We start from the raw sequence: 72,089 nt of genomic DNA on the forward strand, positions 1-72,089 counted from the left end.
AAAATGCCTACCTTGTTATTTATTTGAAACTTAAATATAAAATATAAAAAGAAAAAAAATGTCATATACAACAGCACATAAAAGAGGATTCAAAATATAAAGTAATAAATTTCCATTTCAAGAAAGCTTATATGATAAATATTATACTTTTTGTCCAGAGTTATATATCTTTTCTTTTTTTCCTTGTAGGATTTCTTCTGTTCTCTGCTGTGCACTTTTTACTTTATTCTCTTTTTTCACTTTCCTCCCTATCCTTGTCCAAGAAGGCTACAATTAAATGTATATATGTACATAAGGATGTATGTATACACACGTGTGTATGGATGCATATGCATATGTAAACATATATTTACATAATATATTTAAATATATAATTGCATACATATAAAGGTATATGTGTGTATGTACACGCATGCACAACATTCATACACATTCATATGTGTAAAGGGCTGAATTTCTGAGCAGATGCACTTGAATAGCCAAGCACTTGAGGCTAATTACCAATTGCATAATACTCTATTGACATATACTTGGAGAATGGCCTTGCCCAACTATTCTGTCCTGGTTCCATCTGTGGATGTATACAGTGAATAAAAAGAGGGATCTGAGGGTGGAGTAAGACAAGTAGGAGTGACTTTTTGGCAGTGGAGAGAGAGAAAGGAGGCATGGGGATTCCTGTGGCCATTCCTCTCATTTCGATCAAGAATAAAAATCAAGAACTTTTGCTGATCCTGACTCCAGCTGATTCTAAGGTATCCAAAGTGCTAACTCTGTCTTCGTACATATACATATGTGTAAGACTATACTTGCTATGGGCCAGAACTCTGAACTTGAAAACAAAGGATTCTTACAAGGTACTAAGTCAGTATAATTGATAGAGATAATTTTATCTAAGTTAGTATGGTTCAGTATGATTGATTTAATCCTACAACAAATAATGATTTCCTAGTAATATAATGATTTGTTTATATTCAGTGTTGATCATGTATGCTAGGAACCTTAGCCAGGATTCAATTTGGGGAGATTCAGAAGGCAGAAAAGGCAAGCAGGAGCTCAAGCTCTCAGAACCAAGGAGAGAGAGAGATAGATCTCTAAGAAAGCTAACCAGGCCCCAGGAAAGGAGATAAGACTTTGAAAGAGATAATAAAGGATTTGGACTTTAACACCTGGTTGCACTTGTGGTGATTACTGAACTGAAACAAAGGCAGCAGCCCAGAGACCCCAAGAAAACGCAACAAGAGAATATTACATTTTAGAGAGAACATTACATATACTATGCTTTGTTCTCTGTTTCTTTGAAGGTGGATAGCATTTTCCATCACAATTCTATCTTTCCATATTTTTTAAATCATCAACTCATAATTTCCACAGCACAGCAATATTTCATCATTTGTCAAATACTTATTTTAACTAGTCTAAAACAATTGTGATTACTATAGCTAACATGTAGTGTAGTTGTTCTATTTTTCTCTTTTTGATTAAAACTATTTTAGATTTAACTTTGTCTGAGATCAAGATTAAAATTCCTGCTCTTTTTTAACCTAATAAATTCTGCCCTTGATCTTTATTATTAAATGTGTATCTATTATTCCTCATCCTTCCTGACTCCTTTTCTTTTCTTCTTTTCACTTCTTTGCCATTCTATTACTTAAACTAATCTGTTCAAGGATCCTTTTCTTATCCTCCTCCTTCACTCTTTCCTCTTATCCTCTTATTTCTATCTGAATTAAGAAGACTTTTATAGCCCCCCATATACATTTTTTTTGCTTTTTATGTTATTCCCATTAATCTACATGCCTAAGTGTCTGAAAGAGCTTTGCCTAGCAACTAAAGTGACTTTCCCTGCCTTCCTATCTGAGAATAAAAAACTTATTCATTCATACTGTAAGATAACTGAGAGAAGACTTGAGGCCCAGCTCTGTCTTTATCTGAGATCAGACTTAAGATTTTTGTACTTCCCTTTGTTCTTTTCTTTCCTCAGTGAAGGGAGTAGAATCTCTAAGTTAGGAGCATAAGTTCTTTGGTATTGCCTGTCCCACAGTTAAGTACTAAGGAGCAAGACTCTAGAAATGTAAACCTAGGAAGATTTACTTTGGCCTTGAAAATTTGAAAACTAATGCTAAATAGGAAGTAAATAGTTAATATATTGATGTAAGTTCTGCGCCTAATTCCTCTTTTCTATTTATCAAATGATATAGGAATTGTGCCTCTGGCATATTGGAGAAAATGTTTCTGTATATGATTTTTTTTAATTAAACCTTTTTATTTACAAATCATATTCATGGGTAATTTCCCAATATTGTCCCTTGCAAAACCTTCTGTTCCAAATTTTTCTATCCTTCCCCTACCCCTCACCTACATGGCAGGTAATTCAATACATGTTAAGTATGTAAAACATATATTAAATACAATATATGTATACATATTTATACAGTTATCTTGCTTCACAAGAAAAATCAGATCAGGAAGAAAAAAAAAAAAAAAAACCCGAGAAAGAAAGCAACATGCAATCGAACAGCAAAAGAAAGGGTGAAAATGATATGATGTGGTTCACACCCAGTATCCACAGTCCTTTCCCTGGATGTATATGTCTCTCTTCATCACTGAACAATTGGAACTGGTTTGAATCATCTCATTGTTGAAGAATTGATCATCATATAGTCTTTTTGTTGCCGTGAATAATGATCTCCTGGTTATGCTCATTTCACTTATCATCTATTCATGCAAGTCTCCCCAGACCTCTCGGAAATATTTCATTTCTTACAGAACAATAATATTTCACAACATTCATATACCATAATTTATTCAACCATTCTCCAATGGATGCGCATTCATTCAGTTTCCAGTTTCTTGCCACTACAAAAAGGGCTACCACAAATATTTCTGCACATCTGGGTCCCTTTCCCTCCTTTAAGATCTCTTTGGGATATAAGCCCAGCAAAAACACAGCTGGGTAAAAGTATAAACAGTTTGATAACTTTTTGAGCCTAGTTCCAAATTGCTCTCCAGAAAGGTTGGATCTGTTCACAGTTCCACCAACAATTTATCAGTGTCCCAGTTTTTCCACATCCCCTTTAACATTTGTCATTATATTTTCCTGTCATATTAACCAATATGAGAGATGGGTACTGGTGTCTCAGAGTTGGCTTGATTTGCACTTCTATGATCAATCATGATTTGGAGCACCTTTTAATATAACTAGAAAAAATTTCAAATTTTCATTTGAAAATTCTCTGATCATATCCTTTGACCATTTATAAATTGGAGAAAGGTTTGATTTCTTATAAATTTGAATCAATTCTCTCTATATTTTTAAAATAAGGCCTTTATCAGAATCTTTAAATGTAAAAAATGATGCTTGGAGACACCAAGAATCAGTCAAGAAAATCCAGAAAAATGAAACAATGGCTTCTTGGGAAGACAACAGACCTGGAAAATAGATCCAGGAGAGACAATCTGAGAATAATTGGACTCCCTGAAAAATATGAGGAAAAAAAGAGACTGGACACTATCTTCCAGGAAATATCAAAGAAAACTGCCCAGACAGTTTAGAAACAGAAGGTAAAATAGACATTGTAAAATTCATCAATCATCTACTGAAAGGGACCCTAAAATCAAAACACCAAGAAATATAGTGGCCAAGTTCAAGAACCATCAGACAAAACGAAAAATAATGCAAGCTGCTAGAAAAAATCAATTCAGATATGGAGGAGCCAAAATAAGGATTACCCAGGATCTAACAGCATCCATATTAAAGGATCGAAGGACCTGGAATATGATATTCTGAAAGGCTACGGAACTTGGTATGCAGGCAATAATAACTTACAGCAAAAATGAGGATCTTTTTTCTAGGGATGAAGATGGGAATTTAATGAAATAAATGAATTCCATCTATTCTTTTTTTTTTTATACTTAATAATTTTTTATTATATATATATTTTTATAATAGTATCCCTTGTATTCATTTTTCCAAATTATCCTCCTCTCCCTCTATTCCCTCCCCCCGATGACAGGCAATCCCATACATTTTACATGTGTTACAATATAGTCTAGGTACAATACATGTGTGTGAATATCATTTTCTTGTTGCACAATAAACATTAGATTCTGAAGGTACATGCAACCTGGGCAGACAGATATTAGTGCTAACAATTTACATTCACTTCCCAGTGTTTCTTCTCTGGGTGTAGCTACCTCTGTCCATCATTGATCAACTGGAAGTGAGTTGGTTTTTCTTTATGTTGAAGATTTCCACTTCCATCAGAATACATCCTCATACAGTATTGTTGTTGAAGTGTACAGTGATCATCTGGTTCTGCTCATTTTACTCAGCATCAGTTGATTTAAGTCTCTTCAGGCCTCTCTGTATTCCTCCTGCTGGTCATTTCTTACAGAGCAATAATATTCCATAACCTTCATATACCATAATTTACCCAACCATTCTCCAACTGATGGACATCCATTCATCTTCCAGTTTCTAGCTACAACAAAAAGAGCTGCCACAAACATTTTGGCACATATATGTCTCTTTCCGCTCTTTAGTATTTCTTTGGGATATAAGCCCAGTAGTAGCGCTGCTGGGTCAAAGGGTATGCACAGTTTGATAACTTTTTGGGCATAATTCCAGATTGCTCTCCAGAATGGCTGGATTCTTTTGCAACTCCACCAGCAATGTATTAGTGTCCCAGTTTCCCCACATCCCCTCCAACATTCATCATTATTTGTTCCTGTCATCTTAGCCAATCTGACAGGTGTGTAGTGGTATCTCAGAGTTGTCTTAATTTGCATTTCTCTGATCAATAGTGATTTGGAACACTCTCATGTGAGTGGATATAGTTTCAATTTCTTCCTCTGAGAATTGCCTGTTCATATCCTTTGACCATTTATCAATTGGAGAATGGTTCGGTTTCTTATAAATTAGGGTCAGTTCTCTATATATTTTGGAAATGAGACCTTTGTCAGAACCTTTGTTTTTAAAAATATTTTCCCAATTTGTTACTTCCCTTCTAATCTTGTTTGTATTAGTATTATTTGTACAGAAACTTTTTAGTTTGATGTAATCAAAATCTTCTATTTTGTGATCAATAATGATCTCTAGTTCTCTGGTCATAAATTCCTTCTTCCTCCACAAGTCTGAGAGGTAGATTATCCTCTGTTCCTCTAATCTATTTATTATCTCCCTCTTTATGCCTAAATCATGGACCCATTTTGATCTTATCTTGGTATATGGTGTTAAGTGTGGATCCATATCTAATTTCTGCCATACTAAATTCCAGTTTTCCCAACAGTTTTTTCCAAATAATGAATTTTTATCCCTAATGTTGGTATCTTTGGGTTTGTCAAAGATTAGGTTGCTATAGATGTACCCTTTTTTGTCCTTTGTATCTAATCTGTTCCACTGATCTACCGGTCTATTTCTTAGCCAATACCAAATGGTTTTGGTGACTGCTGCTATATAATATAGCTTTAGATCAGGTACACTTAGACCACCTTCCTCTGACTTTTTTTTCATTAGTTCCCTTGCAATTCTCGAACTTTTATTCTTCCATATGAATTTTGTTGTTATTTTTTCTACGTCATTGAAATAGTTTCTTGGGAGTCTGATTGGTATAGCACTAAATAAATAGATTAGTTTGGGGAGTATTGTCATCTTTATTATATTCGCTCGGCCTATCCAAGAGCACTGAATGTCTTTCCAATTATTTAAATCTGATTTTATTTTTGTGGCAAGTGTTTTGTAATTTTTCTCATATAATTCCTGACTTTTCTTTGGTAGATGGATTCCCAAATACTTTATACTCTCAACATTTGTTTGGAATGGAATTTCTCTTTGTATCTCTTGCTGTTGCATTTTGTTAGTGATATATAAAAATGCCGAGGATTTATGTGGATTTATTTTGTATCCTGCCACTTTGCTGAAATTTTGAATTATTTCTAGTAGCTTTTTAGCAGAGTCTTTGGGATTCTCTAAGTATACCATCATGTCAATTGCAAAAAGTGATAGTTTAATTTCCTCATTTCCTACTCTAATTCCTTGAATCTCTTTCTCGGCTCTTATTGCCGAGGCTAGTGTTTCTAGTACTATATTGAATAGTAATGGTGATAATGGGCAACCTTGTTTCACTCCTGATCTTACTGGGAAAGATTGCAGTTTATTTCTATTGCATATTATGCTTACTGAAGGTCTTAAATATATGCTCCTGATTATTCTAAGGAATAGTCCATTTATTCCTATACTCTCAAGAGTTTTTAGTAGGAATGGATGTTGGATTTTGTCAAATGCTTTTTCTGCATCTATTGAGATGATCATATGGTTCTTATTAATTTGATTATTAATATGGTCAATTATATTAATAGTTTTCCTAATATTAAACCAGCCCTGCATTCCTGGAATAAATCCTACTTGATCATAATGTATTATCCTGGAGATGATTTTCTGAAGTCTTTTTGCTAATATCTTATTTAAGATTTTAGCATCAATATTCATTAAGGAGATTGGTCTATAATTTTCTTTCTCAGTTTTCGATCTACCAGGTTTAGGTATCAGTACCATGTCTGTGTCATAAAAGGAGTTTGGTAGGACTCCTTCATCCCCTATTTTTTCAAATAATTTATATAACATTGGGGCTAATTGTTCTTTAAATGTTTGGTAGAATTCACATGTGAATCCATCTGGCCCTGGGGATTTTTTCCTGGGGAGTTGATTAATAGCTTGTTCTATTTCTTTTTCTGAAATGGGACTATTTAAGCAATTTATCTCCTCCTCTGTTAATCTAGGGAGCCTATATTTTTGGAGGAAGTCATCCATTTCACTTAAGTTATCAAATTTATTGGCATAAAGTTGGGCAAAGTAACTCCTTATTATTTCTCTAATTTCCTCTTCATTGGTGGAAAGATCCCCCTTTTCATTTGTAAGACTATCAATTTGATTTTCCTCTTTCTTTTTTTTGATCAAATTTACCAAAGGTTTATCTATTTTATTGGCTTTTTCATAAAACCAACTCTTGGTTTTATTTATTAATTCAATAGTTTTTTTACTTTCAATTTTATTGATTTCTCCTTTTAATTTTTGTATTTTGAGTTTAATTTTTGGTTGGGGGTTTATAATTTGGTCTTTTTCTAGCCTTTTAAGTTGTAAGCCCAATTCGTTAATCTTCTCTTTCTCTATTTTCTTCAAATAAGCCTCTAAAGATATAAAATTTCCCCTTATTACTGCTTTAGCTGCATCCCAAAGATTTTGATATGATGTCTCATCATTGTCATTATCTTGGATGAAATTGTTAATTGTTTCTATAATTTGATCTTTCACCCAGTCATTCTTTAAGATGAGATTATTCAGTTTCCAATTACTTTTTGGTCTATTTACCCCTAACTTTTTACTGAATGTAGCTTTTATTGCATTGTGATCTGAGAAGAAGGCATTTATTATTTCTGCCTTCCTACATTTAATTTTGAGATCTTTATGTCCTAATATATGGTCTATTTTTGTATAGGATCCATGAACTGCTGAGAAGAAAGTATATTCCTTTCTATTGCCATTCAGTTTTCTCCAAAGGTCTATCATACCTAGTTTTTCTAATGTTCTATTTACTTTTTTAATTTCTTTCTTGTTTGTTTTGTGGTTTGATTTGTCTAAATCTGAGAGTGCAAGGTTGAGATCTCCCACTATTATAGTTTTACTGTCTATTTCTTCTTGCAATTCTCTTAACTTTTCCTTTAGAAAGTTAGATGCTATACCACTTGATGCATATATGTTTAGTATTGATATGGCTTCATTATTTATGCTACCTTTCAGCAGGATATAGTTTCCTTCCTTATCTTTTTTAATGAGATCTACTTCTGCTTTTGCTTGATCTGAGATAAGGATAGCTACCCCTGCTTTTTTGGTTTTACCTGAAGCATAATAGGCTCTGTTCCAACCTTTTACCTTTACTCTGTATGTATCTCCCTACTTTAAGTTTGTTTCCTGTAGACAACATATTGTAGGGTTCTGCTTTTTGATCCAATCTGCTATCCGTCTCCGTTTGATGGGATCATTCATCCCATTCACATTTACAGTTAAAATTACTAATTCTGTATTTCCTGCCATCAAATTATCCCCAGATTATGCTTTTTTTCCCTTGACCCCCCCTGATCCCCCTCCCTGATATTTAATTTACAGACCCCCCTTGTGATGCGCAACCCTCCCTCTTTTTTTTTTTTTTTTTTTTTTTTAGGATCCCTCCCCCCTCCCTCCAAGTCCCTTCACTTATTCTCCTTTTCCTTTTCCCTTTTCCTCTCCCCCCTTTTAATGAGGTGAGAGAAAATTCTCTGAAAAACAAATATGTTAATTATTTACTCTTTGAGCCTCTCCTGATGAGAGTAAGATTCACACAATGATTCTCCCCCTCACTAAGTTCCCTCAGATATGGTGTATTTTCTATGCCTCTTCCTGGGATGTAGTTTCCCTCTTTTTATCATTCCTTCCCCTTTTTCTGAACCGACCTCCTTCCCTTTACTACACCCCCCTTTTTTTCTTTTATATCAGTAAAATCAAATTATCCTTGAGTACTTTTTATATACCCACAACAGAGTTACAGTTCTCAAGGGTTCTGTGTACCTTTTTCTGTTTCTCTTCAGTCTTGTGGATGTAGATCAAATTTTTTGTTTAAGTCTGTTTTTTTTCTTAGAAACATATAGAATTCCTCTGTTTCATTGAATGACCATCTTCTTCCATGGAAAAAGATGCTAAACTTAGCTGGGTAGTTCATTCTTGGTTGCAGTCCTTGATCTTTTGCCTTTTGGAATATCAGGTTCCAGGCCCTTCTATCTTTTAATGTGGAGACAGCCAGATCTTGGGTGACCCTTATTGTGGCACCTTGGTATTTAAATTGTTTTTTTCTAGCTGCTTGCAGGATTTTCTCCTTTGTGTGGTAATTCTGCAGCTTAGCCACTATATTCCGTGGTGTTTTTTTTTTTTTTTTATGGTCTATTTCAGAAGGAATTCGATGAATTCTTTCTACATCTACTTTCCCTTCTGTTTCTATTATCTCTGGACAGTTCTCTTTGATAATTTCCTGTAAAATAGAATCTAGGCTCTTTTTTTGGTCATAGTTTTCTGGAAGTCAAATAATCCGCAGATTATCTCTCCTAGATCTATTTTCCAGGTCTATAGATTTTCCCAGTAAGTATTTGACGTTGTTCTCCAGCTTCTCATTTTTTTTGTTTTGTTTGACTGATTCTTGGGTTCTCTGTGAATCATTCATTTCTATTTGTTCCATCCTGACTTTTAAGGAGTTATTTTCTTCTTTCACAGTTTTTAGTTCTTTTTGTAAATGCCCAATTTCGTTTTTAAATGAATTATTTTGCTCTATTGAATTTTTTTCCTTTTCCCTAATTTTTTTTTGAGAATTATTTTCTTTTTCCAATTCAGAAATTCTATTTTCTTGAGACTTTTTTATCTTTTCCAATTCAGAAATCCTACTTTCCTGTGTTTTTTTAACCTTTTCTAATTCATAAATTTTGTTTCCCTGCATCTCCTGTGAATTCTTTATTTTTTCCAACTCCAATTTCAGGACGTTGTTATTCTCTATCATAGCTTCCCTTTCCTTTCCCCATTTTTCTTCAAACTCCCTTAATTTTTTAAGAGTTTCTTCTAGGAGAGAGTTATGTGATGGGGGGCAGGAATCGTTCCCCTTTAGGTTGTTATCTGCTGTCTCTCTGCTGTTAACTTCCTCGGGGTTGGATACCCGCTCTTTCTCTGTATAGAAGGAATCTATAGTTTTTCTGGCTTTTTTGCTCATATTTAAAAAATCTTTTGGGGTCTGTCCCTGGGGTAGGAAATTATTTATTTACTTCTTTACCAGCTTCCTCCCAGACTGGATGGATGCAGCGGCTCCTCCACCTGAGCTAAGATAGAGCTCTGGGAGAGAGTTCCCCACCCCCTCCCTGGAAGTGCCTCAGAGGTGATTAGCACTGCTGTGCCAGAGGGCGCTGAACAGTAAAGACAGCACAAAGCCCAGCCTATGTGTCCAGGTGGGGCGTGGATGTCTGCAGCAGGTGAGGTGAAAAGCCCCTGTGCTCAAACTGGAAGTGTCTGCCAGAAACCACGGTCCCTAGTTCAAAGGTTCCGCTTCTCTGGGACTTCCTGGAGCTGAGTTCCACTCCCTCCAGCTAAACTAGGCAGTGTGTGTTGCCTTGGGCCATATCCACCCACTTGTCAATCACTTAACTATTCTCAGGTGGTAGCTGAGGCCACACTCCCTGGTGCCGAGATCTGCTGAGTCACCTCCAGGATCCGGGGAAAATCTAATCTGAGTTTTTAAAGTATTTTGGCTTTCTCTTCTGAACTGCTAAATAATTAGCAGAGAAGAGCTAACAGCCTGTGCCAGATTCCTTTATCTCAGTGGCTTCTCTGATCCCAGAGCCCCTCCCAGCGTGATGGGCAGAGTATACTAGCACCCAGCCGTCTGTGCTGGCCTCTCTTCTTCCTCCCCTGGGGACTGACCTTTTCTGTTGAAACTCCAGATTCTCTTCAGTTGGTAAGTCGTGCTTCCAGTCCTTGTGGTATCTATCAGTCCTGGGCTTATTTTGAGACTTAATTTATCTAATTGGTTGTGAGGGAGTGAGGACGTTCACAGAGTCGTGTGTTTCTTCTCCGCCATCTTGACTCCGCCCTCCAATTCCATCTATTCTTGATGAAAAAAAAAAAAAAAAACCACGATCTAAACAAAAAGTTTGATCTCCAAATACAGAACTCAAGAGATTTCTAAAAAGGTAAAAAGAATTCTTGAGAACTATATTTCTGCCATAAACATATATAAAGAACAAAAGTATAATTTTTTTTTCTAGAAACTAGAGGTGGAAAGGAAATTATATCATAAAAAGGGGTAAAGTGGTGGTACTACATCTCACAAAGAGGCAAAAGAAACCTATTGTATCTGAGAGAAAGAATGGAGGGGGATGAACATAGTATGTATCATACTCTCAGTAGAATTGGCTTAAAGAGAAAAATATAGACATATTCAATTTATGGTGAAACTCCTTCCCTTTCATTGAAAAGTGGGAGGTGAAAAGTGAAAAGAGAAGGAGTAAGCTAAGGGGAAGAGAACACAGAAATTGTGAGGAAAAAGGGTAAAATAGGCAGAGGAACTCTAAGGTGGAGGAGGGATACTAAAAAAGGGAGGGCTGTGAAAAGTAAGTGGTGCTCACAAGTTTAATACTGGGGAGGGGGGTAAGGAGAAAGGAAAGGAGAAAAGCATAAGCAGGGGTTAACAGGATGGCAAGCAACATAGAAAAGATCTTTTTAATCATAAATGTGAATGTAGTAGACTCCTCTATAAAGAGGAAACAGCAGGTTATTGGGATTATATTCCAAAGAAATACTAAAGAGTGGAAAGGGACCTGTATGTGCCAAAATGTTTGTGGCAGCTCTTTTTGTTGTAGCTAGAAACTGGAAGTTGAATGGATGTCCATCAATTGGAGAATGGTTGGGTAAATGATGGCATATGAAGGTTATGGAATATTATTGCTCTGTAAGAAATGACCAGCAGGAGGAATACAGAGAGGCTTGGAGAGACTTACATCAACTGATGCTGAGTGAAAAGAACAGACCCAGAAGATCGCTGTACACTTCAATGCTGTATGAAGAGGTATTCTGATGGAAGTGGATATCTTCAACATAAAGAAGATCCAACTCACTTCCAGTTGATCAATGATGGACAGAAATAACTACACCCAGAGAAGGAACACTGGGAAGTGAATGTAAATTGTTAGCACTATTGTCTATCTACCCAGGTTACTTATACCTTCGGAAGCTAATACTTAATGTGCAACAAGAAAATGGTATTTACACACATATATTGTATCTAGGTTATATTGTAACACATGTAAAATGTATGGGATTACCTGTCATCGGGGGAGGGAATGGAGGGAGGGAGGGGATAATTTGGAAAAATGAATAAAAAGAAAAAGTTTTCAACAACAACAACAACAACAACAACAACAAAACGTTTTCAACAACAACAACAACAACAACAACAACAACAACAACAACAACAACAGGAAAAAAAAAAAAAGGAAACAGCAGACTGGATTAAAAGCCAGAATCCTACAAATTGTTGTTTACAGGAAACACACCTGAAACAGGGTGATGCTTACAGAATAAAGGCAAGAGATTGGAGTAGAATCTACTATTCTTCAGGTAAAGCCAAAAGAGCAGGGTAACCATTCTCAACTCAAAGCAAAAATTTATCTAATTAAAAGAGATAAGGAAGTGCACTATATCTTACTAAAGGGTAGCATAGATAATGAAGCAGTATCAATATTAAACATATACACACCAAGTGGTGCAGAATCTAAATTCTTAAAAGATAAATTAAGACAGCTGCAAGAAGAAAGAGACAGCAAAACTATAATAGTGGGAGTTCTCAACCTTGTACTCTCAGAATTAGATAAATCAAACCACAAAATAAATAAGAAAGAAGTCAAAGATGTAAGTAAAATACTAGAAAAGTTTGATATGATAGATCTTTGGAGACAACTAAATGGAGACAGAAAGGAGTACACTTTCTTCTCAGCCGTTTATGGAACCTATATAAAAATTGACCACATATTATGACATAAAACCTCAAAATCAAATGCAGTAAGGCAGAAATAGTAAATGCATCCTTCTCAGACCATGATGCAATGAAAATTACATGCAATAAAAAGCCAGAGGAAAATAGATCAAAAAATAATTGGAAACTAAATAATCTTATACTAAAGAATGATTGGGTCAAACAGCAAATCATAGACATAATTAATATCAATAATCAATAGCAATATCAATAATCAACTGTATCAAAAATCAAATTAACAAAAATCATATGTTCATCTCAATAGATGCTGAAAAAACATTTGACAAAATCCAACATCCATTCCTACTAAAAACACTTGAGAGTATAATGAATAAATGGACTATTTAATAATCAGGAGCATATATTTAAAACCATCAGTAAATATCATATGTATTAGTGATAAACTGGAACCTTTCCCAGTAAGATCAGGAGTGAAACAAGGTTCCCCACTATCACCATTACTATTCAATATTGTTTTAGAAACACTAGGTTCGGCAATAAGAGTCAAGAAACAGATTAAAGGAATTAGAGTAGGTAATGAGGAAACCAAACTATCACTCTTTGCAGATGATATGATGGTATACTTAGAGAACCCCAAAGATTCTGCTAAAAAGTAATTAGAAATACTTCATACTTTAGCACAGTGGCAGGATACAAAATAAATCCACATTAATTCTCACCATTTTTATACATTATCAACAAAATCCAACAGCAAGAGATATAAAGAGAAATTTCATTCAAAATAACTGTTGATTGTATAAAATATTTGGGAATTTATCTACCAAAGGAAAGTCAGGAATTATATGAGCAAAATTACAAAACACTTGCCACAAAAACAAAATCAGATTTAAATAATTGGAAAAATATTAAGTGCTCTTGGATAGGCCAAGCAAATATAATAAAGATGACAAAACTAATTTACGATAAATTATGGTATATTTAGTGCTATACCAATCAGACTCCCAAGAAACTATTTTAATGACATAGAAAAAATAACAACAAAATTCATATGGAAGAACAAAAGGTCAAGAATTTCAAGGGAATTAATGAAAAAAAAAATCTAATGAATGGGATCTAGGTGTACCTGATCTTAAACTATATTATAAAGCAGCAGTCACCAAAACCATTTGGTATTGGCTAAAAAATAGATTAGTTGATGAGTGGATAGGTTAGGTTCACAAGACAAAATATTCAATAACTATAGCAATCTAGTGTTTGGCAAACCCACAGATCCCAACTTTTGGGATAAGAATTCATTATTTGACAAAAACTGCTGGGAAAACTAGAAATTAGTATGGCAGAAACTAGGCATGGACCCACACTTAACACCACATGCTAAGATGTCCATGATTTAGAGATAAAGAATGAGATCATAAATGAATTAGAGGAACATAGGATAGTTTACCTGTCAGACTTGTGGAGGAGGAAGGAATTTGTGAACAAAGGAGAACTAGAGATAATTATTGATCACAAAATAGAAAATTTTGATTACATCAAAATTAAAAAGCTTTTGTACAAACAAAACTAATGCAAACAAGATTAGAAGTGAAGTAACAATTGGGAAAACATTTTTACGGTTAAAGGTTCTGATAAAGGCCTCATCTCCAAAATATACAGAGAATTGACTCTAATTTATAAGACATCAAGCCATTCTCCAATTGATAAATGGTCAAAGGATATGAACAGACAACTTTCAGATGATGAAATTGAAACTATTTCCACTCATATGAAAGAGTGTTCCAAATCACTATTGATCAGCGAAATGCAAATTAAGACAACTCTGAGATACCACTACATGCCTGCCTGTCAGACTGTCTAAGATGACAGGAACAAATAATGATGAATGTTGGAGGGCTGTGGGAAAACTGGGACAGTGATGCATTGTTGGTGGAGTTGTGAAAGAATCCAACCATTCTGGAGAGTAATCTGGAATTATGCCCCAAAAGTTATCAAACTGTGTATACCCTTTCATCCAGCATTGCTACTATTGGGTTTATATCCCAAAGAAATATTAAAGAAGGGAAAGGGGCCTGTATGTGCCAAAATGTTGTGGCAGCCCTTTTTGTAATGGCCAGAAACTGGAAAATGAATGGATGCCCATCAATTGGAGAATGGTTGGGTAAATTATGGTATATGAATGTTATGGAATATTATTTTTCTGTAAGAAATGACCAGCAGGATTCCTGCATACAGAGAGGTTTGGAGAGACTTACATGAATTGATGCTGAGTGAAATGATTAGAACCAGGAGATCATTATACACTTCAACAACAATACTCTATGATGATGTATTCTGATGGAAGTGGATATCTTCAAAAAAGAGAAGATTTAACTCAGATCCAATTGATCAATGATGGACAGAATCAGCTACACCCAGAGAAGGAACACTGGGAAATAATTGTAAACTGTTTACATTTTTGCTTTTCTTCCCAGGTTATTTTTACCTTCTGAATCCAATTCTTACTTTGCAACAACAACAAAAAAATTTGGTTCTGCACACATATATTGTATCTAGGATATACCATAACATATTTAATATGTATGGGAATACCTGCCATCTAGCGGAGGGAGTGGAGGGAAGGAGGGGAAAATTCGGAACAGAAGGGAGTGCAAGAGATAGTGTTGTAAAAAAAAATTACCTATGCATATGTACTGTCAAAAAAAGTTATAAAATTAATAAAAAATGATGCTTGCTTATAGTTTTAAATAGATGCTACTGAATTCATTTATTCCTACATTTATTCCTACACTCTCTAGTGTCTTTAATAGGAATGGGTGTTTGATTTTAGCAAATGTTTTTTCTGGATCTATTGAGGTTATAATATATGAGATGTTTTTTATTAACTTGGCTATTGATATAGTCAATTATGCTAATAGTTTTCCTAATATTGAACCAACCTTGCATTCCTGGTATAAATTCTACTTAGTCATGGTGTATTATCCTGTGATGATTTTCTGTAATCTCTTTGCTAATATTTTATTTGAATTGTTGCCTCAATATTCATTAGGGAAATTGGTCTATAATTTTCTTTGTCTGTTTTCTTCCTACCTGGTTTAGTGTCATGTTTGTGTCATAAAAGGAATTTGGTAGTAGTCCTTCATTCCCTATTTTTAAAAATATTTCATATTGTATTGGAGTTAACTGTTCTTTACATGTTTGTTAGAATTTATAGGCAAATCCATCTAGCCCTGGAGATTTTTTCTTAAGGAGTTGATTAACAGCTTGTTCTATTTCTTTTTTCTAAAATGGGACTATTTAAGTAATTTATTTCCTCTTCTGTTAATCTGGACAATGCATATTTTTTGTAGCTATTCCTCCATTTCACTTAGGTTATCATATTGACATAAACTTCTAATTATTATTCTAATTTCCTCGTCATTGGTGGAAAGTTTTCCATCTTCATTTTTGAGACTGACAATTTGATTTTCCTCTTCTTTGTGATCAAATTAACTAAAAGTTACAAATCCAACTCTTAGCTTTATTTATTAATTCAATAGGTTTTTTACTTTCAATTTTAGTAATCTTTCCCTTTATTTTTAGAATTTAAAGCTTTGTATTTAATTGGAGACTTTCAATTTGCTCTTTTTCTAGATTTTTTTAGTTCCAAGACCAATTAATTGACCTTCTCTTTTTCTATTTTATTGAAGTAAGCATCTAGAGATATAAAATGTCCCCTTATTACCATTTTGGCTACATCCCACAAATTTTGGTATGTTGTCTCATTATTGTCATTCTCTTGGATAAAATTATTAATTGTGTCTATGATTTGTGGCTTCATCCATTCATTCTTTAGAATGAGACTATTTATTTCCCAATTACTTTTTGCTCTATTTACCCCTGGCCTTTTATTGTATGTAATTTTTATTGCATCATGGTCTGAAAAAAAGCATTTACTATTTCTGCCTTTCTAAATTTGATTTTGAGGTCTTAATGTCCTAATATATGGTAAATTTTTGTATAGGTTTCATGAACTACTGAGAAGAAACTGTACTCCCTTCTTTCTCCATTCAATTTTCTCCAAAGACCTAGCATACCTAACTAGGCTTCTCTTTACTTCTTTAACATCTTTCTTATTTATTTATTTTGTGGTTTGATTCTTCTAGTTCTGAGAGAGAAAATTTGAAATCTCCCACTATTATAGTTTTGATGTTTATTTCTTCTTGCACCTCTCTTAACTTTTTTAGTAATTCTCATGTTACGTCACTTGGTGCATATATATTTAGTGTTGATATTGCTTCATTATCCATGGTACCCTTTAGCAAGATATAGTTTCCTTCCTTATCTCTTAATTAGATCAATTTTTGCTTTAAATTGACCTGAAATCAGGATGGCTACTGCTGCTTTATTTACTTTCTGTGAAGCATAATAGATTCTGGTCCAGTTTTTTTACCTTTATTCTATATGTGTCATTCTGCTTTAAATTTGCTTCTTGTAAACAATATATAGTGAAATTCTGACTTTTAATCCACTCTGCTGTCTGCCTCTGCTTTATGGGAGAGTTCACCCCATTCACATTTATGGTTAAAACTACTAATTTTGTATTTCCTGTCATCTTATTAACCCCAAATTATGCTTTTCTCTTTCCTTTTCCTCTTTCCCTCCTCTCTAGTATTTTAACTTATGAGCACCACTTTCCTCAAGTAGCCCTCCCCTTTAGAGTCCCTCCCCCTTTCTTATTATCTTTCCTCTACTATTTCTATTTTCTCTTCTGCTTAATCTACCCCTTTCATTTTCACCTTTTCCCTTCCACTTTTCTAAAGTGAGAGAAATTTCTCAGTGTAACCAAGTATGTCTAATATTTTCTCTTTGAGTCAAATCTCGTGAGAATAAGATTCACACAATGTTCATCTCCCTCCCTTTTTCTCCTTAATTATAATATATTTTTTGCCTCTTCCTGACATGTAATTTCCATTACTTTACCTCCACTTTTCTATTTTTCCAGTTCAATCTCCTTTCTACCTCTAGTTTGTTTTTTTATATTATAACAGTAAAATCAAATTATATATGTACTCTCTATGTATACCCATAACAGAAATATAGTTCTCAAGAATTCTTTCCTTTTTTACCTTTTTATGCTTCTCTTGAGTTCTACATTTGGAGATGATTTTTTTTTTTTGGCTCTGATCTTTTCATCAGAAATGAATGAAATTCACCTTTTTCATTGAATGTCTATCTTCTTCCCTGAGAGAAAATGCTCAGTTTAGTGGGGGTAGTTTATTCTTGGTTGCATTCCAAGCTCCTTTGCCTTTCAGAATATTAAATTCTAGATGCTAAAATCCTTTAAGGTGGAAGCTGCTAGGTCTGAGTCATCCTTATTGTGGCTCCTTGGTATATGCATTGTTTTTCCTGGCTGCTTATAATATTTTTCCCTTGGCCCAATAGTTCTGAAATTTAATCACAATATTGCTTGGAGTTTTAATTTTGGCGATTTCTTTCAGTAGGTGATCAGTGAATTTTTTCAATGGCTATTTTACCTTATGAATCCATGACATTCAGACAGTTCTCTTTGATAATTTCCTGGGAAATAGTGTCTGGGAACTTTTTTTCTTCATAGTTTTTCAGAAGTCCAATAATCCTTAGATTGTCTCTCCTAGAATTATTTTCCAGGTCAGTTGTTTTGCCAAGTAGGTATTTTACAAATATATATATATATATATATATATATATATATATATATATATATATATATATATTTGGCTTTTCTTGATTGGTTCCTGATGTTTCATTGAGTCATTCATTTCCATTTGTTAGTTCTGATTTTTTGTGAATTCTTTTCATTTACTTTTTTTAACTTCTTTTTATATTTATCTAATTGAATTTTTAAATGAGATGTGTTGATCTATGTATTTTTTTTCCTATTTCACAAATTTTGTTTTTAAGGGAGTTGTTTTCTTTTTCCATCTTGTCAAATCTGTTTTTTTAGGAGTTAAATGCTTTTTCCATTTCACTATTTTGTAGTGAATTTTCTTCAGATAATTTCTGTGTTGCCTTTTCCAAACCCTCTTGTAAAGTTTTCATTTTCTTTCCCCATTTTATTTCCAGCTCTCTTTTAAGATCTTTTATACTTTCTTCTAGGAGAACCTATTTATATGGAGACCAATTTATATCACCCTTTGGGCCTTCATCTGGAGATGGTGTGCTCCTTTTTTCTCATTTTTTAAAAAAATGTTGAGATCCACTTTTAGGGCAATGGAGGTTGTCCAAGCTTCCTCTACAAGAGGCAGTGGCTTCTTCTACAAATAGCAGCTGCTTCCTTTACAAGTGACAGCCCATAATGACTCACTCCTGGTGCTAGGTGGGCATGGCTAAGTCCTCTGAGATTCTGGCATTTTGGGGTTCACTATTTATCTTTTTATGTTTGTGTTGGATGTTTTGTAACTTCTCTGTTAATCTACTGACTTGCAGTCAGGACAGAGTAGCCAACACTGCTGTAGATTTCTCCCTATAAATTCTCTGCCACATGGAGCCCTCACCATCTTGAAACTCTGCTTTGCCTGTGCTCTGTGTCTGTGCTTGGCCTGCTTGTGCTTGGCTCACCTCCTTCCTTGCCTGAGTAAAACAGACCTTTCTGGCAATCTTAGAAATTGTCTTCTGCTTATAATTTGTTGCACTCCCAATATTTGTGGATTCTGCCAATGAAAAGTTAATTCAGAGGCTGGATTTGGCAATTAGTGTGACAATAATAGGGGAAGGTCAGAAAGAAATGTGTATCCTCTCCTCCATCTTGGCTCTGCCTCCCCCACTTTCTGCATATTTGATATTGTTATATCTTTGAAGTGAATATCTTTTTGTAAAAGCTCATCTAATGATGTATTTAAATAGAGCCAGGGGCTTGAATTTATGGCTGAAAAAGGAAACACCCCATGCCTTTCACTGTATTGGAGAATCTGGGAAGAAAGAGGGCAAGTGTAACAAAAACAGCCCTACAAAAAGTGGGATCAGACAATTTATTATACCAATAAAATGGAAGATTCATTACAAAAAAATTCTAAGTCAATGAAAGTTAGAAAAAAACTTATTAAAAACAAAGGGATTCAGATCTCAACTTGTTGTTGTGACTAGAAAAAAAACCGTGTTACTATGACATTAAATATTAATGTTATTATTATTTATCAAGTTAATGAACATTTAAATATTTTAATAAAATGTGTTTTTCTTGCTTTCATTATAAAAGAGATATACTTTTCAATTCAACTTTTAAGCTGCAATGTACAATAGCAAGCTGAAATGCATATCCAATAAAGAAAACAAACTCCTGTGGAGCAAGATTCTAATATCCATGCTATGTTGACAAGATCAAAAGGACTAAAATGAATCATAAAACATCTAAAGAAAGGGAATATGATTAATAACAATAACATATACTTATAGGACATTTTAGGCATTTCTAAGGCTATCACATACATTACTCCACTGAAATTCTTATGATGACAAGGTACAGAGTATTAATATTATTTCCATTTTTTCAGATAAGGAAACTAAGACACAAAAAAGCAACCCAGTTGACAAAGATGAGGTAGACTGCTCTTTGTGGTATCATAAAGATATTACTTATCTTCTTATAGTTGTTGTAGGATAATAGTATTTCTACTATGTGCCTCTTAGGTTGTTAACATGAACATAGTCTCCAAAATTACTGTATGAATGCAACTGATTGATGATGATGACGAAGATGGTGATGATGATTTTAGCATAATTATTTAGTGGAAGTTATATGCCCTCATTCCATTTACATGAAATTTCCAATCAGAAAACATAAATTTATTTAAAAACAAAACATGTTATAAATTGTTTGGGGCATAACTACTTACATTGTTTTCACTCCTAGATTTTTGGTGGAATTAAGGAGAGGATGAAGATGCCAAGAAGTTACAAAGGAATAGAATTAGAAGTTTCCATCCTGAAGCTCTCTAAAGTGGAGATAAGCACAATGTTGTAGTGCAACTTTGTACTATCTACATCACAATATGCACATTGCTGCCCTTGTTCCACTTTTAAACTTGTGGTTGGTATTGGCATGAATATGCAGAGGACACCTGTGAGCACTTTGCAAGATGTTAACTTGCTAAAATTCATTTTGCTGCCAAGTCTTATTTCCAGTAGAAATCCTGATTCCCATACTTTACTTCATTAGGCTTTCCTCCCAGTGCAGATTATGCCACAACTTTCCTTTAATCTTCTTTTCTTATGTTTCAATTCTTTTTTCTTCTTTTTAAAAATTTTATTCCTTCTCTTTTCATTTTATGCTATCTCTAGTCTCTCTTCATCTCTCTCTCTTTTTTTCTTTTGTTTTGTGCCACTTATAAAAGTGCTGCTGAAGGCTCTGGAAAATTTGAAGGATAAAAAAGGAATTACATCCTTTTTTTTATTTTTTGCTTTCTTTAATGATGGTTAAACTAAATTGAATCAATTCAGTGCCCAGCCATATGAATAATTCTACTAGCACTTAATAAACATCTTGTTTTGGAGCCATTTGTAATGGGGGAAATAAAAGGGAGAAAAGTCATCAGTCTCTAGAACCTTCAAGGAGCTTACATTCTCAAGAATTTACACATATGGGTAGTTGCAAAATGATTTTGCAATGAAGAAATTGAGATGAACTAAGGAGATCAGAAAACTGTGTATAAAGAAAAATAGTATTTAAGTTCAATTGAAAAAAAAATCAGGATTAATTGAACAATCTCGAAATTGGTATGGGTGGGATGTTCTTCCTTCCCAGAACAGTACCACTCCTAACAGCATCTTTCCTCTTTCTTTTGTGGATTATATCATTCCATCCTCACCTCCAGCTCACTGAGATACAGCTTGACTTATCACCTTTTCACAGGTGTTGGAGTTGTTACCTATGTTATGGAGGCTAAAACCAGAAACACTGTAAATGAGTTTCAACTGCATGTAAATTGGGTGAGTTATTTGTTGTATTACATCCTTCCAGCCAGCTGAATTCCTACTGCCTTTCAGGATTCCTATGAATGATTATAATATTCCCTTATCAAAAGACTAGGTTCTTATAGAATTAGGTTCTTATAGAAAAAAAAGCAATATATGTATGCCATTACTGTTTATACAGCTCCAAACCACAACATTTCCTTTGGATTTGTACTACTGACATACACCTACATGTGTAAAAATGGAAACAGCCAAACTCAAAAATGTGTTATGCAACCTATTAACTTTTGGAGGGAGATTATGTCCTATTTTATGCAGTTCAGGATTTCATAAATCTTCCAGTATTCAATCTAGCACAAAATCTGGGTTACATCTATTAAGGTTCCTAGAGACAGAAGATGCATTTCAGATTTATTGTTACCCATATCTGCAATATATGTGCCTGAGCACATGAATAAAATCTAATTGAATTGGTCCATCTTTTCTTGTTTTGCTTTTATTTATAAAAGAAAATAGAATACTGATACTGATTCAGGCACTACTGGGGCTAAAAGTACTCCCTATGGATTTCATGTCCGTCCTAGATACTTTTTTTTTCTTTTTCTGAACAGATTTCCACCAAATATGTTTACACTTAGGGGTGCCCTTGGGATTGGAAAGAGAGGAAAAAAGGAGATCACCTTGACCTAATCACTCTGGTTTCAGTAACTGAGCCATATCATAGAGTTATGAATAATGATAAGAATACTACTACTATATGCCTGTAACACTATTACATTTTTAATAAACTATAATATCAATTTCCTCATGCAAGGTTTAAAAGAATATGGAATGGAAATTCTGAGACATGGACTTCATTCCCTACCTCTGGTACTAACTGGATATAAGGACATGCCAAAATGCCTTACTCTTTATGCCTCTTTTAATCAGAAGCAAATTTTATCAGCATATGACTTTTTTCTCCCCTCTGCTGTAAAGAAAAAAATGAGCCATACATAACAAAAAGTATGAAAGAAGACAGAAAGCAAACAGCTTTTACCTCAATATCAGGTGTCATCTTAGATACTTATTAGTACTGCTCTTGCTAATTAATTGATCCTATAAATTCTGAACTCAGACAATCTCTACCTAAAGAAAATGTTTCACTTTTTCTATCTTAAATAACTACCCTCAAATTGAACTTGAGCATTTGGTACATTTCGTCTTTCTAATATGATGGAATTTCAGAAATTTCTTGCTAAATCTTGTTATTGTTATTGTCTCTCAGTCATTTTCAGTCATGTCTCAATCTTTGTGGTGCCATTTGGACTTTCTGGGAAGAAATACTGAAGTGGCTTGCCATTTCCTTCCCCAGCTCATTTTACAGATGAAAAAACTAAAGTTAAGTGACTTCCTCAGGGTTACATCAATACTGTCTGAGGCTAAATCTGTTCACCTCATTCATTATTCTGTGTGTCTTCTACAACCTCTTGCATGTAGAAAAGCAGAAGCTCATGTGGTGTAGTGGGGTGAGGATATGTAAATATAGATGACATCTTGGATCCCAGTTATCCAGTGAGTAAATTCAACCAAATCTTTAGTGTAGACACATATTTTATCTCACCAAAAAACAGTTGGCACAATCCTTTGGATTTCTGATTTGGAATTAATTTATTGTATTTCATGGAATTTTATTGATTAAATATTAATTCTAATTTTCAATTAGACTTTCTCTGTACTCTGACTTATATTAGTGTATAACTAGGATTCTAATTTAAACCTAGGAATTTCTGGTCCTCCAAAATATCTGGCTATGCCTAGTGAGTGCTTTTCCCAGAAAGGTGTTCAATAAGTATTTATTGAATGATCAATTAACCAATATAGGCATTTCTACCATAATAGATAAAGGGAAATTCTCCATGAAATTTGCAGTAATAATATACCAGAAACAGTTGTATAATACAGGATTTTGTGAGAGGAGAACACCTTGGCATTCCCTTTTTTCATAAATATTATAGAATAACTAAGCTGTTAGTGTCTTTAGGACAGTCAGTGACAGTTTTGATTGGCTGTTATGCACTGCTACATGACAACATGTTGATTAAAAGCTTTACCATTTGGGGAATGGAGAACACTGGATATAGTTTCCTGCTTCCCTTCCCCTCCTTTGAATCAATAAGAAAAAATTCTGGGCAATAATAATAATATGTAGCATTAACATAATACTTTAGATTTACAAATGTTTTATAAATATAATCTTATTTTATCTTCATAGCTACTCTGAGAATCTTATCCACCTTTTACATTTTACACTAACGTAAATTTAGTTACTTGCCTAAAGTTGCATAGCTAATAGTAAAAACAATGTATCTGATATTAAATATGGCCTCAGGTCTTCCTGACCACGATTCTAACACTTTGTCTGTTTCTTTAGCTAATTGTCACTAGTACCATCATGCTCTAGGTATTCTAGAACAAAAGACATTTTAATATCTTTACATTATTGCTTGGTATGTCTTTGATCTACTTTATATATAACTAACTGAGGAAATCAGCAGGAGACTTGTAGCAATAGTCTCATGAAGGACAGTGACCTTTCATACCCTAGAGAAGCTAATGAGTTCACAGAAATGTTCTTTTTGTGTAAACAACTGAGAAACTTTCTAAAAAATTAGACTAGACTATACTTAGACTCTTGCAGTTTTAACCTTCTTCACTATATGGCTACTTCCCAATACAAACAAGGGTAGTGACCATTAATCATGCACTGAAACAAAAATGGTGATTTTAAAGCCAGTATGTATAAAACATTAAGGATATCCAAATCAATTCTTTCACTGATTGTAAATTTGGCAGCTGATATAAGACAAAGAATATTTGATTAGATGCAAATGAATAGGGTTTGAATCTTGGATATATAAATTATTACCTTGTGATCTTATGTTACTTTATATGACTTCTCTAAGGCCCCATTTGTGTTTTAAAAATCAGACTGCTAATTAAATACTAAGCTCTCTTCCTTTTTGTAAATTGTCTACTGATAAAAATGGTACAGTGAATGGAAAGCTGGATTTAGAATTCTGAAGATGACAATTTAATACTGTCCCAGATGTTCATAGCAGAGTACCTCTTGGAAAATCATTACTCATTTTCTGGTCCTCAGTTTCCTTATCTATAAAATGGGGTCCTTATTTATAGGGTCATTGTGATGATCAAATAAGATTAGTATAGAAATCTTTCGAACTTTAAAGCCCTAGGACAACGTGAACTCATGCTTATAATGTAGTTTTAGGCAAATATTTCAAAAGCTCCGCTGGTGGGGAGCAGGCAATAGTTTGCTCAAATAATGTTATATATTTGGAAAATGTTAAATAAATATAAAAATAATGTACCATGTGACTTGAGTTGCATGCAAACTTCAATGTGCCATTCCTCTTTATTTTAAAAAATTTTACTTGAATCAAAATGTAGTTTAGTTAAATAGGAAATAATTCTCCATGGAATTTAAAGTTAATTTGAAATGATTACATATCTTTCTTTTTAAAGAAGAAAAGAATTAGTCACCAATTAAGAACTTATTTTTTTTTCCCTCTGAGGGCTATAACTGTAATCAGTTTAATGACTGAAAATATCTAACATATAGTGCATATGACCTCTTTCTTTGTCTACTTTACTATGAAGCAGGTTGAAATGACTGTGAAAAATATAACCTAAGACCAAGCACAAAACACATAGCCAAAGTTTGTTCCTACATTAATGATAAAATTGAATTGAATTTGTATGAAAAACATGAATCATACTTAGAAATGTCATCCTTCATGGCTATATAACTATGTTTATCATTATCTTCTGAAAGTAAATTTAGTTTTAAACTACTGGCCACCTTTGTGAATTCTTCTAATGATGAGTATATATATGATTGATATAACTGTCAAATGATTGTTCTGAGAAAAATTAAGAAGATGGAATTTAAACATTGTCTAAGTTATTCTGTTTCTCCTACATCAGAGGTGAGGAATTTCTGATCCAAAGCCAGATTTGAATCTGTTAGCTTCTTACTAGGTGCTAAGTCAGTACTTAACAATTCTCTAGCTCAGAGAGAATTTAGAGATTTAGTTCAAACCTCTAAAGGAGTTTACACCTTTAAATAAGCTAGCTCATTGGTTGTAAGTAATTCCCACAAGCCCCTGTAGTACCCAAAAGCTCATTCTCTGGGAGGATAAAAGGAGCCAACATTGAGTCTAGAGGTCAGTCTGGAAGAAGGCAGTCTGGAAGGAGACAGTCTGGATTGGGTCAAGGACAAGACTTCTGGAAAGAACTTCAGGGAAGCTGGAGGAGATTCAGAGCCAGGATTCAGGAAGAGGAGGATTCGAGATTCTACCTTCATGCTGCCTGGAGGCTTTGGATTCAGAGGGAGCTAGAGACTGAAGTTGGTTGGAGAGATTCTGACAGGCAAAGATTCAAGACTTTGAAAGACACAATACAGAACTAAAACCAAGGCTGACTCCCAAGAAGCTCCCTAAGAGATCTCCTCCCAGAGAAAATGATCCCTGTTCAGCGCCAAAATGTCAAGTCCGGGCTAGCTCCCTCTGAAGGGCTCAGAATCAGCCAGAGTCAGGATAAGCAAAAGTCTTTGCCCCACGTTGGGGGCGCCAAAATGTAATGTTCTGTTGTCTCTAGATTTGTGATGGTTCTCTGGGAGATCTCTTGGGGAGCTTGGGAGGTAGCCTTGGCTTTATTTATTTCAATACTCTCTAATGTTTTTAATAGAAAAGGGTGTAGGATTTTGTCAAATGCTCCTTCTGCAACTAGTGAGATAATTATATGATTTTTATAATTTTGGTTATAATATAGTATAATATATATTATGCTGATAGTTTTTCTAACATAGAACCAACACTGTATTCCTGGGATGAACCCTATTTGATCATTATGTATTATCCCCGGGGAAAACTTGCTGTAATCTCTTTTCTAATATTTCATTTAAGATTTTTGCATCAATATTCATTAGTGAAATTGATCCATAATTTTCTTTCTCTGTTTTGACCCTATCTGGTTTAGTTATCAGCATTATGTCTATATCTTAATAAGTTTGATAGGATTCCTTTTTGCTCTATTTTTCCAAAGTGTTTGCATAATATTGGAATCAATTGTTCTTTAAACATTTGGTAGAATTAGCATGTAAATCCATCTGGCCCTGGAGATTTTTATTTAGGGACTTGATTAATTGATTGTTCAATTTCTTTTTTTCTAAAATGAGATTATTTAAGTAATTTGTTTTTTTGTTTTTCTCTGTTATGGCTATCTATATTTTTTAAATATTCATCCATTTCACTTATTGTATTTATTGGCATATTTAGGCAAACTATTTTGCAAAATAGTTCCTAATTATTGCTCCAATTTTCTCTTCATTGGTGGAAAATTCATCCTTTTCAATTTTGATAGTAACAATTTGATTTTCTTCTTTCTTTTTTTCATCAAAGTAACTAAAGATTCATCTATTTTTTTCATACAACCTTAGCTCTGTTTATTACTCCAGTAGGTTATTTTACTTTCAATTTTAATAATCTGCCCTTTTATTTTCAGAATTTCAAGTTTTATACTTACTTGGGGGGATGTTATCTGTTCTTTTTCTAGCTTTTCTAGTTCCATGCCCAATTCATTGATCTTCTCTTTCTCTATTTTATATAAGTAAGCATCTAAAGATATAAAACTTCCCCTAAGAACTGCTTTGGCTGCATATCATAAATTTTGGTATTTTGTCTCATTATTGTCATTCTCTTGGTTGAAATTAACAGTTTTTTCTGTGATTTGTTGTTTTACCCACTTATTCTTTAGGATAAGATTATTTTGTTTTTAATCAATTTTTGGTGTATTTCTCCCTGATACTTTATTACATGTGATTCTTATTGCATCATGATCTGAAAAAGATGCACTTACTATTTCTCCCTTACTGTATTTGATTTTGACTATTTTATGCTCTAATATATGGCCAATTTTTCTAAAAGTTCCATGAACCACTAAGAAAAGGTGTAATTCTTTCTGTCTCCATTTAATTTTCCACATACTTAACTTTTCTAAAATTCTCTTTACTCTTTAACTTCTTTCTTATTTATTTTGTAGTTTGATTTACCTAGTTCTGAGAGAGCAAGTTTGGGATCCTGCACTAGTATAGTTTTGCTGTCTCTTTCTTCTTGCAGCTCTTGCAACTTCTCCTTTAAAAATCTGGATGCTATAGCACTTGGTGCATATATGTTTAGTATTGTTGTTACTTCATTATCTATGGTATCCTTTAGCAAGATATATTTTCCTTCCTTATCACTTATAACTAGATCTATTTTGTTGTGCTTTAACTGAGATCAGGATCTGTACCCCTGTTTTTCTTACTTCACCTGAAGCATAATAGATTCTGCTTCAGCCTTTTACCTTTACTTTTTATGTATAAGTCTGCTTTAAATGTGTTTCATGTGTTTCAACAAATTGTAGGATGAGGCTTTTAATCTAGTTTGCTATCCATTTCTGTTTTATGGTAGAGTTCATCCCAATTACATTCACAGTTAAAATGGCTAATTTTGTATTTCCTGTTATCTTATTTCTTTCAAATTATGTTTGTCTCTTTCTTTTCCCCCTTTCCTTCTGCCCAGTATTTTGCTTTTGGCCCACCTCCCTCAAACCACTCTCCCCTCTTTTTAGCCCCTCTTCCTTTCTTATATCTTTCCCCTATTAGTTCTGTTTTCCCTTCTATTAGAAGAGTTTAAGCTAGATTGTCTCAATCCATCATTTTGTGAATTCTACCACTCCAGGATCTGTTTAGAGATTTGATTTAAAATGTAATCCCAACATAATTGGCTCACTCCAACTCCCCCTTTCTATGCAGAATTTATCTAACTGCCCTAATTATGATAAATGTCTAAAAATTATAATATTATCTTTAAATATATAAAGGAAAATCTAAATCTATAATCTTGGTATTTATCTTGGATGTTTATCTTGTTATACTACTTCTATTGAGTCTTATTTTTGAAATCCAAATTCTCCATTTAGCTCTATTTTTTCATTGAAAATCTTTTTTAAAAAATCCTCTATTTCATTAAATATCTTTTTCTGATTGAAGAACTATGCTTAATTTTTCAGGCTAGGTGATTGTTGGAGATTGAAGGCAAAATAACCTTCTGAAATATATTATTTAAGCTCATCACTTCTTCAGTGTGGTAGCTGCTAAATCTTGTGTGATCTTGACTCTGGTTTCATTATATTTCTTTAAAAAAATTTATCAAAGTTTTTTTATTTACAAAATATATGCATGGGGAATTTTTCAACACTGACCCTGGCAAAATTTTCTGTTCCAAATTTTTCCTTCTTTTCCCCCCACCCCTCCCCTAGATGGCAGGTAGTCTAATACTTGTTAAAAATGTTAAAATATGTGTTCAATCCAATGTATGTATGTATATATATTTATACAATTATTTTGCTGCACAAGAAAAATCAGATCTAGAAAGAAAAAAAAAGCCTGAGAAGGAAAACAAAATGCAAGCAAACATCAACAGAAAGCATAAAAATGCTATGTTGTGGTTCACACTTAGTTCCCACAGGCTTCTCTCTGCATGTATATGGCTTTCTTCATCAGTTAACAATTATAACTAGTTTGAATCATCTCATTGTTAAAGATAGCCATGTCCATCAGAATTAATCATCATATAGTCTTGTTCCCGTGTATAATGATCTGGTTCTGCTCATTTCACTTAGTATCAGTTCATGTAAGTCTCTCCAGACCTCTCTGAAATCATGTTGATGGTTGTGGTTTTATTATATTTAAAAGGATTCTTTCTGGTAGGAAGAAGTATTTTCTCTTTCAACTGGGAACACTGTAATTTGGTGATAATATTCCTAGGATCTTTCATTTTCAAATCTTTTCCAAGTAGTATTAGTAGAATCTTTTCAACTTATATTTTTCCTTCTAGTTTGAGGATACTGAGGCCATTTTGCCTAATAACTTCTTTAAATATGTTATCCAAGGTCTTTCTTTCATCATATCTTTCAAGTGATCCAATTATTCTTAAATTATCTCTCTCAATATATTTTTTTCAGGTCTGTTTGATTTTTCTCATTTAAGAGATTAGATTTTCCCATTTTTTGACTTTGCTTTATTGTTTCTTGATATGTCATAAAGTCTAATATATGACTGGATTTCTGGTCAGCATAAAAATAGATCCTTAGTTAAGACACTCTAAACAACAGGCAAATGTGGTCTACCTTTCAAACCAGGTAGGACTAAGTTCAAATAATACAATAATATTTTCTCACAATTTTCATTACTTGAACAAATTTTTCTCACAAGACACAAATTGGAATAGACAAATGATTAATTGAAAAGGGAACTAAATAATCTCCAGAACTGTCACAAGATGGATTCAGTGTGGCTCACTCAATCCCCACAATTCCTTATCCCTGACAATAGTGTCACATACAAATATAATAAGCTGTATATTGACTTTAAAACCAGATTAGTGTTACCTATCATATTGTATCTTTCTTTAATTTATTAAACATTTCCATTTACATTTTAGTCTGATTAAATCACAAGGGAGTTTGCATATAGTTTTTATCCTGTGGATTGACAGCTTAAAACCTCTGTGTGAGAATATCATGCAACTTTTCTAGTACTAGATCTCAATTTATCTACCTGGCTTTCAAAGGACTTCATAATTAACTTCAATCTATCCTATCCAACTATTTATCATTATTAAATACTCTCCAAAATACATCATATATTCTAGTCAGGCAAAACTTACTATCCCCTACCTATATATACCCTACAAGTTTCTACCTTCATGCCTTAACTGAGGTCCCTCCTATTGATATTCCCTCTTTATTCTCTTTCTGTCTAAATCTTTTAATGCTGAGTCAGTACTCTTTTTCTGGGAAGCTTTCCCAGACTACTCTCTATCTATAAGATCGTTTTTCTAACTGAAATTATTAAATATTTACTTTACCTTTAAAAATAAATAATCATGTTATGTATATACACTCATACACTCCAAAACTAAGCAACCATTTGGTCCATGACATAGTAAAATGACACTGAGCTGATAGTTAAGAGACTAGAAGTCTAATCCCACTTTTTCTAAAACCTAACTCCTTCACCTTGGGCACATCACTTCATTTCATTTTGTTTTATTTTAGTATTCTGTAAAAGTAGAATGTTTGATCAGATGATCCCTAAGATTTTTTCTAACTTTAAACTCATGTGTTCTTCATCTTATATTTTCTACTTGGTTAGCTCCAGGTTCATTATGGTTATTTAGTAAATGTTTGTTTGTTTGAATTAAGGGATGAATAAATGAAAAATATATTTCCAAGATAAAAATGGCCAAGTTTTCAAATTATTTTTGTACTATATGTGATAACTCACTGAAAGCAACAATTTTAATGCAAAAGGGTCTAATAGACCTGATTCTATAGGGATTAACAGAGTAGCTATAACGACCAGAGGAGCTCATGAGTAAAGTTTAATGTCCTTCAATGGATCTTGCACATTAGAAGAGTAATTAATGATTTGACTCAGGGGCTTCAGGGAATGACTGTCCAACAAAATAATCTAAGTAATTTAAACTACAATAAAGTAGAAGTGGAACAGCATTGATGACAGCACATAGCAAAGATTCACCCACAGGGGAAAAACATTCTTTGTACAGCCATATCCAAATAATCCATAGGAAAAGCAATATCAAGTTCACATGTGATTTGATTACATTCTAGCACAATAGTCCTCTAAGGCATATTCAAACCCAGATAGATCTCAGCAAGTATACATAGCACCAAAGGCTCAATAACCAGCACATTCCATCCAAATTATGCTTTATACTTCTGAGATGAGAAATATTGGTAGAATGTTAATAGTTCCTTCATTCACAATAGATTTCTCCCACTATTTTTGAATGATATCTATTATCAGCCACAAGGGCTACTGGCTCCCTCAGCAACAAAATAATCAATCAAGAAGCATCTATGGAGTTTCTGCTATGTATCTGACATTGAGCTGAGTTCTGGACATTCAGATAGAAATGTGAGATAGTTCCTTTTCTCAAAGAGATTAAGATAATCTCAATTAGATAAAGATAAAGTAGTATTTCCTCATGTAAAGCTATTGTCATGATGTATCTCTTGTCCATTGACTATTGACAATATTTTTGTCCATTAATTGTCCATTGACTATTGACAACTATTGACAATAGATAAGATAGATAAGAAAGATAGAGACATAGTTCAGTATAGCTCAGCGCATATATATATATATATATATATATATATATATATATATATATATATATATATATATATATATATATATATATATTGGATGATATGTAAAATATGTTAGAACCATTCATTTCACCAATAAGGAAAATGAGGAACAGAGTTGGATTGACTGAATTAGTATATCCCAGAGTAAGGAACAGAGGAAGAACTTCAATTGAGTTGTCTGGCCTGAAATTTACTGTTTTTCCATTCCACTTCACTGTTCCTTCAGAGTAGCTGAAAAAAGATATCACTCTGTAATCAACCTGGTCATTATCCTTTCTGAATTTAGCTGTTCTTGTTGGCAGATAATAGGCTTATAAATAGCACCTTTCTCATACTGAAAACTTTTCCAGCTTGAAGGAACCTGTTAGAACTTATATTTGTGAACATAGCTTTCAAGAACTCAAAGCTTACCTCTTTTCCACAATAAGGCACCAGAGGATTCCTATGAGCATAATTATTTGTAAAGATAGGTATTTCATTCTCTGATAGATCTGTAATCTCATTGATTGGGTTACTTCATTACAAAATGCAAACTATCTATACCTTCTCTTAAATTGGGCAAACTTTGGCTTGCTCTTATATAAAATTTTCATTTCTGGGGCCTTTTTAAAAAAATTTCTTGACATTTTAAAATGAGAAATATTATTCTATTAATAGTATAGCTATTAATAACAATATGAATAATTCATCATCATTAGTCCACCTCTTTCCAGATTATACATCATTCTCATTGTATACTTAAAAATTTAAGTTCCTTTTCTGTGCTTTTTCATTGTTAATGCATTTCAACACATTTATGTTCATCATGCAGCTCTCCCAGTGGTTTTTCAAGTGATCCGCAATTTGAATTCTTTTTGTATCTCTCTTATTATGTTTCTATTTTTCTTTTCACATATATATTTTATATATTAGTATACATATTCAAATTTATATAATTGTTATAGGTATAATGCATTTGTAATTATACATAGATGATAGATATAGACTAGATGTACTTATAGATAAATATAGATACAGACATATAAGCTATGATTTAATAATAAATATAGTTAGAGGAGAGAAAGAGACAGAGAGACAGATAGATCAGATATTGTGTAATTAATCATGGACAAATAGTAACCTACCTGACCTTTAGTTTCCTGATATGAAAAATGAGGACATTGAATATGAAAATATTCTTTATAAAATTATAAAAGACACATTATTAAATTTATATCAATATGTTGTTTATTTTAAATTACCGTAGAAATTCTATCTGTTGTTTATAAGATATAGTCCCACCACAACCAACAACTCTAACCAATTTCCTCTCCCCCTGGATCCCAAATTTTGAGTTTGGGACCCCCTTGTGAACCAAATAGTACTATCAAACATAAATTACTAGGACTTAAGTGAATCACTTGTTAAGAATCACAGTGTCCCATATCTGCATGAGACTAAAAGATGCTTGAAATTATTCAAAGCATTCTAATTCTACATCCCTTAATTCTATACATGAATAGACAGGTTTACAGAGGGAAAATTATTTCCCCAAAGTTACATAGTTAATAATGTCAAGGTCAGGACCAAAGCTCAAACCTTCATAGTCAGTCTAATAGTCTTTCCAAACACCTAGTTGGTCTCTGAATAATATTCTGTCAACTAGCTATACTATTTTTCTCCTCCCAGTCAATTAGCTGTATGAATAATAATAAATAAAATACTAATATTTTATAATAAGTATAAAATTAATAATAAATCAAATAATAAAAACACATGCCCATTGTTGTACTAGCTAAAATTTAATTTTTCAGTACACAAATGCAAAATCCTCTTAACTATAGGATTTCTTGGATAATATACAAATCAGTGGAATATAATCATTCGTACATTCATTTGAGAAGCCACATACAATTTATGCCAAGAACCACTATTCTCCTTCCCCCCTTAGTTAGCTCAGAGAAATGAAGCTGGAAATGGAATTTCTCTAACCAATCATAACCCAAACTCTGGATGACACACTCATATTAGGCAGTAATGAAATAGAACACCAGATACTCAGTCTCTTAAATTTTAGGAGTCCTGGATAGATGAATTAGGGTAAGACATGGGGTTTAGTATGAGATACTGCCCTAAATTGGAAAGATCTGAATTTAAATCTGGACTCAGAAACTTATTATTGGTGAGACCCTGGGCAACTAATTTAACTCCTCTTCCTCAGTTCTTCATATATAAAATGGGGAAATGTTAAGAAAGAAAATAGCAAATCCTTCCAGTATTTTTGCCAGAGTCACATAGATTCATGTATGGTACAACAGTAGCACTAACTACTTTTAACTGACCCAGCCTCATCAATCTTAAGGCAGTTTCTCATTTTCTTCTTATAAAAAACCTTTCTTCTTGAAACTTCAAATTGTTTTCTTGCTGTTACAGAGTTCTCATAGAACCTTGGTTAAGATATGTCAGCTTGCTGGATTTGAGTTTCCTCATCTGTAAAATGATGAAGTATATATATATATATATATATATTCACAATGTAATTTTATATCTCTTAAATTTTTCTTCTTTTTAATGTGACTTGTTAAAATCAGATTTTTCTAAATATATCTTTCCTAAACCATCTTGCAATTTATCCTTAATAACAAAAAAGATTGTAAAGGGAAAAGTGAAAAAAATTCACTAAAAGTGATAAAGCCAACTAGGTCTGACAAGTGTTTCAATAGAATGGATGTTCAGAATGCATTATAGCTCTAAATTCAATGGCACTGAACCCAAATCCTGTGCCAATCTTGCTAGTTTCCATTTCATATTATTTTTCCCTCTCAACCCAAATGATTTAGTGAAAGAGCCCTGAATTAGGAGGTCAAGGAATTACCCAATATTTCCAGCTATTTAAGACTTAAGTATGTCACTTAATCTTCAGTTTCCCCAACTATTAAATAAACAATAATATGCACACTTTCTTCCTTGGAGAGATATTGAGAGTGGGAGAAGAAATACATTGTTAATATTGAGAGCTGTGTAATTATGAGTTATTATTGATCAAAACATTTACATAAATTGAAAGGCAAGGGTGTGAGAGGCATTCATAGGAGCACAAATCATGAAATGTTTGAGTTAGGAGACCCTTAGAGATTATCTTGCCAGTACTCCTCATTTTACTAAGGAAAAGGAAAACTAAGAATACATAGCTAATTAGTGACAGAGCCTTAGTCTACTGATTCCCAGCTATGCCAGCTGAAACTGACAACAAGCCAGAAATAGGTGAGCTCTGAAAATAACTGACCTTTCTCTTGAATACATCATAACCAAGAAGAAAACTCTGAGAGTTCATAAGTGAAATTTGATCATAGTCTAATTTCCTTACTGCTAATAAGTTATTATCATCTTCATTGCCTTCATAAGTTCACTACAAAGTCCTATAGCCTTCTTTTTTACAATGTCATTAAAATTCATCTCTTCTTTCCCACAGGTACCAACATCTGAAATATGTAGTATTGCAAGAACCTTTTGACTGGTATTCAATATTAGAAAAAAAGCCTTTTAGATTTTCATGTCTCAAACACTGCAATGAATAGATGATTTCACTGATGTTGGTAAACCCTCTAACAAACCATATTCCAACATATACCCACTTGTCTTCCTGTGTAACTTTGGTCCATTATCTATCACATATTCCTAACATGAAATTCAGCTAACAGGATAGGTCTCTTCCTTATTTTCTTTTTCTAACAACAAGATCTCAAAAGAGCACATGGATTCTCTCACTCATGACATGTGGTTAGCCCATCTGACTTTTCATTCCTAATTAGTAAGAATGATACATATAGAAATATTTAAAATTTATAAAGTGTTTTTCTTACCAACTAAGCTTTTAAATAATTTGTGTGAGTATTAATACACATACACACACACACTTACACAAATACACATAAAACTGAGACTCAGGGAGGACTGAGTTTCTCAGTACTTTTGTGTAGCAATTTATGTCTGTTATGATCTTTGATCAGTTATAATGTTTTATTTTAGAAAGGTAAGTCACAGTGTATTACATTTTAGAAGATGTTTTAATTATTAAAAGAATTACTTTTACTGCTATTTTTCCTCCTGGATGTGACAATGAAAAATTGCATCCATCTTGTTGATCAAGGAAAGCTAGTCAAAATCACAACATTCAGCTGTCAGTTAGAATGGAGCCCTTTTCTGATAACTCTGAGAAATGTATGAAGAAGATGCCTTACTTGCACAAATAGATCAGGTTGCTTGATCAATAATGTGATCACTAATCAAATTTGGTCTTTGATAACTTTCATATAAATTATCATTTTATGGACTTCCTATAGTCTCAGTCCAGAAAAGGAAAATATATAGTGCTGAAGGTAAGGAGTTGAAAGGTGGACCCAAAAAGAACCTGATTTTTCCAGAATTTAGAGTATGAGTTCAGTGTGAATACAAGAATGTCTATCACATTCAGGCTACCTTTAAAATATCCAAACAGTAAACTGAACTTCATTTGAAAACAGCAACAAAATCTTTCAAAGAATAAGGAGTTATGGGTATGTTTCTAATGAAGCAAAACATATTATATTAATTCTGCTGATTTATCAAATACAGAAGGGAGGGATATAACTTTATCCAGTTGATTTGCACTAATTTTATCATAAGTATAACCAAATACTAATTTTGGTCTCTAAGATGTACTATTCCTAATCTATTATATTATAAGTGGTAGGAAGGAGGAACATCAAAGCATAAGTGGTGCAATATAAAGAGCATCGTACCATCAACCAGCAAATTTATTTTCTAGTACACAATTGTCATCAATTAGCTCTACAATGTACAAGTTGATTATAATTTTGGGCATCAGATAACTTAACCATTAAGTAGAGTCTGTAATCTGTAATACCATAACAGCCCAAAATCATGGGAGAGAAATTAGTGATTCCTTGCTATTCCTTCAAAATTTTGATTTCATGATATCTTCATTTGTCTAGTTCTTAGTTATGTGCCACTTAAACTCAGCTACAATTTATTGCTTAGCAATTTCAACCAGTCAGTTCACAGGCATTTGTTGAGTACTTATTTGTGTGGAGCCCGCTTTAGGAATCATGGGAGAAAACAATAAGGAAATGCTATTTATACTTTAGGGAAAACAATAGTTTAGATGTACTTATACCATCTTTATATCCATCCATTATTTCAGAGAACAAAGCCATAGACAGCCAAAGCAAAAAGCATTCGCCTAAAGTAGGTAATTCTTCAGATGTTAGAAATTCCAACTTCTTTTTTTTCCTTTATACTTTTAACATCTATGTAAATCAGAATACTTTATTTGTGTAAAATAGACATATGAATTGTCTACAAAATGAGTGCATTTGGTAGAGGAGGGGAAAACTATAGTAAAATGGAAAATTTAAGGCATTTACAAATAAATTATTTCAATTAAAGTTTAATTTTTTATTATTTATTTGTTTTATTTTTTATTTCTTAATATTTTATGTTTCTCCTGTTACATCTAAAACAGTTTTTAACATTTACTTTTAAAACTTTGAGTTACAAATTCTGTCTCTTCCTCTCTTCCCCCTTTTACCCTTATTGAGAAAGCACATGTGAAGTTATGAAAACATTTCCATAAAAGCCATGTTGTAAAAGAAAACATATTTCCTTCCCATCAAAACAAAACAAAATAAACCAAAAAAAAAAAAAAAACCCTCAAGAGACATAAAGTTTAAAAAAATTAAATCTGTATTCAGATACAATTAGTTCTTTCTATGGGTATGGATAGCATTTTCATCATGTCATAGGATCATTGTATTGCCAAAAATAAAAAAGTTCATTCACACCTGATTATTCTAAACTATTGCTATTATTTTGTAATACATTTCATTTAGCATCAGCTGTTAGAAGTCTTTCTAGGATTTTCTGAGAGCATATTACCCATCATTTCTTACACTAAAGCGGTATTTTATCATAATCACATACCACAATTTCTTCAACCATTTCTCAATTGATAGGTAGCCTTTCAATTTCTAATTCATTGCACCCAGAAAAGAGCTGATAAAAATATTTTGTACATATAGGTATTTATTTCCCTTTAAAAAAAAAACAAACAAACAATTTTGGGATATGTGTTTAATAGTTGTAGTGTTTTTGCATGGTTTCATTGTCCTTTGGGCATATTTACAAATTAAGCTATAGAATGGGTTGAATTGGTTCACAATTCTACCAACAATGCATTAATGTCTCATTTTCCCCACATTTTCTCCAACATTTAAAATTTTCCTTTTCTGCTTTATTAGTCAATCTAAGACATATGAGGTAATACCTCAGGATTGTTTGAATTTACATTTTTCCAATTAATAATGAGCTAGAGCATTTTTTCATATGGCTAGAAAAAAAAATATGATGACTTCTTCTGAAAAGTGTTTACGTAATTAATCATTTATCAATTGGGGAAGGGCTCTTAATTTTTGTAAATTTGACTCTCCTATGTGTTTGAAAAATGAGCTTTTTATCAGAGAAACTTCCTTACGTTTGCTACAAAATTATTTTGACAATTGTCAACTTGTATTTCTTGTATTTATTCTATTCTCTCTCTTCTTTCACCCTTCCTCAAAAATACTTTACTTCTTACTACTTTTCCCCAATATGCTCTCCCTTCTATCATCTACCCCTCTTCTAATATGCCCTTCTCTTTCTATTTTCCTGAAGGATAAGATAGATTCCTGCATCAAATTAAATGTATATTTTATTCCCTCTGATCTAATTCTGATGAGAGTAAGGTTTACTCACTCCCCTCCCCTTCTTACTCTCCACTGCAAAAGTTTTGTTTTATTTTGGTTTTTGCCTTTCATTATTGATACTTGAAAGTCCTTTACTTCACTGAATGTTCATTGTTCTCTGAAGGATTTTACTCAGTTTTGCTGCACAGGTGATTCTTGATTATAATCCTTTGCTTGAAATCTCATATTCAATAACCCTTAATGCTTTAATGTAGAAGCTGCTAAATCTTGTTTTATTCTTACTTTGGCTTCACCATATTTGAATTGTTTCTTTCTGCACACTTGCAATATTTGCAATATTTTCTCAATCTGAAAATTCCAGAATTTGGTGATAATATTCCTGTGGGTTTTCATTTTGAGATCCCTTTCAGGATATGATTGGTAGATTTCTTCCCTCTGGTTCTAGAATGACAGAACAGTTTTTGATAATTTCTTGATAGATGATGCCTAGAATCTTTTTTTTTTTTTTTTTTTTGATGATGGCTTTCAGGTAGTCCATTAATTTTTTAAGTATCTCTCCTGGATTTATTTTCCACGTCAGTTATTTTTCCCATGATATATTTCCCATTCTTTTCTATTTTCCTTATTTTTTGGTTTTGACTTATTGTTTCTTGATTTCTCATAAAGTCATTAGCTTTCATTTGGTCAATTCTAATTTTTAATAAATTATTTTTCTAAGTGAGCTTTTGTACCTCCTTTTTAATTTAGCCAATTTTACTTTTTGAGACTTTTTTTCTCATTGATTTTATGTACTCTCTTTTGCATGCTTCTCATTTTTCTTTTCACCCAAAAAGGTCTTTCATATCCGGAGTGGAATTCAGTCTTAGCACAGGCTGAGCGAGCAGAGCCATACACTCACCAAACTAGAACTCCTTGGGAGCCTCTGAATAAACAGCATCAGTGGCAATTTTCAGTCCTAATTATAATCTACAGTCCTGCTAACCTTGTAAATTGTCTTTAGTATCTCTGGACTGAGAGATATGGAAACTTCCATTGCTGTTGTTTATTTACAAGCTCCCAAGTAATTCTGGTTTGGTCAGTTGAAGGGTCATGCTGGCTCTACCTGTGCTAATACTAAGTGTCATTGTCACTCTGGTATGACAGACCTTTCTTGATGACTTTCTGAGTGTTTTGTAGTTGGAAAATGGTTTCAATCCATCTCTTTGTGGATTCTTATGCTGTAAATTTTGCTTAGATTAATTATTGATATGAATTTGGTGGGGTTTGAGAGAAACTTCTAGCAATTCCCTTTACTTTACTCATCTTAGCTCTACTTTCCAAATTTTTCAACAGTTTGTACTCTACAAATTGCAGTACATATTCCAAGCAATGTAAGAAATCTTAAACCCTTAAACCTGGAAATTACTAAACCAAAATAATTCATCTTTAATTACCCAGGAAAAACAAAAGAGAATATCACAAGTGGGCAAAGTGCTTAGATGTTTTTATTAAACATTTTCCATTAGAAAATATCAAAAATCCACAGAGGAAAAAAAGAAATCACTACAAACTTCAGCTTTCTACTTCCTTCTAAAGCTCCAGAGTACCTCTTTTTCTATATTTTAACAGAGCTTTTAAGAGCAGTATCTCAGAAACAATTAAACTATTTTAAATAGTTATATATTATATAACTAAATTAAATAACTAAAAATCAAGTATTCTATTTAAGAATGTAGATTCTGAATATATTCAAAATTAAAAAGAAAGAAATAATAATGGAAGATCTTAAAGAAAAATTTTGAAAGAATCTAATTTGTGCCTTTGGGAATTTTTAGCCTTCACTTTTCTAAATATTTTGGCACTGGAGCATAAAAATGACATGGGTCAAATATAAAAAAAAGCAGGGTTCCAATTATTTTCTCTATGGTTTGTATAAGAATAGAGATATAGCGGACAAACTGTATGTTGATGTAATATTTACAGAAATATATGTTTAGTGTGCTAAGTGTATGAACTTGGGGATTGAATTCCAGATTATAGTAAAATAATTCTCTATGATTCTTATACAAGATATTTGGTAATAAGTTGGTGCAGGGGAATGAATGATATACTTGAAATAAGGAGACATATGGGGTTCAATTGTAGAAATAGGACCTGATTAAGACAATAAGGGGCATCTTAGCTTTCTAGACATGGTAGAAAATTTCCAAGAACTTTTAGTCCTGGCATCACAGACATAGCACTTTAGAAGTGATTCTAGTGATCATCTTTTTTAACAGTGTTTCTGTTGTTATAAGATGTCTGGATATCATTTCCAAAACTACATCTCATTTTTTGGTTGAATACCATATTTCATAGTTATGTTTAGCTGAATCACAAAGGAATGTTTGACCCATAGTACTATCCCAAAGGGGATAATATCTGTGATTTAAGAGGAAAGCATATCAAGAAAGAAGAGTGTTGGCATTCTCATTGTGTGGAATGAGAAGGCAAAGAGGGCTTCTGATCCTCACTCGTGGGTGGCTATCATGGATCCACGGAGATATCAAATTTCAAGAAAATGTACAGAATATAAAAATGAAATAAAAGACTGCTTCAGTACAGAACTTCAGAGCTCGAACAAAAGCAAATACAAAACAACAACAACAAAACAGCAACCACATAACATATAATTATTGATCTATGCAGTCTCTCCTATGTATTACATTGATTGTGAAATCTGTGTAGAAGATTTATGCAATACTCTTAATGTGACATATCAAGCAGAAACATTCTTTCCCAGGCTCTAGGAAAGCAAGGAATTAAGTTTCATTCAATGAATATACCTTAAGTCCCTAATTTGTACTGGCCTAGGAACTAGAGGAAATATAAAATTTGAATTAAACTGGGAACAAACAACTTATTTCATTAATTCAAAGATCTACATGGATAGCTCCTAAATCTAGAAAAGATATTAAATTTAATGGCTATACATATATATATATATATGTGTGTGTGTGTGTGTGTGTGTGTGTGTGTGTGTGTGTGTGTGTGTGTATACACGCATATAGTTACTATGGACAAATGAGTTGTCTTTTAAAGGCAAATCTAGTAATGGTCTCTGAACTTAGCTAGGCCAGTTATGGAATGCAAAAATATAGTCTTATTGAACTATATTGGGCTACAATATAAAATAATACATGCTAAGTGTTTGGAGAAACATCATGATATAATAAAAGCACATTGGATTTGGATTCAGTAGATCTCTACTTTCCTATTCTTTACACATAATTCTCCATCTCCCATGTCTGTTCCTTTACACTGGTTGTTTACCATACCTGGAATGAACTCCTTCATCACTTCCATCTCTTAGAATCCTCAATTTACTTCAAAACTCAGATCAAATGAGATGATGAATGAAAAGTCTCATAAAAATTAAAGCTTTACATAAATAGCAGTTTTTGCTAAGAATTATGCAAACATAATTCCATGTAAGGCCCAATGAAGAAAATGTTTAGAGGAGAAGGTAGAATTTTAAATACATTATAAAGTACCTTTAGAAATTCAACATGTTGAAATCAAAATGCGACCATCTAATCACACATTTTTTTAAGAAAATGCAAAGTGCATACAAGGAAAAGAGAAAAGACTTGTTTTATAATCAACAAATATCTTTAAAATAAAATTTCTCATATTTATTTTCACTAGAATGGTATTCTGCTTCTCTTAAGATCTATCAGTTACCTTTCATCTTTTCCTACCTCCCACAATCCATTAACATCCTAAGGGGTAGGGATTTGATACCAGGTGTTTACTAGACCTATAAATTAACTGGATTTATATTTTACTGAGTGTTTCTAGGGCCATAAGCTTTAAGGATATAAAAGAAGCAACACTATCCAGATCAAACACTGAAGATACAAATAATTATGCTCAAATGCTTTTCTTTCCAAACTTACATAAATTATGAATAATATTACGGCAATGTAAAAAGGCATGTAAAGATGACTAAAGTATGTGAAGAACAATGACTTACACATGAGAAATGGCATAAGAAGTATTAATGTTGTTGATCTGAGAATTTTTAGAAATAAATAATGGCTAGGGCTAGTTCTAACTTATATCCATGAAATTTTAAAATAACCAGAGTTAGATAACCAATGTAACGGATAACTCAATGTAGAGGATTTATGAAAAGATTATATAAAATGGTAAGGCACAAAAGACTGTTGATCCATTCCCACTGAAGTATCAAAGGTCAAGAATAAATACAAGAAATAACAATGAAACAAAGGAAGGCTCCCAAACAGATGTTCAGAGCTTCAGTACAAGATTGGCATACATCAATAATTCTCAAGGGAGACTATGCTATCTCTTCCATATGTCAATCAATTTCTCCACTTCCTTTCTTCTTTTTCTTTTTTTTTACCCTCAGTTACTTCCCCCTTCCCCCAAGAGAGATAGTGTTATAAAAACTGACAGTTTTAGTTGTTTCATTTCCCTTCTCCCTTAACAACCCCAAAGACCATCAAGTCTAAATCTTCTTGCTCCTTATCTGTTCAACTCATGATTAGAGTACCCTCCAGACACTTGACTCCAGGGGAGCCTATATCTATCCCAGAAAGAAAACGGTAAATACTCTTTGAAATCATAGTAGTAGCAATGCAGTTTGATATCCACTTAACAAGCCTAATCAAAGTTCCAAGTAATTTCTAAGTCATAAAAGGGTATGTTCTAGGATTACACTTGTAAGGCAGTGGTTTGTAACTCAGAATTTATTTTCTTACAGAAACAATGTTATAGGGAATGGCTAGATTGTCAATAAACAAGAATTCCCCTATTTCTATTTTGAAAATGGGAATTTCTCTCACACCCAGGGGAGGCAGGAAGGGATCCTGTAGTTTCAGGTAGTAAGCAGTTGTAGTGGCAAAGTTTCCAGCAGCCAGCCCAGATCCTAAGAGACAGATCCAACATCAGGCACAAGCTTTCTTTTATATTTTAGTTCTCAATTATTGCCCTTCTCATTTCTTTTTCCAGTTTCAGGGGTCAACTTAGACCTAACAAATACTATTATAAATTGAGTTTGGGAATACAAAGGATAGAAATAAGATTCAACTGCATTTCAAAAGAAAGTTTAAAAGTCTACCTTGGGTAGGTTTTCCATTAGGGTTGTGATAAAAGTTCTGAAGTAAAGAGTAGCCTGACCTCAACAGAAAGAGGGGTATGGGAAAACAAGGATATGAGCCAGGGGCTGCTTTATAAGGAGACCAAACCTAGATCTGGAGAGGAGAATGAAGGAAACTGATTGAATAGGCTGAAACAGCTCCAATAATTTATTCTCACCTAGAAGTTTTTGAAGTAACAGTAGTAATAATAACTGGTAGTAGTGGTGATGATGGTCTTGCTGCTGATGGTGTAATAGTGGTAGTAATAGCAAAAATAGTAACAATACCAAAATATTATACTTTGAAGGGTTATGCACATATGCTAAACACTTAAGAAAAGCTCATTTTGTCCTCACAACAACTCTGGGAGATACATGATGTTATCATCTTCATTTCAGAGTTGAGGAAACAGATAAACAGAGATTAAGTAATTTGTTTGAGGTCATACTGATAAGTTTTAAGGCTGTATTTGAACTCATATGCTCTTATTCCATTCCCAAAGCTTTATCATTGATCACCTAGCACCCATTTCTGTTATAAATAATTCCTTTCTATAATACTACTATAATACTAAATACTATAAATACTTTCTATAAAACTGCTCATTCTGATGCTCTGAAAGACTCCTGTCCTAAGTAGAGACAGAAGAAGGTCAATGGGGTACCTCCCAGGCTAAGATAAGCAAAAAGAACCAAGTTGGGGAGAAAAGAAAAATGCCAAGAGGTAGCTCTGGGACTGGAGATGAATGATTATGCTCATTGACTGATGTGGCCTTTCATTATATAATGAAGGTATTCAAAAGTCAGGAAATACTTGCACTCTAGAGAGATATGGCCAAGACACATGTGAGATAAAGTACGAGCTAAGAATACTTTGGAAATGCTCATAATGCCATTTAGTATATAAAACAACACTAAATAAACTGTGCACTTCCAGAGATGATCCAGCATTGATAGTGACATAAAAATTTTATGGGCAGCTTGGGCTCTGACCAGAGTCCTTCTATTATAAAATCAATAGAAATCAGATTTTCTTTGGAAGAACTAGCTTCTCTTCTTTTAAAATGTGAAAGTCTAACCAGTTTCTGTATTATTCTCTGCCACAAAAAGTAGCACCTAGTTCACTTGAAAGGATATAGAAAGATGTAACAACTGCATAGCTGGTGCAAATCCTATTGATGTATGTGCAGTGACAAATGCCTGAAATAGTTATGTCCATAATCCTGATTTTTAAGGGAAGCAAAGATTTTCCTTAAGATTTATTATTACAGTAGTTCCCAACCCTTTCAAAACCCAGTACCACTTTTTAACATCAAAAAATGTTACAACTTCTCATATAATGGCATTTCTTCTATTAGATTTTCATTGAGAAAATACATGATGTTACAAAGAGAGTAGAAAAGGAGTAATGTATTTAAATGAATTCACTTTATTGATCTCAATGGCAGTTACTTATATTTGTAAAATAGTAATCCTTATATGGGAAAAATATTTATTCTGTATATTTAGGGGAGGAAAATAAAGATCATAATGATAATATTTGGTACACATATGGATTTGTAGGCTCCTTGCAATAATTCTATAGTGCATAATTTGAGAATGACTGCTTTAATATATGTTAGGGAGAGGATCAAAATCAAATCTATTAGGATTCAAGTGTTATAAAGAAATCTAAAATAAGATTTCATCTTTTGCTTATAAAATAATGATGATTATGCTTGTACTAGAGATGTTCACAATCAGATATTATGGGAGGTGGTAGGGATTAATATAAAACCTAATACTATGGGAAATAGTAAACATGGATTCAAGTTTCCAGCTGTGCAATCCATTATCTGCTTGAGTTTGGGCAAATCACAGTCTCATTGATTTAAAATTGAAAGGAACACTTGAAATCACCTAGTCAAACCTCCTATGCTAAAGATGAAAAAATTGAAGCCCAGAGAAATTAAGTTCCTCAGTGCCCCATGGATCTTAAGTGACAGGACTGAATTTAAAAACAAATCACTTTTCTAAGTTTCTGTTTTCTTAATCATTAAATGAAGGATGATTAAAATGTCATAGGTTATCTATAAACCTTAACACTAGAGAAATAGTATAGTATAGTAAGAAAAATGCCCCAAGTTCAAATTCTGGCTCTCTGTGGCCTTAGGAAAGTGATTTAACCTTTTTTGACCTTCCTCTGTCAAATAACCTAATTGAATTAGGTGACTTCTAAGTCCCTTTCGATTTTAAATCCATCATTCTATGTGAAATGAATTTGGGCTTAACTTTTTCAGAACAAATTAGAATTCAAATAGTTTTTTTGGAGAAACATAATTCTCAGGCAGAATTGATTCTATTTTCACAGATTCAGAATACCTTTTGTCTCAACATAGCCTTTTCAAGTAGGTTACCCAGTCATGGGTAGTTTGGTGTAGTTAGAGAAGCAACTGTTTAGTTAGATTTGTATATAGAAGAGGCTGAAATCTCAATTTAGAAATACTTCTTATGTGACCTAATACAAATTACTTCTTTCTGAGATGTAATTGTCTCTTCTTTTAAGTGAGGAAGCTGGAACAGATGACCTATAAAGATTCCTCTTAGCTCCTACTCTTATGTTCTACTTTTCTTAATATCTCCAATCATCCCAGAACCAAGATCTTCTAGGATGGCAAAGCAAAAGATTTTCAAAGACAATAAAGATTCCCCCCCAACCAACCTAAATAATATTAAACATAAACTTACAATGTCATTTGGATTTTACTGCAGTTAACAGGAATTATTATTATTGTAATATACACACTGATACATGTGCATACATATATATGTGTGTAATTATTACATTTTATGTATATGTAATTATTACATTATATATAACAAGATGCATTTTTTTTTAATTTCAGCTTTCAAAAAGCTAACAACAGAATTGGGAAGTTATAAAGAAGTAAATAGTATTTGGTGATAAGGAAAGAAAAAAAGGTTTTGATAAAAACCTCAAATTATGGGAATAATATGAAAAAAAAGGAAACATAAATAGGAAGGACTTTGAATTTTTGAAAATCACAATATCCTCTAAGAGGAATCAATGAGATATTAAGGTAATGAGATGTGGAGATCCACATCTTGATCTGGAAAATAATATTTTAAGTGTTTGCCAAAGAGAGAAGTAATATGATAATTTTATTGCTGAACTAGGTTTAGGCTTCCTACTTTTGTTTCATTTATCTGGATTTGGCATAAAATCTGTCTCAATATGTATCTCATGTGGGAGGAAAAAAATCTTATTGATTGTTCTTCTGGGAGTGAATAATTGAGAGCCTAAGTAAAATAAATCTTGCTGAACTCTCTGCTTCAATATAAATAATAACAATAATAATATTTCACATAACAAAACAATATATAAACATAATCATATTGAGAATTCTTTGTCTTTTAGTTTGGTGAAGATGATTCCATTTCTGCTATCAACAACAGTAATCCTATTAAGGAGGAGTAATAATACTCTGTAAAGCAAATAAAAAATGAAAAGTTCTGATCACATGTACTTTACCAGTATTCCACTTACTCAGATATTTTTGAATAAAAAATATCAAACAAGTATTTATTGAATTGCTGAATTTGCTCAGTCTTGTGCACCCTATTGATGAGAAAGTATGACTATGCTTTTATTCTTTATTTGGGGATGTAAAACATATGCATTATACTGATTAGCTCTATTGAATCAAGCTTGGATTTATTCAGATACCAAACAACTAGGTCAGCACCACATCAACTGTGGCTTCCCTTAGTCTCTGAAAAACAAAATATTTGGTCTAAAAGAACTAGTCTCCCAGTTGGCTTCCATATAACCCTAGGCAATCTTTCTTGCTCTTCAGTTGGTGACTTTTTTAGGTGAAAACTGGTCATCTTACTGTGGCAGTACTTTTTGTTCTTGTGACCTCTGCTATTTTTTTCTTTTAATTAAAGGGAAAGCATTAAGGGGTCTTGCTGTTCACAGCACGAGAATTTTGAAGTCTCCCACAATTGGTCAGCATGTCACCTCCTAATCAAAGAAGTTATTGCACCATTTTTAGGCTATGACAAATGTGTACATGTTGTCATTAGTGAAATTTCTGCTCCATCCTGCCTTAGCTACTTCAAGTATAAGGTACTGCTACTTTGTCATATGGTTATTGGAGTGCTAAAAGGTATAAAATAATTTGAGTGTGTAAAGTAGATAAAATCAATTTGAAAAGAAATAAATTCTTGTGATAAAAATGCTTGATGACAGTTGGCCTGTTTTGAGAATGAGGAAAGACTTGGCACACATATCAAAATTACTTTCTTCTACTTTGTTTCCTGTTAATGTCAGGAAGGAAGTGAGTACATGGAAATATCTTTTCTAAGCCCTTTCTTTCCTCAGTTAGCTGTCTAACATAATCAGATTCATTCCAAATTGGTACTTGTATCACTCCTCATGAATCATTATTTGATTCTTCCATTCTTACTAATTATAATCCTATCTCTCTTCTTCATTTTGTCATTAAACTTATTATTTTTTGTTTTTAATAATATCTTTCCAAGTACTTGCAAAGATAATTTCCAATACTCATTTTTTTTCAAAACATGGTGTTTCAAAATTTTCTCCCTCTTTTCTTCTAAATATATCTCCATATTCGTCATGCTGCACAATAAAAAATATATCAAAAAAGAAAAAAATGATAAAGAAAAAAAAAAACAAGATCAACAACAACAAAAAACAGGTGAGATGACTATGTTTTCATCCATATGCAGTCACCATACTTCTCTCTGCATGTTAATGACATTTTCTATTCCAAGTGTATTGTAATAGCCTTGAATCACCTCATTGTTGAAAAGAGCCAAGTCTTACCAACAAAATCCAACAGCAAGAGATACAAAGAGACATTCCATTAGAATTAATTGTTTATAGTATAAAATATTTGGGAATCTATCTACCAAAGGAAAGTCAGGAATTATATGAGCAAAATTACAAAACACTTGCCACAAAAATAAATCACATTTAAATAACGAGAAAAATATTAAGTACTCTTGGATAGGCCAAGCGAATATAATAAACATGAAGATACTCCCTAAACTAATCTATTTATTTAGTGCTATACCAATCAGACTCCCAAGAAAATACTTTAATGACCTAGAAAAAATAACAACAAAATTCATATGGAAGAACAAAAGGTCGAGAATTTCAAGGGAAGTAATGAAAAAAAAAAATAAATGAAGGTGGTCTAGCTGTACCTGATCTAGAACTATATTATAAAGCAACAGTCACCAAAACCATTTGGTACTGGCTAAGAAATAGACTAGTTGATCAGTAGAATAGGTTAGATTCACAGGGACAAGATAGTGAATAAATATAGAAATCTAGTGTTTGATAAACCCAAAGATCCCAACTTTTGGGATAAGAATTCATTATTTGACAAAAAACTGCTAAGAAAACTGGAAATTAGTATGGTAGAAAGTAGGCATGGACCCACACTTAACACCATATACTAAGATAAGATCAAAATGAGTCCATGAGTTAGGCATAAAGAACGAGATCATAAATAAATTAGAGGAACATAGAATAGTTTACCCCTCAGACTTGTGGAGGAGGAAGGAATTTGTGACCAAAGGAGTACTAGAGATCATTATTGATCACAGAACAGAAAATTTTGATTACATCAAATTAAAAAGCTTTTGTACAAACAAAACTAATGCAAACAAGATTAGAAGGGAAGTAACAAATTGGGAAAACATTTTTACAGTTAAAGATTCTGATAAAGGCCTCATCTCCAAAATATACAGAGAATTGACTATAATTTATAAGACATCAAACCATTCTCCAATTGACAAATGGTCAAAGTATATGAACAGACAATTTTCAGATGATGAAATTGAAACTATTTCCACTCATATGAAACAGTGTTGCAAATCACTATTGATCAGAAAATGCAAATTAAGACAACTCTGAGGTACCACTACATGCCTGTCAGATTGGCTAAGATGACAGGAACAAATAACGATGAATGTTGGAAGGGATGTTGGAAAACTGGGACACTGATGCATTGTTGGTGGAGTTGTGAAAGAATCCAACCATTCTGGAGAACAATCTGGAATTATCCCCAAAAAGTTATCAAACTGTGCATACCTTTTGATCCAGCAGTGCTACTACTGGGCTTATATTTCAAAGAAATTCTAAAGAAGGGAAAGGGACCTGTATGTGCCAAAATGTTTGTGACAGCCCTTTCTGTAGTAGCTAGAAACTGGACATAACATAATACTTAATCCCAAAAATATATCAAAATCCCTATATTAATATTGGACAATTCTATAATCATATAGAAGATATAATGCTAATATTAGTAATATGAACAAATTCTCCTTGCATAAACATAATTTCAGCCTGGAACAAGCTCATCAATTGGAGAATGGTTTGGTAAATTATGGTATATGAATGTTATAGAATATTATTGTTCTGTAAGAAATGACCAGCAGGATGAATACGGAGAGGTTTGGAGAGAGTTACATGAACTGACACTGAGTGAAATGAGCAGAACCAGGAGATCATTATACACTTCAACAATGATACTATATGAGGATGTATTCTGATGGAAGTTATATCTTCAACAAAGAGAAGATTTAACTCAAATCCAATTGATCAATGATGGACAGAATCAGCTACACTCAGAGAAGAAACACTAGAAAATAAATGTAAACTGTTTGCATTTTTGTTTTTCTTCCCAGGTTATTTTTATCTTCTGAAACCAATTCTTACTTTGCAACAACAACAAAAACATTTGGTTCTGCACACATATATTGTATCTAGGATATACTATGTATGGGAATGCCTGCCATCTAGGGGAGAGGGTGGAGGGAAGGAGGGAAAATTAGGAACAGAAGGGAGTGCAAGGGATAATGTTGTAAAAAAAAAAAAAAATTACCCATGCATATGTACTGTCAAAAAAAGTTATAATTTAAAATTAATAAAAAAAAATCAGATTCCTGCTATTGAGGAATCTGAATGGAAATGAGAAGAAAAAAAAAAGAAAAAAAGAAAAGAGCCAAGTCCATCAGAGTTGATTATCACATAATCATGTTACTGTGTACAATGTTGTCTTGGTTTGGCTCATTTCACTTAGTGTCAGTTCCTGTGAGTCTCTTCAGGTATTTCTGAAATTAATCTGCTGATCATTTCTTATAGAACAATAATATTCCATTAAATTTATGTATACTTATAACTTATCTAGTCATTCCCCAATTTATGGACAGCCACATAGTTTCCAGTTCCTTGCCACTACAAAAAGGCATCTACAAACATTTTTGCTTGTGCCACTAAACTTCTTATTCATTCATTCATTCATTCATTCCTTTGTTTGTTTGTTTACTTGTTTATTTATTTATTTTCTGAGGCAATCAGGGTTAAGGGACTTGCCCAGGATCACACAGCTAGGAAGTATTAATTCCACCAACAATGCATTAGTGTCCCAGTTTTCCCACATTTAACATCATCTTTTCCTTTCATCTTGGCCAATCTGAGAGTTAGGAGGTGATAACTCAGTTGTTTTCATTTTAATTTCTCTAATCAATAGTGATTTAGAACATTTTTATGTGATTATAAATGGCTTTAATTTCATTATCTGAAATTTGTCTGCTCATATTCTTTACCCACTTATCAATTTGGTAATAATGTGTATTTTTATAAATTTAACAGAATATATATTAGTGATGAAACCTTTATCAGAAACACTGGATGTAAAATTTTATATCAGCTTTGTACTTCCCTTTAGTGTTGTTTCTGTTATTATTGTTTATTTAAAAGCTATTTAAGTTAATGTACTCAGAATTGTTCATTTTGCATTTCATAATGTTCTTTAGTTCTTCTTTGGTCATAAATTCCTCCCTTCTCCAAAAATCTGATAGGTATATTATCCTTTGCTCTCTTAATTTGCTTGCCATATTATATTTTATGCCCAAATCATGCTCCCCTTTTGCCATTATTTTTCTATCAAGTGTTATTTTTCAGTTTTTCTAACAATTTTTGTTAAATAGTGGGTTTTTATTGCAGAAACTAAAGTTTGGGGGGTTTATCAAATACTAGATTACTATAGTCATTGATTATTGTGTCATGTGTATCTACTCAATTCCAATGATTCATGACTCTATTTCTTAGCCAGTAGCAAATGATTTTGATGGCTGCTGTTTTACAACAAAGTTCTAAGTCTGATACTCTTAGGTCACAATCCTTTGTATTATTTTTCATTAATTCCCTTGATGGTAATAACCATTTTTTCCAGATGAATTTTGTTATTATTTTTTCTAGCTGTATAAAATAATTTTTGGCAGTCTTGATTGGTTTAGGGGAATTGATATGGTCAATTGTGGCAATAGTTTTTGTGATATTGACCCAAACCTGCATTCCTGATATAATTTCAACTTGGTTATAATATATTATTCTGCTGATAATTTACTGTAATCTCTATGCTAATACTTTATTTAAATTTTTTGCATCAATATCCATTAGGAAATTTGGTCTGTAATTTTCTTTCTTTGTTTTGGCCCTTCCTGGTTTAGGTATCAGTGTCATATTTGTGTCTTAGAAGGAATTTTGCCAGACTCCTTCCTTACCTATTTTTCCAAACAGTTTATATAGTGTTAGCATTAATTGGATTTTAAATGTTTGGTAGAATTCACTGGTAAATCTATCAAGCCCTGGAGATTTTTTCTTAGGGAGTTCATTGATGGCTTATTCAATTTTATTTTCTAGAAAGGGGATTTTTAAGTAATTTACTTCCTCTGCTGTTAATCTAGGCAATTTATATTTTTAAATCATTCATCCATTTTGAATAGATTGCTAGACTTGAATGCATACCGAGGATCAAAATAGCTCCGAATTCTTACTTCGGTTTCTTTTTCATTGATGGTAACGTAACCCTTTTCAATTTTGATGCTTGTATTTTTTTTTTCCTTTTTTTAATCAAATCAATTAAAGGTTTCTCATTTTTTTTATAGAAGCAGCTCTTTTTAGTTTTACTTATTAGGTCAATAATTTTCTTAGTTTCAGTTTTATTAAACTTTTCTTTGAGTTTTAGAATTTCAAATTTGGTACATATTTAAGGGGTTTAATTAGTTGTTTTTCGAGTTTGTTTAGTTGTATGTCCAATTCTCTCATTTCGTCTTTATTTTGTTCATGTAACTATTTAGAGATATAACATTTCCTCTAAGAACTGTTTTGGCTGCGTGCCATGCATATTGTTATATTGTCTCTTTATTTTCATTTTCTTGGATAAAAATATGGATTATTTCTGAGATTTATTGTTTGAGCCACTCATTCTTTAAAATTATATTATTTAATTTCTAATTGGTTTTTAGTCTGTCTTTCCATTGCCCTTTATTAAATGTAATTCTATCTGAAAAATAAATATTTACTATTTCTGCCTTTTTTGCCTTTGTTTGTGAGGTTTTTATGCCCTTATACATGGTCAATTTTTGTGTAAGTGCCATGTACTACTGAGAAAAAGGTGCATTCCTTTCTGTCCCTTTTCAATTTTCTCTGGAGGTCTATCATGTCTAGGGTTTCTAGGATACTTTTAACCTACTTAGTTTCTTTCTTGTTTATTTGTGGTTAGATTTTTCTGATTCTAATAGGGAAAGGTTGAGGTCCCCCAGTAGAAAAATTTTGCTGTGTATTTCTTCCTGTAACTGGATTAATATCTTCTCTAGGAATTTGTTTGCTCTTCTATTTGGTGCATAAATATTTAGTATTGTTACTATTTCATTATTTATGCTACCCATTTTCAAGAAGTATTTTTCCTCCTTATCTCTTTTAATAAGATCTACTTTTACTTTTGTTTTATTGAGATCAGAATTGCTACCCCTGATTTTTTTTTTTATTCAGATGAAGCATAAGTTCTGTTCCAGCCTTTTTCCTTTACTTTGTATGTGTCTCTCAGTGCCAAATGTGTTTCTTGTAAACAACATATTGTATGATTGTTTTTAATTCACTCTGATATTTGCTTCTGTTTTATGAAAGAGTTCATGGCATTCACCTTTACAATTATGATTACCAGCACTGCATTTCCTTCCATTCTATTTTCTCCCCTGTATATACTTTTGTTCTCTCTTTCCAGCCTGTCCTTAGACATGTGCTTTTTTTTAATCCACCTCCCTCAATGTTTTATTTCTTATCACCCTTCCCCTCTTCTCTTACATTTTTCCTTAGTGTTTCTGCCCTGCCTTCTATCCTGACCCTCTCTTTTCTTTTCCTCTTTTTCCTCCTACATCTTTGTCAAGTTAGATAAATTTATATATTCAATTGAATAGTTAAATTATTCCCTCTTATAGCCAAAAATGATGAGATTAAGCTTCAGACAATGCTCACTCCCTCCCTTCTTTCCCTGGGGTGTAATAAGTCTTTTGCAATTCTTCATGTAAACTAATTATCCCTTTCTTCTCTCAGTACAGTCCTTTTCCCACCACTTAATATCTTTTTCTTTGATATATTCACATCAGAATCCATTCATAATCACACTGTCTTTCTATGTGATGCCCACCTTTATCTGCCCCAGTTACAGATATAGTTCTCAAGGATTACAAATAACATTTTCCCATCCAGAGATGTAAACAGTTTAACCTTTAAATAATCATTTACCTTTCAATAATTATTTTGAGTCCTGTGTTTGAAGATCAAACTTTCTGTTTTATTCTGCTTTTTTTCAATAAAAATGATTAAAAGTTTCTTAGTCATTGAAAATCCAGCTCCTTCCATGAACTTTTGAGCAGCACTGAGCCTTGGTTTTGAGTACAGGGGATTTTTGTGATTACAAAGTATTATTTTGCCTGCTTTTTTTTTTTTTTTTTTTTTTTTTTTTTTAGAAAACAGACTGGCTTCCAAGAAATTACATTCTGAGATGGGACTGCAGGCTTCCTTACAGTTCCTTCCACTACTGAAACTACTGAGTCAGGACCAAGGGTCTCAGATGCTGATCTGTTGATATTAACACCTCTCACTGGATTTTCCAGACTTGGTCTGACCTAAGCTAAATAATCTTTATCACCCCAGTGAATGTGATATTTTTTGAAGTTTTTTCCAATCTATCTTGAATTGGAGATTGGTTTCATTCCATCAGACTCTGTTCAAAAGCTTGGTTTCATGTTATTTTTGAGGGAAACTTGGAGAGCTTGAGCAGCTTCCTGGCTTCATTCTGCCATCTCGGCTCTACCTGAAGTGTCCTGTTTAGCTTTTAAATTCCTTACTGCTTTTCTAATCTTCTCCTATGTACTCTTTGAACCCTTGACTAAATTGACTCTGAAACTTCATTTCTCAACTCCATGTTTTTTCTCTTACTATCTCCTAGAATACAAGGAATTTAGAATTACATCCCACTGTCTTTTAGCCTGCTATTCTATTTGGTTCCTTTATATCTCAGCTAAAATCCTGCTTCCTACAAAAAAAGCATTCTCATTCATCTCTAATCTTTGTGTCTTTCCTGTGTGATTATTTCCAATTTATATTTTACATATATTGTATCACTTATGCTGATCATAGGACTTGGAACATAATAGGCATCTAATAAAACACTTGTTGACTAAAATGCTTGCACAATAGACTCTATTAAAACAGAAGCATTGCATTATAAAGCTGGAAAGGGAATTGATTTGTGTTTCTTATGGAATGTGTCATTCCATCATATTTAAAGCAACATAATTTGTACAGCTGAAACCACAATCAGAAAAGTCAATACTGGCATATATTTTGTGAAATTTCCATACTCAAATTGAGAAAGAAAAATGAAATTATTTTATGAATTGGGGAAATGTACATAAGGGCAGAAAACAATGCTTCTTTTTCAAATTGAACATTTTAGAATGAGTTGGAAAGGACCTTAGAGATTAAGCAGTACAAGTTAAAGTTACTTGGAGAGAATATCAAAGAGAGTAGATTCAATAACTGAGAAAGAACAATTGATATCTCATGTATGTTTTTGCTCCAGGGAAGAATTGACCCTCTCACCTCAACCACAAAGAAAAAGTTAAGGACAAGCAATCAATCAACAAACAAACCAAACAAAAAGCATTGGTACCAGGCACTATGCTCAGCACTGATTATACAAAACAGTCCATGACCACAAGGAGTTTCCCCTTCCAGGGATTTGTATTCCATCTAAGGAAATAAAATTTCCACATTTAAATGAATGCAAAATATTTGCTATGATTTGGGGGAAGCACATGTAGATGAAAAATCAGCAAATTATTTGTTTGCTAGGTGATACTTAAAATGAGAATGTAGGAAGCTAAGTATTCTCAAATATGGGAATGAGAAGGAAATGCATTCTAATATGAAGGGCAACCAGTACCAAGTAATAGAATATGGAATGTTACAAATAATTAGCGGTAGTACAATTTGACTAGAATATGGAGTGTCTAAAGGGGAGTAATATACAATAATCTTAGAAATATTGACTAGAACAGAAAGAGACTAGAAAAAAGAGATTTAAATGTGAAATGAAAAAATTAATAGTTTGCTCTAAAATCAAGAGGAAGTTTTTGGAACTTGCTGAGCAGGGGAATTTTTTGATCAGATTTTATTTGCCCATCATAGTGCATAGAACAAAAAGTCAGAACTTCTTGCAAATAATTGATTCTGAACAGAAAATTAGATATAGGAGTAGCATGACCAAATTTGGACACAGGAATGATATTGAAAACCTAAATTCAAAATCCATGGTAATAATGCCTGATTCCATTGCAGGAGTCAATCTAAGTTTAAAGGAAATACCCATACATTGCAATCTGTTTGGGAGAATTTGGGCAAATTTGGCCAATTAGATTAGGTGGTGAGAAAAGAAAGAATAAAGAAATTTCAAAATCAGGACAAGGAAATTAGAGTACCATAAAGTCAAAGAAAAAATAATTTGAGAGAACAGATAAGGAAGATAATTGCTCATATGGGCAAAGCCAAAGGAGGAATTCTCCAGTCTTTGTCAATAAATATATTTCAAGAGAGATAATTAATGTTTGGTCTATTTCTCCTTGGTTCTTTATGACATGTGATTCTTATTGCATCATGATCTGAAAAATATGCATTTACTATTTCTGCTTTTCTGCATTTGATTTTGAGATTGTTATGCTCTGATACATGGTCAATTTTTGTGTAGGTATGATGTCCTGCTGAGAAAAAAAAAATAAAATAAATAAAAAACTATACTCCTTTCTGCCTCCATTCAATTTTCTGCAAAGGTCTATCATATCTAATTTTTCTAAAATTGTATTTATTTTCTTTACTTTGTTTTTATTTATTTGTGGTTTGATTTATCTAGTGCTGAGAGAGCAAGGTGGAGATCCCCCTCTAGTATAATTTTGCTGTCAAATTGTTCTTGCAATTCTCAACTTCTACTCTAGGGATGTAGATGCTATACCACTTGGTGCATATATCTTTAGTATTGCTATTGCTTCATTATCTATTGTATCCTTTAACAAGATGTGGTTTCATTCTTTACCTTATTTAATTAAATCTATTTTTGCTTTTGCTTGATCTGAGATTAGGATCACTACCCCTGCTTTTTTTCAGCTGAAGCATAATAGATTCTGCTCCTGTCTTTCACCTTTACTCTATATGTATTATTCTGATTTAAATGCTTTTTTCTTATAAACAGCATATTGTAGAATTATGGCTCTTAATCCAGAATGCTCTCTGCTTCTGTTTTATAATGAGGTTCATCCCATTCACATTCACAGACAACATTACTAATCCTGTACTTCCCACAATCTTATTTTTTTCCTTTTTCTTTACTTTTCTCCTTTCTCTCCTCCCCAGTATTTTGCTTCTGACCACCACCACCCCTCAAACAGCATTCCCCTTTTACAGTCCCTCTCCCTTTCTTATATCTTTTATTTTCTACTTCTGTTCTCCCTTCTATTAGCCTTCCCCTTTTCTTTCTTCTTTCCCTTCCTACTTCCTTATAGGGTAAGACAAATGTCTCTGTGAAACTAATATGCTCTCTTTGAGCCAAATCTGATGAGAGCAAGATTCACACAATGTCCATCTCACTCCCTTCTTTCCCTCAATGGTAATGTTCTTTTTTGCTTCTTCATGAGATGTAATTTACCCATTTTATTCCATTTTCCTCTTCTTTCAGCACAATCTTCTTTCCACCTATAGTTTGTTTGTTTGTTTGTTTTTTTACCACAATAAAATTAAATTATGCCTTCAACCTCTAAGTATACTCCTAAGAAATATATATTTCTCAAAAGTCAAATATATGTTCTTCCATTTAGGGATGTAAACTTTCTAATTTTTGAAATTAACAGTTATATTTTTCTTTCCTTTTCAGCTTTTTATGCTTCCCTTCAGTTCTGTATTTGAAGATAAAATCTTCTGTTCAGTTCTGGTATTTTCATCAGAAAAAAATGAACTTCACCTGTTTCATTAAATGATCATTTTTCCCCTGAAAGATAATATCTAATTTTCCTAGATAGTTGATTCTTGACTGAAATCAAACTTTGTCTTTCAGGAATATCAGATTCCAAGCCCTCCAATCACTTAAAATGAAAGCTGCTAGGTATTGTGTAATCCTGATTTTGCTTGCTTGCAACATTTTCTCCTTAATCCGATAATTCTGACATTTAGCTATGACATTCCTTGAAGTTTTCATTTTGGTCTTTCTTTCAAAAGGTGATCAGTGAATTCTTTCAGTGACTTTTTTATTAGCTGGTTTTAGGACATCGGGGCAGTTTTCCTTGATGGTTTCCTAAAGATGATGTATAGGCTCTATTTTTTTTTCATCATGGTTTTCAGGAAGTCCAATAGTTCTTATATTGTCTCTCTGAGATCTATTTTCCAGATCAATTATTTTACATTGAGTATTTAACATTTTCTTCTATTTCTTTAACTATATTCTTGATGTCTCATTGAATCATCCACTTTTATTTTTTCACTTCTAATTTTTAGTGAATTATTTTCTTCAGTTAGCTTTTTTATTTCTTTTTGCATTTGGTCAATTGAATTTTTAAATGAGTAGTTTTTTCCAATGGATTTTTTTTCCTATTTCACAAATTCTGTTTTTTAGAAAGCTGTTTTCTTTTTTCCATTTTGCTAAATCTATTTTGTAAGGAGTTTTCTTCAGATAATTTCTGTGTTGCCTTTTTCAAAACAGTCCTGCAATTTTCTCATTCCCCATTTTTTCTAACTTTCTTTTAAGATCTTTTTTGGGCTGGTGTTGCTGACTTCCTTCTTTGCTGTGTGAGCAGGGCCAAATCCCATATTATTCTGGGATTCTGAGTCTCACCGTTTGCTTTTTGTATTTGTGTTAGATGCCTCATGGCTTATCTGATGATCCACTGGCTTCTTAAGCAGGAAAGAGTAGCCAATTCTGCTGTATTTTGGCTAAAAGCCTCCCAATAGATTCCCTGTGAGGTGGATGTCACACTTCCCTGGCTCCCTGTGCTTGGCTGTTTCCTCTTGGTGCATGTTTAAAACCGACCATTTTCTGAAATTCTCTCAAAAGATCACTTGCTAGAAATGTGTTATACTCCAAATATTTATGGGTTCTTTTACTCCAAAACTAATTCAGATGCTTGATTTGGTTTTGATCTGACGGATGCCAGGAAGCGTTCAGATAAAGACCTGTCTACACTTTGCCTCCCAGAAGAGAAAATTAATATGACTTATCAAAGTTATAGGCAGGCAGATGTCAGCTTTCTAGGTGCAAAAACAAAATCTACTTCTTAACAAATTAACAGTAGACTTTCACCAAATAGCAATCTCCTCTTCATTAGAATTATTCAAGCAGATGTTAAAATGCCATCTTTTGAGAATACTTAAGAGGGAATAGCTACATAGAATGGAAATTTGAATTGATATTTTCTAGGATATTTTCTTACTCTAAGAACACAGGTTTCCATTCTTCAATGCTTCTTAGTACAATGTCTGACTCCTAATAGACATTTTGTTAATGTACACATTGATTATGATTCCACAAATATGTCTATATATGTATTTGCATTTGTATATGCATGTGCCTGTTTAAAAACATGTATACTCACTTATATATTCTCACATGGTACTCTTAAATTACTTAAAAGAACACAAGATTTAAGTATCTTGATTTAAAAATTGTTTCTCAAGAACCTATCTAATGTTTAAAGTGAGGCATGCCCATATATGTTCTAAAACTATTATTTTCCATTCCATGTTATATAGTTACATAATGAATGTATTATTTCAGAAAGGTGTAGCCACTTAAGATAAATAATAGTGTTCAGCTCTGTTCCTAGACTACTTACATATATTTAAGTATGTATGTGATAGGTTGCAGTTTTTGATGATTAGCTCGGTAATGTGATTATTGGTCCAAGCATCTGTGGTAGCAGTTTATTAGAAAGTGATTTCTAATGTTCAGAAATCTTTCTGATTTCTGTAAGCTGGGGCATTATAGTGATGACTGTGATTTCTAGAATAGCTTCAGGAATGGTGAGGCTGATGACTAATTATTGAATATTTATCTTTATGATAGTTATAATTTTGGAGACACCATAAATCATTCCTAATTAATAGGATAGAATAGTTATGTGTTATGGGTTATGGGTTCTGAGTAGAGTTGCTACATCCCATAGTAATACTTTAAAGTTTCTTTATGAGCTCGATTATCTTCATTAATTTGAATAAATTTGAAATTAATTTGAATCTAGATCTTGGAATCAAGTAATGACCATAAAATTAATCTAATCCAATGCATTTATTTTACAAATGAGAAGGTATAGGGTATTTAGATAAGTTGTCCAAGGTTGCATAAGAAGTAAATTGCAAAAAGATAGTGCACTGCTAAGTCATGTGATTCTAAATGTAGTGCATTTTCATCTATGTAATACTGCCTGATCATACTGGGAGAGATGACTCAATATTCTGAGGGTCTAAGACAACTTTACTGATTCACTATGTAACCAGTGCCAAGACAATATCTTTGTTTGACTAACTGATGCCCATAATAAGAACAGGAGAGGAGAGTTTGAGTTCATCTTTAGGTTTTTGCATGGCACACCAATTATTAGGTCACACTATTAATGGAATAATCCCCTTTTCTTTTCTTACTCTAGCATTCCTTCTTTTTTTTTTCCATTTATGCTAAGCCTATAGAGTACAGTTGTAGAAACTTGGATTATCTCAGTTCCCAATATCATATTTCTCCATTGTCTCTGGTATATTATTTTCCCAAGAAATAATAGTTCAACAAAAACTTTCCCATTTACGAGATAACAATGTATGCACCATAGATTTTTATTTTCCTTCCTATTTTTGAATTTTGTTCAAAGTCTGAGACTTTTGTTAGAGGTCAAAACATCCCTTCCTAGTCCCCAATTCTGGTCAGGAAACAATCCATGAAATATCAGTAAGGGAAATAAGTACATTCTTGTGAAAATGAATTTTTTAGTGACTTTGTCCCCTATTCACATCTATCTCTCCCATCAATTTGTGACTAGTTACTCAGTATTATCATGGATAGATTTTGTTCAAGAGACTCCTTTTTTTTTTTTTTTTTTTTTTTACTGCATGTACTGACTGTCATTGGGATTAGATTCTAAATATAAGCAGCCTTACTAAATTTATTGTGGGCGTCAATGGCTCTTTTCTCCCACTAGTAATAACTATAGATTTCATGGTAATTGGCAGCAATTCTCCAGATTGGTACCCTAGGGCAACAGGATATGTTTCTTAGAATGGCTAGTCTCTGGGGTGAGAGAAAAAGGAAAATAAATTAGAGGAAATATAACACCATTAGCTGAGTCATGGAATGAAGCCATGAAAGGCCAGCATGTAGGTCAGAATCTTGATTGCTTGTGGAAGTAGCATAGATATGATGACTGAGAATATAGTAGGTTTTTTTTTTTTTAGCCTTCTGATGCCTTGAGTAATATGGCAGGTAGATAATTATTTTTTAGAATTCTCTATATAGACAAATTCATACTTATTCTCATTGTCAGATGAATGTCTTCACTTATATTATGGTTGGATCGTCCTTCAATCACTGGATAATCCATTTTGGTTGTACTTAATTTGTCTTCTAAAAAAACAAACATCACTTGTATCATAACTAATTGACATTACTTTTTTCTGACTATATGGGTAATTTACAAAAATATTCCAGGCTGCTCAGGAGAAAAGTTTGTTCAATTCAAATAACACGCATTGTAAACCCAAAATGCCTAAGGTGCTTGGAAACATATGAAGATGAAAAAGTCCCTTTCTGTATGAACCATGCAAACTATTAGAGATAATAAAAAATGGGAACTAAACTATAGTGGCCATATCATCTAAGACCCTAAATTTGGAACTTGAGGAATACATAGCCCATAGAGTTTAGATGACTTGCTCAAGATTACATCAATATTCTCATCTATAAAATAGGGATGCTATAAATATGTCAATTTTTTTCTGTGTCACTAAACTAATTTGTAAACAGGGAAGTTATAGTGATAATGAGAAGGGAGAAAATAAAGAAAATATCAATGGATCACTAACTAAATTAAAAAAAACTGAAGGAATTTCAAAGCGAAAATAATTGAGCAGATAGGGTTAGAACTACAATGATGAATTTGAATTATTTTTGAAAAGTTATAGATGTCAGGGGAAAAAATCTAAAAAATGCAAAATATATAATGTTATATTATATATTTTCTCCCTGTATATTGAAAAGTTCATGTTTATTTATATGTATTAACTACAGAATGGAAAAAAATATCTTCTTAAAAATGTTGTAAAGAGGAAAATAAATGTTATGCTTGGAAAACCTTAAAACACAAAAGAAGAATCAGGACTGGAATTTAAATTTATTCATACATAGCACAAATAGGTTTCTTGGTCTCAGTCTATCTCTCTCTGTCTATGTGTGTGTGTGTGTGTGTGTGTGTGTGTGTGTGTGTGTGTGTGTGTGTGTGTGTGTGAGATTCTCACTCAAAAGGGTAGTGGGAAATTTTATATTGTTGGGAAGTACTATAGGGGGGGAAATAGCATATGGAATGAGAAAACTTGGTTTTAAATCCTCTGTCAGTCATTATATGTGTAACTTTGGGCAAATTACTAAATATTCTTGGGCCACAGGTGACACATCTGTAAAAGAAGTGGGAAGAGATTCTATGTATTTGGATAATATGTCTTTTATATTTACTATGGTCCTAATTACCTTACAAAACAGAGAAAATCATTAGAGAATAAAACTAATTGATTACTTTTTGGTTTGGTTGGTTTTGTTTTTTGACCTGGTAAAAAATCTAAATAAGCAGCCATTTCAGTAATTGAAAGGATAGAAGTAGCAAGAGGATAAAATATAAGAAAAAATGAAGGTAGAAATTATTGCAAATATTTTTATTAACAACTTTTCTCACCATCAAGGATAGCAGAGTCACCACACAAGAACTCTAACCTCAGTTTCTAGTATTTTTCTAGAGAATAAAGAAATGACACTAAAGAGAACAGATATGGAAATCACGTGAATGGAGCCAAGGGTACAAAGAATAGATTCCTATTGAAGGAACATAATTTTGAGCATGCTCAGGGATAGTCTCTCAAGATTTCTGAAAGCTGAAAGAAATAAAATTGTGAGAAAAGTATCTAAGCGCTTTTTAAAACAGAACAAGGAGACTTGAAAAACATTAACAACCCCTGACCTGTATATCCACCTAGCTAAATACAATTTTAATGATAATTATGTACACAGATATCAAAGACATTAATAGAGAACAAGTGGACTTTTGTAAATAATATTCCCTAATAGATCACATCTTTGTTAATTTCTAATTCATTTAATCATACAGAAAACATAAAATATAGTACACAAATATGTGTCTACATGTGTGTATATATGCATGTATGAACAAATATGTGGAGCTGTATACATCTGTATATACCACAATACATAAAATGTCAGTGTCTGTATGTATAAATATTTATTTGTGTAGAACAAATGTGTGAATATGTACATATATGCACATATGTTTATGTTATATATTATATATTACAGTCATATTTCATTTAATGTAGCAAAGCATTCTTGCTCAATAAGACTCTTGTCTACTGCCCATATGTCAAAATTATTCAATATTATTTTAAGTATGAAACAGAGATAAAATATTTGATAACACTGATTATTCTTATGGGAGAAAAACCAGAATTCAAAAATCTTTAAAAAAAAAAAAAAAGGGTAAAAAGATTTGTTTTGAATATAACTGGGGAAAATATTAATAAATAAATAAAGTACAATTAATAAAATTCCCTTAAGAAATGCTTTGACTGTCTCTCACAGGCTTTGATATGTTATTTCATTTTTGTCATTCATTTGGAAGAAATTGTTTCTGTGATTTGTTGTTTGACCCACTCATTATTTAGAATTAGATTATTTAATTTCCAATTATTTTAGTCTATTTTTCCTTAGCCTTCTATTGAATATAATTTTTATTGTTCCGTGTTCTGACAATGAAGCATTTACTATTTCTGTTTTTCTGCATTTAATTGTAAGGTTTCTATGCCTTAATACATAGTCAATTTTTGTGCAGGTGTCATATACTACTGAGGAAAAAAGTGTTTACTTTTCTGTCCCTATTCAATTTTCTCCAGAGATCTATTATATAAAAGTTTCCCAGGATTCTATTAAACTCTCTAGGTTCTTTTGTGTTTATTTAATGGTTATATTTATCCAGTTCTAAATGGGGAAGACGGGGATCCCTAATTAATATAAGTTTCCTTTCTATTTCTTTCTGTAACTGACTTAATATCTTCTCTAAGAATCTGTATTATCTGCCACTTGGTGAACATACATTAAGTATTGTTACTACTTCATTATTTAACAAAATATATTTTCTTTCTGTATTTCCTTTAATTAGGTCTATTTTTATTTTTGTTCTGAGAACAGAATTGCTAGCCTTGCTATTTTTACTTTAAGTTGAAACAATAAATTCTGCTCCAGGCTTTTACCCTTACTCTGAAGATATGACTTTGTTTCAAAGTGTTTCTTGTGAAAAACATTTAATAGGATTCTGTTTTTTAACCCATTCTGGTATGTGATTTGCTTTTATGGGAATGTTCATCCCATTCACATTCACAATTATAATTACTGTCTCTGTATTTCCTTCCAACCTATTTTCTCCCTTTTCTCCCTCTCTTGTTCTCTTTTTTCCACCTGTCCCTCCTTAGTATTATTTTGTTTATAACCCACTCTTCCTTCTAGCACTCCTGTTCTCTTCTATTTCCCCTTTCTCCTAGTGTCACTGCCCTCCCTTTAATCCAGCTTCTCCCTTTTATTTTCTTTTTCCCTTCCTCCTTCTTTATAGGGTAAGATTAATTAATTTTTATATTCGATTGAGTAAATATGTTATGCCCTTTTCTGAGCCCAAACTGATTAGATTAAGCTTCAAACAATGCTTATCCTCCTCTCTACTTTCTTTTTATACATCTTTTGTGCTTATTTATAGGATATAATTTGTTCCATTATACCTTTCCCTTGCTCTTCTCCCAGTACAATCTTTTCCCATCCCTTAATAATTTTTTCTTTGATATCATCCCATCAGACTCTCTCTCTCTTGTTCTCTCTTTCTCCACATATGTGTGTATCCCTTTTTTACCTCTCTATGCTTCTCCTGAGTGCAATGTTTGAACATAATTTTTTTTTTATGTATAGGTCTGGTTTTTTCAACAGAAATGATTGAAAATCTCTTCCTTCATTGAAGATCCAATTTCCTCCTCTTAAAGATGATGCTCAGTCTCAGTGTAGTTAATTTTTTTCTTGTAACCCCAGGTCTTTTGCCTTCCAGAATAATGATATTTAAGGTCCTCTGATCCTTTACTGTAGACACTGATAGATCCTGGGTAATCCTGATCTATAATCCTTGATAGTTGGATTGTTTTTGTCTGGCAGCTTGCAGTATTTTTCCTTGAGGTTATAGTTTTAGAGTTTTGCAACAATATTCTTTGGAATTTTTCTTGTTGTAGAGAGCCAGACCTCTGGAGAAGTATACTTGAAAGAAGTATACTTGAAACAAGGTGCTAACTCAGAGGAATTGATGAGACAATGGTTACCTAGTCTACATATAAAGTTAGTACTTATCATGGTGATATAATGATTCTGTAAGTACACACATGCATAGTGTATTGTAATGATGTAATTGTCATAGAGTATATAAGGACCAACAAGGGCAACCGTTTATCTCATTCGTTCCACTGAGTTAACACCTTATTTCAAGTATATTTCTTTCAAGTATAAATCTCCAAAGTTCAGGCCTCTACATTTCCCACTTTCTTTTGTTTTGGAACATAGGTGGTCATGACCTCCCTGACTTCTTAGGAAGGAAGTGAAAACACCTGCATTTGTTGTTGTAATGGTCTGGTTGATTTTCTGGAAGTCTTTGGACCAGCCTTTGTTTCAACAGAGTAATCAGGGATAAAGTCAAATTCTTTGTTATCTCCTCCACACTCTGTTCTCCTTGCCTGGGGCCCAGGCTACCTTTCTGGAGGTCTTTAAGATGGGACTTGGTTTCTGTGGAGAAATGAAGGACAGGCCAATCACCACAAAGGTGGGAGATGGAATGAATGTCTCTCACCCAGTCCTTTGTTGGCTGTTATATACTCTATTATAATTGCATTATCATAGGTGTGAATCTTATAGAACTATATTAATTAATACTACATGTACTGAACAAGAGAACTATTGATCACCATGCAAAACTATATAACCATTCTCTAATCAATTCCTTTGAGTTAACACCTTTCTCCAGAATTCTAGTTCATTACATGTTGTAAAAAAGAAATCTGGGAAATGGAGGATGTTGACTGATTTGAGAAAAGTAAATGAACAGATGGAAACTATGGGAACTCTATAGTCTGGTCTTGAATCTCCTACTCAATTGCCTTGAGAATGGCCTCTTTGGGTTATAGACATGAAGGATTGTTTCTACTCTATCCCTCTGGATAAGGAAGATATGACAATACTTGCCTTTTCAGTGCCCAGCATTAACTTAGCTGAGCCTTATAAAAATATGAATGGATAGTTTTGCCACAGGAAATTAAAAATAGCCCTACTATGTGTCAAATGTATGTTGCTGCTGCTCTTACTCCAGTAAGAAAAGCATTTTTAAAAGTAATGTTATTACATTACATGGATGATATATTGGAATGTGCACCTGAGGAACAAATGTTAGAAGCATGTCTACAAAAGACCTGGAAACCACTAAGGAACTACAAATTGCACATAGTTCCAGAAAAATTCAAAGACATGCTCCTTTTTAATATTTAGGTTATGAAGTATACCCTAAGATGCTTACATTACAAAAACTTTCTTTAAGAAAAGAGAAAGTAAGCACCTAAATGGCTAAAAATTGATAGGAGATATCCAGTGGATGCATCCAGTGTTAGGCTTAACAACTATCAAGTACAACCATTATATGACATTTAAAAGGAGACAGTGCTTTAAACTCACCACACCTGCTTACAAAAGAAGCTCAAGAGGCTTTGAGAGAAGTTGAACTGGCTTTATCCAATGTGGTTGAAAGAGTCACTCAAAAATCATTGGAAATATCAGTTTTTACTACAAAAGAAGAACCCACAGCAGTCCTTTATCAAGGAGACAGTGTAATAGAGTAGAAATTAGCCTATATCATGTGGTAGGCTCTTTTTCACTGTGGTCCTGTTGTCACTCTGAAGGTGCTGATGCCTAGTTTCTGGGGTTCATGAGATATTTTAGTGGCTTTATTCATATGATTATATTCAGAGGCATATCACTAAGAACTTTAACAAACCAAAGGCTTGTTTTGTTTCATCCTTGTGGTGATCTGACCACCACCAAATATTTATTTTAAAAACTTATGCTTCCAATATTAAGGTTGGGAATAAGATATCTCTAGACAGGGTATCTTTATTTTCTTTGTATAGCATGGAATTCTTAAGTATTCTTTCTCAGAATAATGCTGATAAACACACAAAATAAAATAATTAGAATTACAAAGGAAATCAATTATATTGTAATATATTTGTTTTTTGTTTTTTTTTTCCTAACCAAGTTAAAGGATATCCTGAAATAACTGTGATACTAGCATAACAATGCCCCTTTTTAGGAGATAGATCAAGCCAACCATTTTTGTCTGATGTCTAATTCTATAAAGCAAAATTAGAAAACTTATAAAAGAAATTCCTTCTACCTGAGGCCATCTTTGAGATTTTAAGGTAGTATTTAGAAGGTACTTAGATGTTGATTGAATGGCTCCTTCCAAAACCTCCATTTAAGAAGAAGGCCCAGGCTAGCCATATGTTCATTTTTTACTTGATTTTTCCACATTCTTCAAGAGCCTCTTCATTTTGCAAGATCATTTTTGTCCTGAAATTCATAGTTTAGTACTCTTTAATTGGATGTTTGCTTTTAGGATCTCCATTTAAGGAGGGTACCAATTCTAATGATTTCTCTATTTCTATCCAGGTTGTATTTTGAACTTATTCATCATCCCCATGTACAGGATACCTTCACTTCCTCCCCTCTTCAACTACTTCTTATGTGATATCGCATTCCATTAGAATATAAATTTCTTGAGCTTATCAAGGTTGGGCTTTCTTTCATTTTTATATTTGTATTTCCAGTGCTTACCACAAGATTTGACATGGGGCTTATTGACTGGATGGTTGACATGGCACCCTTTTTTCTCATAGAAACATCAATTGAGAAACCCAGGGGCCCCAAGAAAGAAGATGAAGAGCTTGTCTGAAATTGAATGAAATATTGCTCTAACAATCCAAAACTAACCTAGCTCACTAACTAACCAAAACAAAATCCAAGGATCAATGGATGAGCCAACTTGAGATAGTGTTTCACTTGATTAAGAACAGTGTTATTATAAGGCATTAAATAAAAAGAAGAATGGAGCAAAGTTATAGATCCTTAGTAATAGCCACTGGGTAGTGCTAAAAGCCACTATCCTGATCCTATTCAGTAATAAGGATCCTAGCTGAGCAAGTTTTATGCTTTCCCTGGCAGTGTTACATATCCTGCTGGAAAGATTTATGAGAAAGGTGGCAAGCTCTCTATTGTTTTCAGAGAATGAACAACCTTCTATCCCTCTGCAGAATAGCACTGACTTGCTATTTAGTATAATATTGACAATTATGGATCTACTCAAGCAAAATCAACATTTAAAACCTGGCCTTTGGAAAATGCCATTTTTTCCTTTAACTTGCTATATTTTACTAATGATTATTCATAATATGATAGCACAAGACAGTTTGCTCCACACTTTAACAGAAATAAAAACATAACTATTTAAGGAATTTTCTCAGTATACATTCTATACATTGATAAACAATAATTAATGAAAAAAATTACCAAAGTGTAAACAATTCCTTTCTTTCTTTTTTTTTATTATTCTTGGGGAGCACAGGCAATCTGAAACTTTGGACATCTAGCGAGTTCTAGATTGTAGAGTTCTCCACACAAATTCCTCTTTCGAACATTCAAGGAAATATAAGCAATATTATACAGTACACAGTGCTGAACCCAGTATCCTGCAAAAAAGATACTTCAGAAATCTAGTAAGACTGAGAGACTTGGATCTCTTCAGTATAGGATAAAAATTTGGGAATCATTAAATATTAGGACTCTTAACTGACAACTTATCCTTGTAAGAAAAAAAACCAAAACAAAACAAAACAAAAAAACAACTCTGTCTCATTCTCATTGAGAGCTCATCCCTAAATCTAGATAAAGGCCATTCATATTAAACAGCAATTACCTCTCACTTACTATTTCAGGTGGCTTAGAGATATCTCCCCTATCTTTTGTGTCTTAGAATCAATAAATTTTCTTGACCATTCCCTATTTCTCTGCTTGACCCTATAGTTACCATAATGGAATTTGAGTCTAGTTTGTTCTGTCATCTGTGTTTCTGACTCCACTTTATTTATTTCACTGAATCTAAATTGATTAGTAATCCTAGAACTTTACTTTCCTGTTTCTAAGTCCTTGTTGGTAGATGTATCTATTGTCTATTTTCCCCTTATACCATTGTGTGATGATCAAACTAAGAATTCATTTAGTATTATTTCTATTCTACTATTCCCATGAGAAAAAAAAAATCAACCTCCGTGTACTCAGATTATTTCTGTATTTATCAAAACGAGTTAGCTGTGCTGATTTCATCATTGTAAGAAAGTACTGGCTAATTCTAAACTTTACTCTCTTAAGCTTTACTTACACAGACAATATCACTTCCTCTTTAGGGCTTCCTCTACTCTCATTCATAGAATCTAATTCTAAATCAGGCAAGCTGAGAATTAAAATTGATGATTCCATGAGAGTTAAAAACTATAATCATACCTTTAGTTTATAAGGCAGCTTCATGGCACATTCAATAGAGGACTAGACCTAAGGCCAAAAAGACCTAAGTTAAAATCCTGCTTCAGACATTTACTAGTTCTTGGTAAAGTCATTTAACTTCTGTCTGTAGTCAGTTTACTTATCTGAAAAAATGAGGATACTAATAGTATTTGCCTCCAAAAATTCTTATAAGAGTAAAATGAAGTATTTATAAAGTACTCAACAAATCTTATAATGCTATATAAATTCTAAAACTATTATCACAATGTGTTGTTATAGCAATTATTTTATTTTATTGGATCCTCTCAACAGCTTTATGTCATAAAAGTATCCCTGTTTTATGGATAGGGAAGCTTGAAGTGAAGTGACAGATCCATTGTGACAGTTGATTAAAGATTGAATCAAAACTTAAATCTAACTAAGTCTTTTGATTCCAAATTCAGCATTCATATAAGTTTTTGGTTTTTTTTTAATTTATATTATTTATAGTGAGAGGAATAGTAATAGCTTTTGAGTTCCAAAGATTGGAAAAGTATAAAGCATATTCAGGGAACAATGAAAAGGTAATTAGGTCATGCAATATTACTTAGGTAAGTAATTTCTCATATGATAAAAGCCTGAGAAAATACAATTCCTTAAGAATCTTAGCTAAAAGGTCCAAAGGAAACATAGCTAAGCACTACCTTAAGTCCCCTTCAACAGTGTTAGGAAAAGTTTGCCTTGCATGAATATTGAACTCACTGAAATGCCTAAAACAGTTGTCCACACTGATTTTACTCCAACCACCTTCCCATTGTTTGATAAGTAGGGATAGCTAATGCCTCATAGGATCAAAGAATTGGATCTGGAAGAGATCTTAGATGCAATCTAGTCCTATCCCTTTATCTTACAAATTGAGAAAGTCAGGCCCAGAGAGGTTAAGTAACTAGCCCAGTCATCTAGATTTTTAATGATGAAACCAGAATTTGAATTTAGGGATTTTCATTCCAAATCCAAATTTCTAGAACACCTCCTATAACATGATAAGCAAAGCTTACTGTTCTCTTTATTTTAGCATTAAATGCCAAAAACATGCTTTTACTAGTGATTCAGCCTCTTCTTCCTTGGTTGGAATGCTCTTAAGGCTAATGACATGATAATAGTCAATAGGTCACTAATGAAGCCACAACCATTTATGCACTTAAAGGAAAGAAGATGGGGGCAGGGAAAACCCAACCTAAATGTAGTCATAATGCTGAAATGGGAAATTCTCTCAATTTATGAAATGTGGAAATTTAGAAGCCCAGAATATTTTAAATACAATACAATGCATTATGAATTGATTAAAGTATAGTTTACCAGTCTAATTAATCATCAGCAATTCTGCAGATTCTAAGCAACTTAATTCTGCTAGGAGAGTGCTTGAATTTTCTCCTTCTTTTACATATGAAGTTATATTTGAGGTAACTACAAAACAAGATTTTTTTTTTAACATTGAGAATGTGTTGCTGAGTAAATTAGTCAATCAATCAGCATACACTTAATTAATTTTTTTAACATTGAAAATGTGTTTCTGAGTAAATTAGTCAATCAATCAGCATATACCTCCGGTGTAGAGTCCTGGAGATAAAAAGATAAAAATGAACATCTACACAAATAACTATATACAATGTATATAATAAATGCAATCTAATATTGGGGGCAGGGGTTGGGGTATGAAGGAGGAATAATGAATGATAGCATTTAATCTATACTTGGAAGAAAAATAGTAGTCTTTAGAAGGCAAAAGTGAGATGGTACTACATTCCAGGAAATTGTACAAGACACTGAAAATAGTAATATCATGATTGTGTGGGGAAATAAATTATGCAAATTAAGGATGACTTTTATGTTGTAATCTGGATTGATTTGAAAGCTTCTGTTTTTTTTTCTTTGTAGAAATATGGAAGATTGGAAGAGTGGGATTTTACTTGAAAGAAAATGAGTTTTAGACTACTTACATAAAGTTAGATTTATAAATCTAAAAGTTGTATGTAGAGATGATTATTGAACATATAAAAAAATGAAATTCCTCAATATATAGGGAAGGAAAACAGGTAGACTTAGGACAGAGAACTGGAGCAATAGCCACATGTAGGAGTAGCCAAGATATGCAGAATGATTCAATCAAGGAGTCTTG

This window comes from Sminthopsis crassicaudata, chromosome 3 (assembly GCF_048593235.1).
Source record: "Sminthopsis crassicaudata isolate SCR6 chromosome 3, ASM4859323v1, whole genome shotgun sequence".
Lineage (NCBI taxonomy): Eukaryota > Metazoa > Chordata > Mammalia > Dasyuromorphia > Dasyuridae > Sminthopsis > Sminthopsis crassicaudata.